Below are 72,089 nucleotides of genomic sequence, written 5' to 3' on the forward strand. Positions count from 1 at the left end.
TCAGTTGTTCTTGCCCTTTGAGAATCATACAGCTTCTCAGGTCCTGGAGAGGAAGATTACCTCTAGATAGGGAATAGGGGTGGGAGGGAAAGGGAGGGAGAAAGGGAATAGCAAGGATGGTGGAAGGAGATGGTCATCATTATACAAAATACATGTATGAAGATGTGAATTTGGCGTCAACAATTTTATTTTTGCATATGACCCCAAAAGCATAGAATGATGCCTGACAGCAAATCTCCCTCAATCAGTACTTACTTAGTTAAAATTATTGCTGTCACCACAGATGAAGGACACTGGCATTTCTTATGTAAGTGTTCCTTATTCCTGTGATAGAATGGAGATTTTTTTGGCAGAAAGTGAAGTTAACAAGTAGGATAACATCAATTTTAAAAAGCTTCTGCACAGTCAAACAAATAATGAAAAGAAATAAGAGACAACCCAGAGAACGGCACGAAGTAGTTGCAAATTATTTACCTGACAAGGTATTAACTTCCATAATATGTAAGGAGCTCAAACAACAGCAAAATAACAAATAATCGGATTTAAGAATATATGAATGACATGAATAGACATTTCTAAAAACAGGGTATATAAATTGCTAACAAACATGGAAAAAATTATCAGAAAAATTCAAATCAAATGGCATCTCACTCAAGTTAGAATGGCTTGTCTCAAAAACAAAGAACAAATGCCCTGAGAATGTGACAAAAGCAGGACTCTCACACACTGTTTGTGGGAATGTAAGTAAATGCAGCCATTATTAAAACAGAAGTTTCTTCAAAAATTTAGAAATAATGTTATGCCACAACGGTTGTGCGTCCAGGCTCGAGCTTGCAATAAAGACTAGTGTGATTGCATCACATTCGGCTCCTGAAGGTCTATTGGGGTCCCACGAATCTGGCATAAAATAGAACATCCACATTTTCCAGGTATCCCACAGAAGGGTATATGTTCAAAGGAATTGAAAGAGTATGCTGACAAGACATCTACGTGTGCATGTTTATTACAGCGCTATCCATAGTGGCTTAGTTGATTCTGGAATCAGCCTAGGTGTTCATTGATAGGTGAATGGATAAAGAAAATGTGGTGTACATACACAGTGTAATATTCCCAACTATAAATAAGGAATAAAATTATGGAATTTGCAGACACATTAATGGAATTGAAGGACATTATGTTAAGTGCAATAAATCAGGGACAGAGAGACAAATACTTTATGTTCTCAATTATATGTGAAAGCTATAAAGTTAATCTTAAGTAAATAGCACTGAGAATACTCATTACCAGAGACTGGGAACAGTGTGGGTGTGGGAGAGGAAGAAATGGAAAAACTATGCTTATTGGGTACAGGGGTGCAGTTGGAAGGGTTGAATACTTTCTTTGGGCTCAACAGTATGTTAAAATATTTATGGTTGACAACAAATAATTAAGTATTTCAAAATAGCTTATAGAGAAAATTTTGAATGTTCCTGTATAAGAACAAATGTATATGAAATGATAGATATGCCAGTTAATCTGATCTGGTTATTACATACTATATATATGAGGCTGGTGTGGTATATCTGATCTGTAGTCCTAGCCATTTGGAAGGCTGAGACTGGAAGTTTGCTTGAACCCAGGAGTTTGAAACCTGCTATTCCTATTGCAAGAACATAAAAAAGTAATTTTACATACCATTTAAATGTGCAATTACTATATCATTTAACATAAAAATACATTTAAAATAATTGAGATACATATTTAGACACCAAAAATTTAAATTTATTTTCTTAATTATCATGGTTTGTTAAACCTGTTAACTTTGTAATCCTAAAAATATTAGAAGGTAAAAACTTAATGTATCATATATGTCATTCCCTGCCTCTACTCTTTATTAGGCATATCTTATATTTAATAGAATTACAACTTGAAATATCATTTGCTCCAAGGCAATTATTTATCAGATGAAGATAGGTTAGTTCTGGAGCTAATTTAGATGTGTATCCAACTATTGCACAAGATATTTAGTTCTTTCTCCAGTGCATTTTAAATTAATAAAATCAATATGCATATTAATCATTCATGATGTACACACATTTCAGACAGAAGTATTGTTTTTTTCTTATAGAATTATCAGGAGAAAATATATTTTTGGACTGTGAAAAATCATCAAGGGAATATTTACACAATGTCTGTCTTTATTCTTAAAATGTTTATTTAAAAATAACAAAAATAAAAAATTCAATAAATGTTTGATTATACAGTTTTCCAACAAATGAATGTATCTTACCCTCCATATGAATCATCTCTCTGGGGGAATAAAAGAAAATAAGAAATTAGTTAATATTTTAATTAACTAATTTTAAAATTAGTTAACATTTAATTTTATAATTTGAATATAAAATGCACCATTTATTGCAATTATAATTGTAACAAATTGAAGGCAAAATCTTAGCAGATGAACACTGTTTGTTATTTTTATTTACAGCATTTTAAAAAGGGGTGGAATGAATGATTTTTCTGTAGCTAATTTACTATATTCAAATACCTATTCAATTCAACCCATACTTCTTAAATGTGTGAAATAGAGAAAAAATTCATTACCATAGATTGGAGATGAAAATTAAAAATAAAATTTTATATTTTATACTAATTTTTAAAAGTAGCTCAAAAACTACTTATATTCAAATATATGATAGGCTGATAGAGTCTATCATTATCTCTTTTTGTATCATCCTTAGATTTTTTTTCTAATCTGTTCTTTAGTAACATACTGTAATAAATGTTACTCTCAGAAGCAATGTGTTGTCTAAAATAACCATAGAATTAGTGGTTTATTTGAAGTATTATTAGTTTTTGTTGACAAGTTTCCCATAGTTTCACTAGACATAAAGAAAAAGAGAAGAAAAAGAAGAGGACAAAGAGTTCCATCCAGATGAATACTGTCTTTCTCAGCAACACAGACGAATGAATGAAAACAGAAGATGGGCAGTAGAATTTTAGTAGATTTACAACTTATTTAAGGATGAAAAACAGCAGCTTTATTTGAGCAAGCCTGGAATGAGTGTTTCTGAACTTGAGCAGATAGGCTGTGTGTGAAACAACTTGAGAATTCCTCTTTGGATATACTGCAAAACTGGGTTACTTTAATTGACTTTATTCTTTTTCAAATTCTTTTAATTTCTCATAACCTAGAGGTTTGTATCCTATTGAAAATTAATAAGAATATATTCTTCACAATTGCTTATGATTATGAATATGATAAGAGCCAGGAGAAGCCAAGATGAGGAACTTCATATTGGCCTGAGTCCTGCAAAAGCACAGTGAGAATGAGTCATACTAGCCTTCATTCCTGCATTCACACAAAAATATTTATCAATCATATATATATATATATATATATATATATATATATATATATATTTTCAAATATATGTAAATATATATATATTTGAATCACATATAACAACCTCATTCTACCAGGCTACAAGTGAAAGTTAAAATGTTTGAAGCTACAATAACACTAAAATGATGGAACCAGAGTTTGGAAGGTCAAAGTGTACATATTATTTCCTTCCTTTTCTGATTCAACAGTTTAGGAACAGGGATTGTATACGACAGGGAGAAACAGGAACAGTGGGTTATAGACCAAAGGAAAACCTTGGGCTACTTATAATTTTAATATCAGTCACAGTAGTAGGATATTTTAGATTGATGGACCAGAACATATCTGATATATTATAAGTAAGGGAAACAGATATCTGATCATCTATAAATGCCAGCATGGTCTTTGATAATGCCATGGTGTTCATTCTCACGGAAATATCATTAAAGGTTCACAGGTCTATCAAAAGTGTGGTATTACATAGATGCTTTAACAATGCTACTCAAGTATGGTATTTGGAGTGATGTTTGTGCCGAATGCTCCTCCATCACATCCTCCTTATCCTATATTTGCTGATGGTCAAAGCATGGTGTGTGTAGTCTCTTACCATAGTCCATCATATTTATTTTAAGTAATATTAAAACTAACAGTATTTATCTCCTTGAATTACCAAAAGGAAAACACAGCAGCTGACAATATTGAACAACATGTGACTGTGTAATGGATATCATAAAACCTCTTTGGCACTGGAGGCACAGTGATGAGCTGCATTCCAGATCTTCAAGGGGTAAACTACATAATAGATTAAATAGACAGGCTGAAGGCAATTATACTACAGAAATGCAGAAGTGAGTTAATTACATGAGTTGATACTGGGAAGCAGAACATGTATACTATAGCTGCAGCTTTGGGACTTACCAGCATATTGATTGCAATCAGCACTCTGAACATAGAAGACATTGTACATGATGTTTCATTCAGAAGGGAAGTAGGCTGAGGATACATCCTCCATATCGCTCCATTATAATATATAAGAGAAAAGAGATGTCCAGGAAAATCTCTGAGGAGGAAGAGAATAGCCAAAGGGAAGACAATATCATGCCAATGTTTTTATCATGGAAGCAAACAGAATGAAACATCAAGAAGGAAAGCCTAATTCCCATAAGCTAATTCTGCTGTGACCTTAAAGTTTGCTTATCATCATGAAACCTCACTTTTCTCATCTGGAAGGTGTTATCATAATAGTTGGATCCAAATTAAATGGGAATGCATATGTCATGTTACAAATGAGAAATGCTCAAATGTAAACTTTAGGTATTATCATTAGTTTAGTCATCATACTGTTCATTAGAAATTCCTGAATAAAAACATCTCTAAGAATAATGGAGGAAATAAATACAAGAAGAAGTGACAAAATATCTTTGGACAATACAGGGGTCATCTCAACTCTTAGGACTGGCAAGGCCTTCCCTTCTAGTACAGGCCAGATCTTAGGTCTACCAGTTGCAAATATTTTGTATTATAAGGAAGTGTTTTAGGTAGACTAATTATTTCTCAACTCTCAAAGACATTCACATTCTAACTCCTAAAATCTGTGAATATGTCAAGTTGTAAGGCAAAAAGGAATTAATGTTGCTAACCATCTGAAATTGAGATTAGGCAGGTGAGCATATTGTAATCACAAAAACTCTTCATAGTGGAAGAGGAAGGCAGAAGGATGAGAGTCATGTGATGTGAGAAAAATTCAAGTAGTCATCAATGGTTGGAAAATGAAGAAGTCAAGCACTGAGCTAAAATCTCAAGGAGCCTCCAGATGTTAGAAAAGAATGGAAAGTAGATTTTCCTCTATAACTTCTAGAAATGAATGCAGCCCTGAGGTACCAAATTTTATTCTGAAAGCATCCATTTTCAACATATGACCTACAGGTTTGACATAACAAATCTGTTTTGTTTCTAGTACTTTGTTACAACAGCAAAAGAAAGTAACACAGGCAACTTGCCTCAAATATGCAGTGTTACCATGAACACTGGAATCTAATAGATCTGAGCATAGGTGAATTTTTCTAAAAGTTTACTAATTATGAGATCTTGAGCTCCAGAAGCCCTTAGGGTATGCTCCCTACCACAGTTTTCTGAACTGTTCCTGAGACTTCCTTTCCTGTGGTGCTCATCCATATGGCTACTTTCCTGTGTTTGTATATATATATATATATATATGATTTTATACTTGTATTATAATTTATATAAATACATACATATGACATTGCTTCCAAAAGTAAGTGGAGCAACTTCTAAGAAAAAGTTCTTAGGTCACAGACTCTTACGTGCTCAGCATATGTGTTCACTATACAGCACTCTGTCTGAACTCTAGAGTGAGTAGGAAGAGCTGAGCTCTTTTTCTCTGTAGATTAATGAACAAACAATAAGATATGCCTGTAAAATTTTTTGAGGAAGATAATGAAAATGATATCATGATAAATTACATTTATATAGTTTTTGAAATGTACATAACACTTTCATAATGTTCACTAAATACTCAATATTTTGTGTTATTAATATTAGTTTCTCGTATATAAAGAGAAAATGAAATTAATTGCTTCTTAATAGTTCAGGATGACAGACTTAAAATGTAATCACTATTGCTCATATAACCAGCATTATTATCTGTTAGTAGAAAAAAACTGATATTTTCTCTCTTTAAGTCAGGATGAAGATGCTGAGGAGTCTCTTATACATGTTTTGCAAGAACAGCAAGTAGAAGGCAGACAAGGGTGTTTCATGTTTATTTAGTTCTAAGTGAAGTAGGGAGAATCAGTAAAACATTTTCTAACTTCTATATTTTTACATTTATGTATTTTGTCACTGAACTATTAAGTAGCAAATAAAGACAAATTTTTCAGATCATTAAGGTGCACCAAAGCCACTGTGTTCTTGAAATATCTTTTGTGTTGCACAATTTTTCATATCTCTGGTTGTATACAAAGTATATTCACACCAATTCATGTCTTCATACATTTACTTTGGATAATAATGATCATCACATTCCACTATCATTTCTAACCCCATGCCCCCTTCCTTCTCTTCCAACCTCTCTGCCCTATCTAGAGTTCATCTATTCCTCCCATTCTCCTTCTCCCTATCCCACTATGAATCAGCCTCCTTATAGCAAAGAAAACATTCAGCATTTGTTTTTTGGGGGGATTGGCTAAATTCACTTAGCATTACCTTCTCTAACTCCATCCATTTACCTGCAAATGCCATGATTTTATTCTCTTTTACTGCTGAGTAATATTCCATTGTGTATATATGCCACATTTTTTTATCCATTCGTCTATTGAAGGGCATGTAGGTTGGTTCACAATTTAGCTATTGTGAATTGTACTACTATAAAAACTGATGTGGCTGTGTCCCTGTAGTATGCTGTTTTTAGGTCCTTTAGGTATAGACCGAGGAGAGGACTAGCTGGGTCAAATGGTGGTTCTATTCCCAATATTCCAAGAAATCTCCATACTGCTTTCCATATTGGCTACACCAATTTGCAGTCCCACCAGCAGTGTATGAGTGTGCCTTTTTCCCACATCCTTGCCAACACTTTTTGTTGTTTATATGCATAATAGCTGCCATTCTGACTGGAGTGAGATGAAATCTTAAGTGGTTTTGATTTGCATTTCTCTAATTGCTAGTGATGATGAACATTTTTTCATATATTTGTCCTTTATCAGTGGTGACAACAATGACTTTAACTGAATAAGTACTGACTGACTGAGATTTGCTGTCAGGCACCGTTCTATGCTTTTGGGGTCATATGCAAAAATAAAATTGCTCAGATCAATGTTCTAACATGTTTTCCTATTGCTTTCTTCTAGTAATTTGGTTGGAATTTCTGAAGCAATATTTTAGATCTCAAAGCAATTTTAGAAACTCTGTCATGAACATTATTAAAGAGACCAGAAAGAGATCCCTGCTCCACTGAGGCCTCAAAAGAAGCAGTGAGAACTCCAAGACCCTTCATTCAGAAGACCCAGACTGGTGGGCCTGCATATATCTGAAAAGTTTGCTCTGTAACCTGGCAAGATATCCACAGTATGGTTTACCCCTTGGATAGTTTTCCAAAACATTAGAGAAGAAAATAAAAAGAAATATTTCTACCTCTGAAAGAATTTATTGAGGCTCAGAAGTCATATTGACCCTGAAGTAAGAGGCAAGAAGAGGTCAGGTCCCTCAAGGAAACCTGCCCATGTTCAGCAAAGGACATCAGGACAGCACCTGTGCTGGCCTCAGGAAGGTAGGAATTTCACATGGGAATGTAAAGGAGAGAGAGACTGGTATCCAGATTTGTTGTTCACATCTCTTGAAAGAACACAGTTTCTCAGAATTCAGTTCCTCTCTATATAAAGAAGCACCTGAATTAGTTGTGTTTTTTTTTTCTTTTTTTCCTCAAGTTTTCATTCTTCTCAATTTCTAAAGTTAGCAATGTGACATTTTCCCTTACCACTAATATACTTAAGTCATGATTTATTTAATAGTTTTCTTAAAATTTCTCTTAAAAAATCAGTTATCGTTAATAATGTGTTATATATAATCTCACTCAACTCACAGGTTTGATTATATATTTATTTTTAAATAAACACAAAAATATTCAAGTAAAATTCTATCTCAGTTCACCTTCTTTTATCTTTTTATATGTTTTGAATATACATTTGCAACATGAAAAGTACATTTCAAAAACACTTGTTGGGAGTGTAGCTCAGTGTTAGAGCACTAGCCTAGCATGCTCAGGGTTCTGGGCTTGATTCATAACTCCACCATAAAGAATAAAAGAACAGTAATAGTAACAATAACAATAATTTATTGAGGGTGTACGATTTACCAATCACAATTCTAAGCCCTTTGCCCATATAACTAACTTAATGTTTACATCAAACCTGTGACAAGTTAATATTATCAATTGATCCAAGATAAGGAATCAGAGGCCCAATGGAGGTTAAATAAATTGCTCACAGTAATTCTCAGAAAACAGAGAATCCAAAAATCAAACACAGATTTCTAGTTCTAGGGTCAAACCACTACTGATACCAAATCATACCCAAAACCAGGTTGGGGACAGAGGGGTGTTGAGAGGCAATTTTTTAACTTTAGATGTAGTGTGACAAACTTGATTTGCTTTTTCATGCCATTTTGGCCCTCCTAATGATGCAAAAGGGTCAGACAACAAATAATTTCAAGTGATTTAAAAAAACATAACTATTATAGATAAGAGCTAAAAATAGTTATATTTTATAAATGGCAATATTTCATTTACTGTCATTATTCATGTTTACTCTACATTTTCTTTAAAATTTACCATGTGTCTCATGATGTGTGTGACTAGAGAGATACAAAATTAATAGACTGAACTTAACCGTTTTTAATCCCTGTTCCAGAGGGAGACACAGAAAGGTTAATACAGTGTACTAAATGCTAAGATAGAAGTAGCAGAAGGACATGGTAGCACAAGGTCAGGTGATGAACCAGAGAACTAGTATAAGAAAAAAAAAAAGCACTGAATTGACCAAAAATTAGAAAAGAAACAGAGAAAACCAAACAATATACAATGGATTTTGAAAAATTTATTTTTAAAATTATTTCTTGAAACATAATTTCCAAATCATTTTGTTTATTATAATCTAGATTCCAACTAGATCAAAAAGTTTTAAAATACAAGAATAATAATATTTTGTATGACTAATAAACTCTTTGGAAAATAAGAATAATTAAAACATTCCTTCAAAATTGACTTAAAATGTAAATACCATTCAATAAATGCAAAGAAATGTTATTTTGTATGTAACATTGAAGAATATATTAACTTTCATTCATTATTTTGTTCAGATTTGTCTAACCAGAAAACGGTGTCTCTTTATAATTCATAGATCTCATTGAGTCTTTTAAGCATAAACACAAATAGGTATTAAAATCCTTCTCTGTGTCAGATACCCTCTCAGGCACCAGAAAATATTAACTAGTAATAGTTCTAAATAATAAATTCACTTAAAAAAACTATACCAGACTAGGATGAATGAGTGTACATGTGTTCTGTATAAAAATAAACATTATCTTCTGGAATACAAATTCAGTATTCCCCTTTTTTTTAGGTTTGCCTAGAAAATCTATCTGCTACAGTTTTCCTTTCTACCCTATCACTTCATGTTTTGAAGTATATTTGAGCAAATCTGTTGATAAAACAAAAACATTGAGCAGAATATCTTCCATATTTCTTATATTATTCTTCTTAGTTCAAGTTGAACATGTTGGGTCTGTGCTATGGTTTCATATGTTCTGAGTATATGACTTTTTAATATGTTTTCAGCACTCTGTATTATAGAACCACAGTACTGTACTTTTCCCCAAAAAGTAAAATGTTCAGTGTATTCTTTGGTGTGTAATAATAATTTCCATTGCTTATACTGACTTACAAGGCTTGTGATGCTAATACAATGAGAACTTCAACAAGGAACTTTTAACATTTTCACTACCATCAAAATAACTTTGTACACTTTTAGGGCACTTCAATTTAACTCCTCCAACAGCTGGTTTAGCAGTACTGTTCAGCTGTTATTTTACCATATCTCTGATTTATTCATGCTTAAATTTGCCACAGCACTAATCCAAAACCTTCTCCTAAGCCCTTCTCTCTCATTCCACATTATCACATTAAAGTAGGGAGTCAGGCATTAAGAACATAACCCTCTTAAGCCCCAGCCTCTCCACTAATGGTGTCACCACATAAGAAAGAGAAAAAGCAAACAATTAGATGTATGAATGAGTTATAAAGAAAAAAATATAGGGGGGTACAAATGTCCAAAGAAGATAGAGGGTTGGGGAAAGCTGTTGGAAAATTCATAAGGGAGGGAGGGACAAGAATGCAGGTTATTTGAGCTTTGAAATTTTTGTGAAGCATTTGGCTGTGATGGGAAGGTATTAGTGGGGTTTTATAGGTAAGTAACACTAAATGTAATGCCTCTGAACAGTGAAAAGATCAAGTTTGAAGATTTTATCTTTGACTCCATAAGATCTCCCAGGCCTTTAACTCTCCTAATCTATTCCAATTCTATCCAAACCCTCTTATCCTGGCTTCCTTTCTTAAAGAGCTTCAACACTGAAAGACCTTTGAGGAGGGGAGGACAGATGGTATATAGCTTGTAGAGGTAGAACAGGTAGAAGCTAAGAGAATTCTTCTTTGTCTTCATAGAACCTTCAGTCCCTTAACACTCTGATTGTACTACATTCTCTGTATTCTCTCTACAGGGCACACTTCCCTTGGACTTCATCCTTGACTAAATATTATCTTGATTGTTCTTATAACTCCCCTGCCCTTCTACTTTTAACCAACCTTACCTGGAAAACACTCGACCATGTGAGACTGAATTTAAGTCTACTACCACTCTAAGCAGCTGAATCTTAAAGTAAGTTTATGTTTATCCCTGGGTTACTAAGGATATCTGATCAAAACTACTTGGTGGTATTAGAGTTAGCTGTCTTAACTCTCTTTAAGCTTCAAATATTTATCTCACCAGACAACAACTTCCCTTTCCACTTTATCCATCTACCTTCTGGTGTGACATGTAAATAACTTGATCTAAATCTGAATATAACTTGAACTCTCTACTTCAAGTTTCAAAGGATATATGGTCTTTGAAGCTCATAGCTCTTTAGAAATATTTTAAAATTTCTTCTGTGTTCTATCCTTTTTAATGATGTTCATTTTGGCAAAACTAATGATAATGATTATACCACCTAAAACTGACCAAGTTCCATTGTTCGGGGTATCTTATATATATATATGTCTAAATTAACTTTACCACTATTAAAATTACTACTATATTACTAATGTATCTATTAATATTATACCTTGTAGAAGAGAAATTACAGAAACAAAATGCCCTTTCTCCAAGGGTATTATCCTATTTGGCCCTTTTAATTAAAACTGACTTCTTGGTAGTTCTTATAATTTTCTGATATTTTTATGGATTCCTAAATATTTTTCATAGATTCCTCTTTTTTCTCCTACAAAAACCAGGTAGGAAGCTGACCTCAGCCACCACTTATCTAACTTTAAACATGTTTCTTATAGGATTATATCCACTTTAATCATTTAAAATCAATTTTTAACTGTTCAGATTCACCTCTAAATTTCTACCCCCTCCAAAGATAGACAAAATACTTAATTGTCTCCTGAATGTAACATAAATTGAGGAATAAGTATAAGCATTTTGAGTACTGAATCTCCAGTACTCAAAACATTATCTAATATTTAGATAAATTCTCAGGTTGTACTATATATTTTATATATTTCATTATAGCAAATTAAATTGGAAGATAGCATCTACATAGCTCTTTTTTGCCATCAGTAAATAAGCATCAAGGATTTGTCAGACATCTAGATTCAAGATTATCTCATTGGTACAGATGAGGGGGCGCTAAAGATTTTTCCTATGATTGAAAGAGACTTAGAAAATATTAAAACATAAAACACATTACAAAAATTCAACCATGGGTTGCAGATTTATGGCAACATATTTAGTAATACATATTTGTGGAATATTTATCTTGTGAACTAAGCCCATTGACATTTTCCAGAGCATAGCAGTCATTTGTGGATGAAAAATGTCCTCTTTTCATTACTACAAAAAGGCAGGATATATATATATATCTGGTCCATCAGTCTTATAAAATCTGATGTTTACAGAGTATGAGATTACACCTAACAAAATAGGTTACTCATGTGCATATCATGTGTTCTTCAACTGTTAACATAATCCACAGTTTTTCATTACGTTATTGGATTTATTCATATCATTTTTAAGATTCCATTCTGAAAAAAAAAAGGATCAACTAAGTTTAAATGCAGCTTATCAACTTCTTCATTTGCAGAAGGGATTATCTGGGTGATCTGAATTTCAAATACCCTGTATTAATTTTGTCCCTAGATTCCTTTTATCCACAAGAGGACATTTCTCTTGTATCCAGGGCCTTTTGTAGTACCCTGCAGTCATTGTTTCATCAACTAAGGAGGGCAGAGAGTGAAGGAACAGAGAGAGGGAAGAAGGTGAGGCAGAGAGAGAGGGGAGAGAGAGAGAGAGAGAGAGAGAGAGAGAGAGAGAGAGAGAGAGAGAGAGAGAGGTAAAAGGAAGAAAAAAGAAGGAAAATTCTTGGCCATTATTTCTTTAAAATTTATTCTGTGTTCTCTTGTGCACACGTGTCCTGCACCCCATCTCTCTTAGGGTTACAATTACACATATATTAGACTATATTAGAACATATACTGTTTTTCAAGTTGTAATTTCTGTGATATCATCAGCTTCTGATTCTTTCCTGGGCTATGTTGAATATGATGAACCATTTTCTCTGTTAGTTAACTTTTTATTTCTAGCATTTCTATCTGGTTCTTTCGCTTTACATCTCTGTGATGAAATGATCTCTGTAATCTTTCTTGTGTACATTTAACACCAGAATCTTCCATATAATAATCACGGTTATTTTAATACCCTTTTTAAGAATTACAACATCTGTGTTAACAACCAACACTTCTGACTATTGCTTTTGTTTTGGGTGGTACTAGGAATTGACTCAGAGACATTCTACCACTGAACTACATTCCCAGCCCCATTTTAAAATATTTATATCTTGATACAGAGTCTTGCAAGTTTCCCAAGCTCAGCTCAAACTTGCAATATTTCTGCCTCAGCCTCCTAAGTGACTAGGATTAACAGGTATATATATGCCACCATGCCCAGCAAACTAGTGCTTTTTTTAATCTTCAAACATTCTCTTCTTTCTTTTATGTATTTTTATAATTTTTGTTGAATGACAGGTACAACTTATAGTTCAATAGATAATAAGGTAAATAAATGTGTTTACGCTTGAACATAATTACACTTTTTCTTCTGAGATGTCATTAGTGTGGAAAATTATGTTATTTTAGTCCACATGAGAGAAAAGGTGGACCACCCCTTGGAAAAATGGAGTACTCTCACCCCTGAAAAACACTACAGCCACTGTTACAATGCAAGAATATCAAGCTAAATCATTTCATATTACTCCAATGTATGACTTGGGCACTTCCAGCCAGTTCTTGTGTTATCATAATTTCTTATTTGTTACATATTATGAGGGATATTAGGTTGTCAATAATACATTCAAAGGATATGAGTTATTTCAATTTTTAATATTTATTCATAGTAGGTAATTCATGTTTATAGCAAAAATACAGGAAAGGAAGCCAAGCTATTGTCTAAAGAAGATATATTTATTATTCCATTATATTATATGCTTAATATAAGATGAAGTAAAGCATAAAATTTTTTTATCACCCTTTCCTACTGATGCCAAAATACATTCAAGTAATGAGTATTTGCAAAGTGTATTTAGGAATTAAGTTTAAGGTACTTACTCTTTCTATTATGCTATGGAACTAACTTCCCTTGTTTAATTGTTCTACCAAATGAAGTAGTAATTCACACCCAAATTAATGGGCTTTAATTATTGTTTCATATTTTATACTGATTATAAAATAGAAAAATAATCCTTTTGCTTTTAAAGGCCATTTTATAAATATACCTGGAAGAAAGAAAGTGAGGCATATTTTTCAAATAAAGACTTAGGACTTCGTTCCTTCCTACCCTGGAAACAAGGTATCCTCTTTTCATATAAAGATGCTCTTATGTTTTGTTTTTGTTTTAGATTCTCTGCTTGATCTCAGTAAGACTCTTATAAGGTACCTATAAATTCAAGATGTATTAATATTCTCTTCGGTTTGGAGATGTTGGAACACAGGGTGTTGTGAATATCTAATATGAAACTGCCATTTCAATACTGCATAGGAAGAGACTTACCAAAGGAATTTTTGCCTCTAGTTTAGGCTGGACTTAGGCATTGGCAAAAAAAAAAAAAAAAAAAAAAAAAAAAAAAAAAAAAAAAAAAAAAAAAAAACTAGAAAAATAGGCTCATCCTGTTTAGAAAATTATATCTTCTTCTGAAGAACTGTACAATAGGGTCAAGTAAACTCTTCTCTCTTTAGACTCTACTTGAAAGAAAAAAAAAATACTGAGGAAAAGGGAAGGCAAAACTTCTGCTATGTGAATGAGACATAAATGTTTTCTTCTTTCTAGAGGGTTCTAAAGTTAGATGTCACAAGTGACATATAGGTAGATGATAAATAAATTGAGAGGCTGTGCAACACTGTCAGAAGATTTTTAAATGTTAAAAAATCTGAGATTTTTTTCATTTCTGAAATTTTTAAGAACTCAAATTATAATTCTATAATTCTTCATTATTAGTATTCTTAATAAAACATCTCTTGTTGAGCATTTATATTTTTCACATTTTGACATTCTAAATAATGTCAACTATGTCCTGTGTACACTTTTTGTAAAAATAGAGATATTTTATGCATTTGAAGAAGGGAAAAGCTATACAGTTTAATATAGAGATTGGTTTTGTGTTTCCTAAAGAAAATTGAACCCAACCTAGATACACACCTAAATATATGCCTGCCACTTTTACTCTTCAGAGACAAACAAAAGGTTTGGCCATCAAAGACCTAAAGTTTAATGCCACAGGGCATGCTTGCAAAAAGTTTCAGACTAGAAATTTTTCCAAGTAGGTGATACCAATCTCACATTGAATCCATAACAATAAATTCCAATAAAGCTCCTACAGAATGGCAACTTTTAAACAATTTTAGTTCCAGCTAAACCCTCCAAGACAAATTAATTACAAAATATGCCCCCTTTGTAACTGAGTTAACTTCCACTTAAAGACAGTTAGTTAGAAGTCATTTAATTGTTAAAGGAAAGTTGCTGGAAAAAAAATTTTTTGGTGTTAGTTTCATTCCTGTTAGATCATACTCACAGTAGTTAAATAGTAGGACCCAATTTCTGTTAAGGGTCTTCCTCGTCAAACTAACAAAACCAAGTATTCTTTTGATTGTTTCTCTTTATCAGAGAAATAATTATAATATATATTCATATTTTCTGAAGCAACAAGTTTATAATCTTCCTGTTCATAGGGCCAATCAAAATGAAGCTGCTTCTTTGGGTTTGCATCGTGTGCATTGCTTTTGCAAGGAAGGTGAGTAAAATGGACTTTTACAATCATACCAATGGTATAACTATGAAATAATCATTGGAAAAGATTCATGCTAAAGATAAAATTATTGCCCTGTTTATTAAAAAAGCAGAGAAACATATTGATGAGCATGTGGTTTGTTGTATCATAGTCTTCAAAGGAAGTTTTAAAAACCAAAGTGCTTAGCAGAGTATCTAGGATATAGTAGGAAATGATACGCTACTATTATTTTGTCCAAATTTAAAATATTATTCTACTTCCTAAAATTACCTGAATCAAGCTTTAACTCTTCAAATGGTAAATGATGAATTTACTATTCTCTCTATCTCTGTCTCCTTCATACACACACACACACACACTAGCAAAATTAGATAAATAAGAGCTGAATGATCTTTCATATGATGAAGATTTATGTACACATAGGATATTACACACTAAAATTCGTCTGGCCAAAATAAAACTTCCTGATATATGATGATGATGATGGTGATGATAAATAATTCATACTGATGATTCCTATCTCAAAGAAACTATAATAATTATAAGGTTTTGCCAATTTCTTCATTAATAAATAAATCTGGGTACAGCATTTTCAAATAAATAACCTTACTAAACTTCTTTTTTCAGAAGTGTTTTCCCTTCAATAAGGTAAATCTTTTTCATTTAAACATAAATATGTCTAGTTTTACTTTAGACTTTGTTTTTTTGTTATGTTGTTGCTGTTTTAATTTTTTTAGTTGTTGATAGACATTTTTATTTATTTTATATGATGCTGAGGATCACACATGCTAGGCAAGCACTCTACCACTGACACACAACCCCAGCCCATAGACTTTGTTTTAAATTTAACAATTCTCTAATTCCTTAACAATGTAATTTAATGACTGTTAATGATATTGAAATAGTACTTGTATTTATCTTTTCTGATTTGATGGAAAATATTTATTAAATATAAATATACATGACCTGAATATATTTATCAGCAATTCTTTATTTCTTTTCAATGACCAAGAGCATTAAATAAATGCAATAATTTTGTGGTATAATAAAATGTTTGCTTTGTCCAGAGTTTCTTTCATGCCTCTGTAATATTTATCACGAGGTAGTTGAACAAACTACATGATGTATCCAGCCAGGCTTTTCTTGCATGAGCTGTAGTCATTCTGAATGTAAGTAGAAATCTGAAGAAAAAATGTCTTTCAGTGCTGTTTAATTTAAAATAATCATTGTTTTCTTTGTTTTAGAAATCTTTCTCATCCTCATCCAGTGAAGAGGTAAAATATATTAATATTTATTTATATCTAAGGATACTGAAATGTATCTTACATTATTCACTTTTTCTTTAAAATTGATTTTTTATCAAATAATGTTCAGTGATTTAGCATTATTATATTTTTCCTTGAAAAGCAAAGAATTTATTTAGGAACCTATTCATTTCTTTTCCTCTGATGGGCACATTTAAATACACAAACAGAAATATAAACATATTTACATTTATACATTATATAACTTCTTATTTATACTGATATCCTGTCTAATTTTACTGCCTGTTTATTAGGATAAATACTTAAAAGTCAAATGTAATTATATAATAAAGTTTTACATTTCTAAAAGTATAGACAAAGCAGTATTTTCCAATAAATACAAAAACTGAGTCTGTTTATAAATTGCATCTATTATTGACAAGTTAACTTTGAATACATGTAAAAAATAACTCCATAACACTAACATAAGTATACAAGAAATATTAATGTCGTTTGTCATACTTTAAATTGATATTTATCAAAATTCAAATTTTTTTGAATTTAATTGAGCTATACAGTAATCAAAGACTCTGGGGGTGGCCTTCCCATGAAAAACTGATAAATTTATGAAAAGAAATAAAACTTCATGAATATAGGCCAAGAAACATAAATTTAAAATGTAAATTCTTATATAATTTTGTGGCTTTGAAATTCCCTATCTTACACATGTGTAAGAGACAAACCTGGAACAACCAGAGAATAATATGGAGTTCTTACCAAAAGAAGTCATTTGAAATTTGATGATAAATTCATGAATAATGTTAATAAGGTAGTCATTTAAAATGCAAATTCCATAGGGAAAATTATATATGAAAAGCCAATTGTATATCATCCACATGCTAACTGCCTACTCTCTTGATAACAAATTGAGAAGCCTGGCTTGAAGTGAATGTGAATGGACACTTTGATGAAGAAAGGAGTTCAGAGATAGAAATCTGAATTTGGGAATAGAGGGACCCCTGTCCCTGGAACAACAATAAGGGAGTGAAGAAATGAGGGCTTTTGGAGACAACTTTAGAGATGTTGGGCTAATGAGGACAGTACATGGGGTAGCGTAGAGAAGGCCTGGAAGCACCAATCCTACCTCCTTATATCAACTCTGTAGCATACATAAACATCTCTTAGTTTTGCCCAGGTCTACACTGGCATAATCTGCAGTCTATAACACTCTTATTTGCCTAAACACAAAATACTTTTCCCTCAATTTGGGTTTGTTCAATTTTTTTAAGTAATTATTATAAGCTACATTCAAAACTTATGAAAAGACTAAATTTGAATTCTTCTTTAAAAAAAATCATTACTTATATAATACTACAGCCATAACGTAAGTAATAAAAAGATAGAACATAAAGTTACTTATCATTTACTTCTTTGCTTCTTCCTTAGGATGTCAGTAGCTATGGCTACCCACTTAATCCATCTCTGGATATTCCTTATGGCTCACCAAATGATGATTTCCCAACTCGTCGTTTGCCTACTCTTTCCTATCCTCAAATGAATAGTGGAATGAATAGTGGCCCCAAATACCCTGTAGCTGACTCTGAATCAGGGCAATCTCCATATCCTTGGGTTCAGTCTGCTTCTGGCTCTCCCTATGTGTACCAAGTCCCTAGTTATTCCCTACCTCAAATGAACGCTCCTGAAGCTCCCGCTGCTGCGGCTGGTCCTTGGGCTCCCTCTGCTGCTGCTCCTCTAGTTCCTCACCATTATCCTCCTCCACCTCCTCCTCCTCCACCTCCTCCTCCTCCTCCTTCTCCTCCTAGGGCATTTCCCTTTTCCCGTCCTTTAAGTATGTCTGCAGCATCTGCAGAACCAGCTAGTCTATCTTTTGAATCTGAGTCAGCTGCAGTTACATCTATGCCTGTAGCAGCTGAGCCTGCTGCAGAGTCACTTTCTTCAGAGTTGACTGCAGATCCTCTTTCTTCAGTTGAGTCCGGTGAAGTCACAGATGCCCTGACTGCTGCAGCCAAACATGCTGCCTCCCAGTCTGCTGCAGTTAAATATGTTGCATCCCGGCCTGCTGATGTCCCCTCGACTGCAACTGAACTTACTGGTGCAGATATGCCTGACACCCAGTCAGCCTCAGCCAAATCTGATGCAGCTGAACATGCTGTAGGCCATTCTGCTTCAGTCAAACCTGGTGGTAATAAGCCTATTCTAGACAAACCTGCTATCTCAGAATCTCAACCCTCTCCTCTTGACCAGGTGGGTTGCCAGTACCTCACCACTGGAATGCATGAGATTTGTAGGAGAAGAAACACAACCTCTCCATAAGCAAACATTTAGAGAAGCTTTATTGAAGTACAATTGACATATGCCAAACTGCAGGTATTAAAAGAGTACACTTTGATAGGTTTTGACACATGTATACACCCACAAAATCACTTTGCCCATTCCTTTGTAATCCCAGGTTCCCCTTTCTCCCATTCTTGATCTGTTTTTGTTTGTCTGTTTTTGTCTCTAGAAATTGGCTTGGATTTGGTTTGAATTTTATGTAGGTGGAATAATACTGTAAGAATTCCTTTATGTCTGGCTTCATTTATTTTAGATAATACCATGAAGATGTGTAAACCAATAGTAGGGTTTGTTTGGTGTGGTGTTTTTTTTTTGGTGGGGGGTTGTTTGTTTGTTTGCAGATTATGATTTTATTATATAGACAGAACATAATCTTTTACCCACTCTTCTATTGATGAACATTTTGGCTTCCAAATCGAAACTATTTATTTATGATTGTGCCAGCTTACTTCATTATAATGGTAAATGAAAGTGGCTAGATATTATCCCTTTTTCCTGATATTAAGGGAAAATATTAATTTTTCTCATACATGCACAGAGACATATATTCAACATGTAATATACAATACATATGTAAGTTCTGGAAATTCTCCTCAGCTAGTGTCTACCCTCCTCCTCCTAGGGTTTACCTCCTTTGCTTCCAGTCTCTTAGTAATCACCATCCCACTGAGATCCTGAAAGAGTCTTCCTCTTCCTATTTTTGTACATATTGTGCTTGTTTGTTTCAGGCAAGAGAGTTAATATAGTTTCTGTTACTCACCTTGGCCGCAAGCAAAGATTTTTAAACTTTTTTAAAGCAGTTGTCATTTAAAAATATTAAGAAGACCTGTGTCCCTATATCTTGTTAGATATTTATTAGGTTATTTTATAAAAGGCAAACGTGATTTCAAACTGCACAGAAGGTACTCAAAACCCAGGAACATACTGAAAAAAAATCAAAGCTTAAATACATCAGTGAGTAGTACACAGTACATTCACCGCTACATGAATATATCTAGTACTTATTTCCTAGAAGAAGATAGGAACTGTCCTTAAAGATAATCATCAAGGAATTAAATTAAATGTGTGGGTTTTTGCATCTAGTTCAGTTAAATATAAAGAGCTAGGCATATTCTCCATTGTTCCACACAGTAAACATGCTAATTTGATAAACCTCTTCCACATAAGTACTTTTCATCTCCCAGGATATAACTATAGTCCCTGCTTCATTTGAGAGTAGAAGGGACATGTTAGAAAGTGAGGATAAGTTGAAGCAGGACATGATCAGAAGGGACCTTGAACCAGTTAAATGCCCTGGACTTCATCCTGTAGCCAAAGGAACTTATTAAGGAACTTCATTGGGAGGAGTGATTTGACAGATTCTCTGCTTTAGAAAACTAACTCTGGTGGCAGTATGTTAAAAAATGAGTTATAAACTTATCAGTAGGACACAACTTCTTAGAATGATTATTTAGAAAATATAGGCCAGAACTATTCAATGAAGTATATTTTGCTGTGTATAAAAAAATCTTTCTCTTTTTTTTTCCTTTAGAGAAATGACAATTTCGACAGAAATGAGTAACATGCATTTGTTTCTGTAAGTCAAACATGATAATGAGATTTTTGAATATATTTTTACTACATGAAAATGAGAAAGTGGGCTATGGAGAAGTGCTAGCAGTCTACCACCCCAGAATTCTGAAATTATGAACTCAAGTCCTATGTAAAGAACTCAGGTTACTTTGGGAAAACTAGAAAGTTTCTTCCTAAATTGATCCAGACTTAAATACTTTGAAATAACGGTGGTCAAAATAGGAAGAAATTTCCATAAGCAGAGAGGGAATTAAACTGTGGTTAGGAAGAGGCATTGTTGGCTTAAAGTTCTCACAAGTCATTATGTACAATGTCTACTTAGCCACCAGTCTTCCCACATTGAGAACCACTGTTTAGGAATCAAACAATTTAGACCTGAAGTTTCCCATTATCCACCAAATCCACCACCCTCTACACACTCCACATTACTCCCCAACATATATTTTCCTGGGAAGAAAGGCACTGACCAAAAGCTCAGTTGGATTTATTCCATCTTAGTCATCTGATGAGGAAATAAGTAAGACATTTGGTTACCTTAATTTCAAGTTCTCATTCCTTTAGCCTTTCCCAAAACTGTTATAATTTTACTGTTCTAAATACTCAGTAGACAGGAAAATGACAAGACTTATTTGATTGTCATCCAAATCAAAAACTCTACTGAAACAACATCAATGGCTCAAGTGGAATTGAAAAACAAATGTGAGGGCAATTATTATTGCTAGTGGTGCTTCTTAGTTGTAGCCATTGCCAGGGCCATTAAAAAGTTTCAGTTTTTATTGGAAATTCTCTGACTACTGTTTATTATTTTGGTTTTATTTATTTTACTGGTATGACAGATGAAAGGTTGGTTAGTGAACTATGTCAAGATATTGATACATATAATAATTTCATATATTCAGTATTTGTAGTATTTTTTACCATACTAATTATGTAATTTACAATAGGTAAAGAGAAAAGATACTACTTTTCTGGAAATGTCTCCCTATTAAAACAGAAAAAGAATGGTCCTTGAAATCATTCCATATCAATAAACAGTGATAATATGAAAAAGTACCCACATTAAAAATCCTGTATAATATGGATATATTCAGGCAAATAAATTATAACATTGAATTAATATTGCATTTGAAAATGAATTGTTATTATAATAACATTGTTAGAGGAATGTATAACTGTGGTAAGAATGCATAGTATTTATAAAAACACAGAAGAAAATCTTTTCTTAAATATGTGTATTCATGGCATGGATTTTTACATGACTGTTATATAAAGTCTTTTAAAATAATCATAAACACAGAATAACAACTTTGCTATAAATGCAAGTGTTTTGACAATGTATGATATAAAACTAATATGTTGTTTTTCTCTTTCAGAGAGTGGTGCAGAAATCAATGAAATTTAAAAAAAAAAAACTTTTTCAATTTCATTCTGTTATATTAAAATTCAGTCTTGCCATATTCATTGATTTGTGATGGTTTTTCATTGGATTTAACTCATACTGAAATAATATTCATGGTGTACTTTTTTCCAATTTAAAATATAAAAAGCATATTTCATAAATATGAAATAATATAATGGTCATAAATTTAAACATATGCTAAGAGCCTTTCTTTTGAACACTGTCTAAAAATATGACACAAATCGACTTTTATTTTTGTTTCCATATTCTTTTTCCTGCAAATAGAAGGTAAAGAAAAGATCACCTTAATTCATGATTTTTCCATCTCCTCCTTCCCAAAATGTTTCGTCAGCTTTTTAAAAAATCTATTATCAACTTACATAGCACTTTATAGTGCTAGGAGCTATTCTAAGCTCCTTACAAATATTAACTCATTAAGTCCTTGTGATATGACCTTATTAAGTATAATATTATTCTTCTCGTTTTAAAGATTAGAAATCCAAGTATAACAGAAAAGACAAATAAATTGCCCAAGAGTTAGAGGCAGAATGAGAAAACATACCAAGAGAATGGGGACTCCAAACTGGATTGGAAGATGAAGATGAAGCCAACTAACAGGAAGTTAAACATTGCGTTATGGTGGTTGCAACAAATTACCACAAAGTTGATGACTTTGAAGAGCAGAAATTTATTCTCTCTATCCATTCTGGGAGTCAGAAGTCCAAAATCAATTTTACTGGGCTGAAACCAAAGTGTCGGCCTGGTTGTACTCCCTTGATATGCCTTGAAGGAGCCTCACCTCTTGGAGGTGTCTGCAGCTGCTGACTTCCCTTGTTTCTGCCCACCTTCCCTTACTTAATAGGCAGACACAAGATCCCAATGGAACACAGAAGGGAGCTGAGAAAAACTAGATTGGTGAATACATAGCCAGTCTCTCCACAACTCCCCTTGCTAGTTCACATACCTCCATTTCACTCTTCCTCCCCAATGTCACTTTCTTGTCAGCTATGACAAAATTCAGGATTCAGACTGTCTGCCAGGTCAGAATGTGACATTTCCTATTCCTGAAAATTGAGACAAAAGACAAGTGCCTGCTGCACTCACTTTGCAATGATAAAACTCAAAACAGGATAACCAAAATAAACAATTTAGAAACAGTCATGGCCATACAGAGCAATTCTACGAATCTCTTGAGATGGGAAAGGTTCATTTTTCTACAGATAGAAAAATATCCTACATCCATTGTTTTCCTCAGTCATTTATCTAAATTAGTTTTTCATCTTTAGTCTTTCAATGACTACCTTCTGCTGTGAGATGATGGAACCTCAGGAAGTAATTGCTTTACAGAAAACAAAAGGATAATTTCAAGGATCCAGGGGCTGGGAGAAATGGGGAGATGTTGCCAAAGGGTATGAACTTACTGTTTATTATAAGATGATTAAGTTCTGGAAGTCTAACTCGCAGCATGGTGACTATCATTAATTTTCATACACTTGAACTTTGCATAGACCTTAAATTTAGTCAGCACAAGGGGGAATAAAAGCAACTATGTTCACTGAAGGATATGTCAGTAACCTTGGTTGTGGCAATCATTTAACAATCTGTGCTTGTGTAAATATCACACAGTACACTTTGAAGATATACAGGTTTGGTTTGGTTTGGTTATTTCATCCGACTCAGACCATTTCATTTACTATCATCCTAATTGTAAAACTCTTCTCACATGTTGAACCACAGGTCCCGTTTGTTACCTAACAAACATGCTACATCTTCCCATGAAACTGTAGAAAATTGTCAGGTATTTTTAAGCCAACCATCGTGTTCCTTTACAAATATTCTTCTTTTTCAAGGTAAGTCTATGACTTCCTGCATCTTCTTTCCCATGCTGTAATTTCTAGTCTCTTCAAATTCCCATAACTTTTGTTTGGTTCTTTTAGTGATCAGTGAGTTTAACTTCTCACAGTCATTTCACGTCTTCATATTTCATTTCCCAAGGAACTATCTTCAAAAAATATGTTGGGAAACAAAGCAAGTATTCTTATTTCCTTGTTTATTCAGATGCAGTAAGAGGATCGAGAGTTTCAATTAACCAGAGTGCAAAGAAGATTGGTAACAGTTATGTAACTCTGTTCTATTCTTTCTTCTTTGTAGTGTGCACTTGCAGGTGTGTTTATTTGTGTGTAGGTGTGTGTGGGGGGGCAATTTGATACAAATAAAAATAAATAGGGTCTGTTCAGTCATCACTATGTAAGGAATTCTGCCTACTTGGTTATAGGAGTGGGAAAGTGATTATAGATTATCTGATGAGTACATTCACTTTAGGAATTTTCATGAAGTATCTAAAGGAATTTACCTATGGGTTCTATAAAGACATTATAGAATTTATAATGAATTTAGTAGTGCCTAGTCATCATCTCTTAGCTTTAAACAATCTGAGAAATAGATAAATCTTTATGAATAATGATTAAAATCCACTGAGAATTTTGTTGTTGTTGTTGTTAAGTAGTAGAGGCTAGATTGAGGAGAGTATTTTATCCCCTACCCTGATTTGGCCCTTTAGGTATCAGATGGCAGACAACATGTGTACTCAGATAAGCTAGGAGCTCTCAGGGAAGAAATTGTAGAATACAACCTTACTGTTTCTGTGTGATACTTGTTATCAGCTGCATATGATGAGGTATAACAGGAATAAATAAATTTAGGAAAGAACTCCTTGTTTTACTAGTATACATAAAAGTGAATAGAGTAATTGCAGAATATTGGAAATTCACAGGTTGACTTCTTACTCACCCCAAACAATAAAATTATTTAAAAGACTAAACAATGAAGGCCAAAGAAATGATTTTAGTTGGATAAAGTCACTCAGGGAAAAGATCTGATTATTGATGTTATTTTACCATATATTATTTTCTGAAACCCTCATTGAACCCACCAGTGAGGTAAGAGACAGCAGCAAATGAGGACAGAAAATTATTTTCAGAACAGGATTTGGGTACAGTTACTGATAATGTGAAACTGATTGGAACCACCTTCATCAAAATCCTACAGTATTTTTATTGAAGTAAGTTGTAGAAGAAATCTTGAGCCCAAACCAGGTTAGATCCTGTTATTGAAACTTAAATAACCTCAGAGGTGGTCTAATTCCTGTAGGAGTGTCCACTCCATATTTTCTGTTGTCAAAATTTTTTCTCTGTATTAAAATCGTTAGGTCATTTAAAAGGAAATAAGTAGCCAGGCACAGTGACACGTCTGTAATCCCAGCAGCTCAGGGGCTGAGGCAGGAGGATTGTGAGTTCAAAGCCAGCTTCAGCAAATTAGCAGGCCCTAAGCAACTCAAAGATCTTGTCTCTTAATAAAATATAAAAAAAGGGCTGGGGATGTGGCTCAGTGGTTAAGAACCCCTGGGTTCAATCCCTGGTACCAAACTAAATAAATAAATAGATAGATATAAGCCACCACTTATATTATAAAAGATTTGGTATAGTGCAATTGCTCAAAATCATTTCTCCATATTAAAATATTTTAAGTCATTTATAATGACATAAGTCACCATGTATAAATAAAATAAAAATGAAGGCTATTTTCACACAAGTAGTAAATATATATAATTAAATGCCTTCACCGAGTTTCAACTCTTTGACACAAATTATGTTTCTATGACACAATCTAAACTCTGAAATTATTTTTTTGGAAAAGGAATGAAGATTAAAATGAATTAATTGTTTAATTTTAAAAGTTAATTACATTAATTAAATATTAAATTGTAATATTATCATCTTTTTGACTTGGAGAAAAGTTTTTTTGGTTTTTTTTTTTTTTTTTGAGTATTCTCTTGAGAACTGGGACACTGGGACTATAGTTTAGAGGTTGATCACATGGTATGAGCAAGGCCCAGGTTCAATCCTCACCACTAAAAAAAGAAAAGGCAAAGTATTTCTCTTGAAATAGTCTATAAATATTTCATTGTCAATTAACATTGAATGTTGCATTTAAGATTTTATAAATGCATTGACTAGTTTTTCTTATTTTAATATTTTTATTTCAAAATACAAGTAGAATCTCTTTTCGTTGAACAAAAAAAATGGCTTTACGAAAAAAATTATAAAAAGTAATTTTGTCAAAATGTCTGTTAATTTAAACTACATAGTCTTAAAAACTTCTCAATTTTAAAAATATTGGCAAGCAGAAATTGTGAATGATCTATATGCATTTGCACTCTGTTACTCATAAGGGAGTTTCTTTAATAAAACCTTACAAAATTCACAATTTCTGTTATGTACATGAGAATTTATTTAACATATTATTAAAATTTATGATAAGAACCACTTTTTTGAGAGAATAAATTATGATCTCTATGGTCTTTATCTTTTCAATTAGCTCCACAGATTTGTAACACCTATAACTAAAAGCCAAGGAGAATTCAAATGCTCTAAAAAAAAACTAATCTGAAAAATGAATAATAAAAGTATATTTAAATATTACATGTATTTCCCCAAATTTTCTTTTTTTTGTTGTTATTGTTTTTTGTTTTGAATTGAACCCAGGGGTACTTAACTACTGAGCCACGTCTCCAGCCCTCTTTTTTGGGGGGTAGAGGGCGACTACAGCGTCTTGCTAAATTGTGTAGGGCCTTATTAAGTTGTTAAGGCTGGCCTCAAACTTGTGATCCTCCTGCCTCAACCTCCTGAACCACTGGGATTATAAGCATGGGCCATCACACGTGGCCCCAAATATTTTCACTCACAAAGCCCAGAATTAAATACAAAAAAATTAAGGCATTTTCTGGTGCTTTCCTTAATTTAGTATCTCCATATTTTTACAACATAACTTTGGCTTTATAGCCCAACAGCTCATACTATTTGGAAATAAATGTGAGATTTTCATGGTAAACTTTGCCACTTTGGGGATAGGGATCCTACAGGTAGTAGGTAGTATGTCTTTTTCTGTTACATCATTACCCAACACAGACAAAGCAGTAAAATCCTATAAACACACTCAGTATTTCACTTTTTTTTTATTAGTTGTTCAAAACATTACAAAGCTCTTGACATATCATATTTCATGCATTAGATTCAAGTTGGTTATGAACTCCCAATTTTACCCCAAATATAGATTGCAGAATCACATCGGTTACACATCCACATTTTTACATAATGCCCTATTAGTAACTGTTGTATTCTGCTACCTTTCCTATCCTCAACTACCCCCCCTCCCCTCCCCTCCCATCTTCTCTCTCTACCCCATCTACTGTAATTCATTTCTCTCCTTGTTTATTTTCCCATTCCCCTCACAACCTCTTATATGTAATTTTGTATAACAATGAGGATCTCCCTCCATTACCATGCATTTTCCCTTTTCTCTCCCTTTCCCTCCCACCTCATGTCTCTGTTTAATGTTAATCTTTTCTTCTTGCTCTTCCTCCCTGCTCTTTTCTTAGTTGCTCTCATTATATCAAAGAAGACATTTGGTATTTGTTTTTTAGGGATTGGCTAGCTTCACTAAGCATAATCTGCTCTAGTGCCATCCATTTCCCTGCAAATTCCATGATTTTGTCATTTTTTAGTGCTGCGTAATGCTCCATGGTGTATAAATGCCACATTTTTTTTTATCCATTCATCTATTGAAGGGCATCTGGGTTGGTTCCACAGTCTAGCAATTGTGAATTGTGCTGCTATGAACATCGATGTGGCAGTATCCCTGTAGTACGCTCTTTTAAGGTCTTCAGGGAATAATCCGAGAAGGGCAATAGCTGGGTCAAATGGTGGTTTCATTCCCAGCTTTCCCAGAAATCTCCATACTGCTTTCCAAATTGGCCGCACCAGTTTGCAATCCCACCAGCAATGTACAAGAGTACCCTTTTCGCCACATCCTCGCCAGCACTTGTTGTTTGACTTCATAATGGCTGCCAATCTTACTGGAGTGAGATGGTATCTTAAGGTGGTTTTGATTTGCATTTCTCTGACTGCTAGAGATGATGAGCATTTTTTAATGTACTTGTTGATTGATTGTATGTCCTCCTCTGAGAAGTGTCTGTTCAGGTCCTTGGACCATTTGTTGATTGGGTTATTTGTTATCTTATTGTCTTATTTTTTGAGTTCTTTGTATGCTCTGGATATTAGGGCTGTATCTGAAGTGTGAGGAGTAAAAATTTGTTCCCATAATGTAGGCTCCCTATTTACCTCTCTTATTGTTTCTCTTGCTGAGAAAAAACTTTTCAGTTTAAGTAAGTCCCATTTGTTGATTCTTGTTATTAACTCTTGTGCTATGGGTGTCCTATTAAGGAATTTGGAGACCGACCCCAAAGAATCAGAATATGAAATCACTATAATAGCATTAAAAATGTTCAAAAGGGTCAGATGTATTTTCCAAAGCTATTCCTTGGAAAATCTGCATTTCATTTCCAAGGACAATTCATAAATATCTTCAATCCCTTAGAGGAAAATTCTTCACACTAATGACATTTTTGTAAACATACCAGTTTAATACCCTATGATCCATTCAACGCAACAGAACATGCTAGAGGGGGTGGCGGTGTTAGATGTGTAAGATTTCTCAGTAGACAGATCCTTTCAAGTAAAGTTCTTCACCTACAGTCTTCCCGAACAGTTAATTCACTTCCAAGAAAGTTCAAGGTGGGAGTTTTTATCCTATCTGCCCATTACCCAGGACTTCTGAGGAAGAAATATTTTTTCTTTTTTTTTTTATTTGTTCTCTTTAGAAATACATGACAGTAGCATGTATTTTGACATATTATACATACATCAAGTATAACTTATTCTAATTAGGAGCCCATTTTGGTAGTCATACCTGATATAGGGTTTCACTGGTATTATATTCATATCTCAACCTAGGAAAGTATGTCTGATTCCTCACAGTGCGGTTACATTAGGCAGAAGATGATTGGCTTATGGATATTGTCTTGCTTATGTATGATTGACCGGCATGCCCCACTGGAACCCTATAACAGTTGTGTGCATTCCAAAAATAAACTGAGCTACTGGACAACGACTTAAGGTGGGTCTCCAGCCAGTTCTCTCACCAGCTCCCAGAGTCTGTGTGTTGATTCTGCATCTCTATCCCCCGCGACTGAGGTAGTCAAGCAACTAATTGACCACACTATGGAACCACATGTTTCGTGTATGTACAATATGTACAAATACATTCTACTCTCATGTGTATCTAAAAAGAAGAGGGGGGTTTGTTATTGACTTCCAAAAGCTTATTTTCAGAAGTTACAACAAAAAAAGATTGAAATTATAAAACCAGAAGAACTTGAGTTTTGTTTTTATGATCCTTTTTACATTCTATAAATGCAACTCTAATATTATTGGTGTCTTTCATTTTACAGATTAGAATTAGAAATCAAAAAAAAATCTATATAAAATTGTTCTCTCTTAAAATTCCATTTATAATTATACATTAAATCATATATATTTTTACTTCTCTTCTTTATTTGACTTAACTACTGAATTAATGACCATATATATGGATTTTTCAAGAAAAAAATATCTATTCTATAACTATGAAAGATTAGAATTTAAAATGTATGAGGACAATGAACTTTCTTGAAATAAATACTTCATTAAAAAGTGTAATTATTTTAATTAATCTTGTTCTTTCGTTTCTGATACCTTCTTCCTGAGAGAGTGCAGGAAATATCAGGAGAGGAAGGAGTCATCCAGGATGATCCTCCACACTCCCCTGTGCCCAAACCACATTTCACCTATAGTGGAAGGGCAGGGCCATCTTGGAGGTGGTCCAAAGTAAATTAGGAGCTTGACTTCATTTCCTGTCCACCTTCCTCCCACTCATGACTAGTATTTTCTATTCCTTAAGCTTTACATCTCCATTATCCATTTCTGCCACTGCATCCCACTAAGGTGCCTTTTCCCTGTCACTTGGATGTCATGCTTGCCATCCCTTGCAACATCCTAGTTGCTCTTAGTCTGATCTCAAAACACAAATTGACTGTGAAATACAGTATTCTTTTGGATTTCACACTCAATTTTGCTGTGAAATTTATAAGGACTTATATTTTATTGATAATATTTGATAAGGTCTGAGATCTTATTTAGAAGACTTGCATATTCTGACACTTTGTTGAATTTTCTTTATTGCTATTTTTATGATATTTTATTGAATTGTCGTATACACAAAAAGTATACTACTTATAATGCTGTAGTTCAATGAAACATTACAAAGAAGTCATTTTATCATTGGAATAAAATCTGAATAGCTCCCCTCTGGACTCCTGAAGACACTCATCTGTACTGTCTACTCACTCTTGTATCTCAGTAAATAAAATACTATTGGTCTAGTTGCTAAGAACAAAAACAATGAAGTCTTCCTTTGCTGTGACACACGACTAAATCAGTGCTGTGATCACTCCAGGTGAATTGGGCTGGTCCTAAATAATCACACAGAGACAGAGAAAATCCCTTTTTATTGGGGGTTCAGTGACGGCTCCTCTGCCTCAGCTCCCCAAGGGAGGCAAGAGAGGCAGGTGAAAGAGAGGGTGAGCACACCTGAAACCCCATTTATTGAGAAGAAGACACTTGAGAAAGTTCCACCCACATGAGGCAAGGGATTGGGTTAGCCCGGTCCCATTGGGTGACACCCACTCCCACAGTTGTAAGCTTTCGTGCTGCTAACTAGCAAAAGCCAGTTCCACACCTTCATTGCTCAAGGCTAGGGGTACTGCTCAGCTCCTAAGTGCTCAGTTCCTGTTCATGGTGGCCCCAACATTCCTTGAGTCTTTTCTTTGTCACATGCCACACAGGAGATCATTAGTAAATTGTAACAGCCCTACCTTCCAAATATTTCCAGAATTGTCCATATCATCATCTACATTGCAAGAGCCTTGCTCAAAACCACTCTCATTCTCATCTGAATTTTACACTGGCCCCCAAGCTGAACCTCTTGCTTCCATTATTCCTCATTTCGAGTCTATTCTCAATGTTATGTGATAAGAACAGATACTACACTTGATCTTAGCCAAAAGGCCAAGAAGCAACAACATTATGGCAAAACTGATATTTTCAGAGTTTTAGCTACATTTTGTCACTCTTCTGCTCAAAACATTCTATGGGCTCCCTGTATCAAAATAAAAGTTAAAGTCCCTTTATGTGTTGGCTCCTAAAATCTGGCTATGTCCCCTAGTATTATCCTTTATTCCTTCTACTTAAACTGTCCTCCTCTCTATTCTTTGGAAAAACTGGATATATCCTCAAATCAAAGCTTTCACACCTGCTGTTTTTCCTCTGCCTGAAATGCTCATGTTCTACAATGTTTGCATCCTTCTCCAGGTGTTCATTTATATGCAGAATTACCATATTTAGCAAAAATAAACAATGAACAAGATATCCAGCTCAATTTTAACTTCAAGTAAGTAATAAATAGTTTTAAGATGAGATTGCCCCATTTAATATTCGGAACTTACATGTACCAAAATTCATTAACGTTTTATCTGAAACTGGCTAAAATTCTTCAGGAAGAATGAATAAAAACTAACCTCTTCACTTTATCTGTTCTAGTTAAAATAATCCATTAATTACTTAAATAGAGTAGACACAATTTATGTGGTATCACTGTCCTCATGCCTGGATCCAGGTAAATCAGAATTACTTACAGAACAATTTTTGCACAAGGCTTATTTATATTTATATTTGATTTTTGTTAACACTCTTGACACTCTTGCTTTCAGTTTCTCCCTCCTGCCCCCTCTGGTACACAACTGTGCTCAACTACATTTACTTCAACCACTATCGTTGTTTGCACTATTATAGTTGTAGGTTATACAGTTTTCTTCAACAAAGGAGAGGATACAAAATTTTACTGAAATAAAAAAGAATTAATGTCTGAAATTATTGTGGAAGATTAATGTTTCCTATGAAAATCTGCTCATAATAAATTTTTAAATTGTAGTTCAATTAAGTGAACTCAGTTTTTCTACAAAGAAAGGAGTGGGTCCTGAGAGCAAACTACAGAGAAAGACTGTGATTAGCAGGTTTTAATGTGGCTAAAATTTTCAAGTAATTACGGAAAGGAGAAGTTGATCCATTCTGATGAATTCAATGGAAAAGAAGAACAATGCACAGGAAGAAAGATAAGCAAATATGATGTTTGAAAACCCGTCACTTTCCTTCAAATGTGTTACTACATTTTCATGGGCACAAAGCGATTATCACATGAAAATATATGAAAAACGTTTTATATTGTCTAATTTGAATCCCCGCAACTTCTTTGGTAGCCCTGGTTGTAATTCCTTTCTTTTAAAGAAAGAAAACAGTCCCAAGCAGTGACTCCAGAAAAATCTCAAAATCAGCTCTCCTACTCCCCCACTAGGAGGAGGCTGCTATGACAAGGAGTCCAAGTCACCACTTTGTGCAATGTAGTTCCAAATACTGATGGTACCCAGAAATACTACTTTAGTCAGGCCAAAATATCTTAATTCTTTAACCTATATACAGAAATCAATTTTCCAGACATGTAATTGTCTTAATTATATCCCTGAGATTTCCCATAAATCCTTCATACACTTCAAATCTAGACACAATAATCTAAATTCTTGACCTTTAGTTTCCTAATTTAGAATAAAACTTCCTTATCTCAGGAAAGTTGTTCTTTAACTCCAACAATTTAATAGGTCAGGAAGATAATAATACACAAAAGGCCATCTTCAATAATTTATCAGCTCCAGAAATAACTATGAAAGGTCAAAGAGTGTCGTTAGTGTTCCCAGGCTAATAAACCTGTTTCTTCTACCCCAAAACATGTTCACTCTCTTCCTATTTTAGTCCCGTCTAATCCTGGTCTTTCAAAGTTACCTTAACAATATGAGGGATATTTTGCAAGGCTCCTTTTTGTCCCCCCTGGTACAGCCTGTACTTCCATCCCTAACCTCCTAAGATTCTAAACCCCTAGCATTTCTTCATGTTAAGTAAATGCTTACATATTCCTTTTCAAGTAAAGAAAGCACTTGATCAGACTCAAAAATTGAATATAAAAAAATACAGAGATCAAAAGCTCTGATAAAAATGAGATCTCACTTTTCTAGGGGAAATTCTGGCCTCACTGAGAAGATGATAAGCAGAACAGATGGATGGAAAAAAAAAAAAAATCTGATGCTTGAAATTGCCAAGCCACCTGAACAATGAGCTAAAGGACTGTTCAGTTTTGCCTTTGGGTATGTACACAGGTGGCCGGCCTCTGACCTGTCTTTTTAAGCCCTAGTGTACCAATAATGACATTGTCTGTGAGATACTTTGAGGAAGCCATTGGGTTGATCTGGGGTAGTTCCAGTTCTCCTGGCTTTTCTTCCTGTCTTTATTTCCTTTGGCATTTCTCTGGTTGACAAACAAGGTGCCCCTGTTCCTGTGTATGAATGTCTTCATTGATTTCTGCTGTCACACTTATTTTCCTGGCACTAAACAAAACATTAATCCCTGGTATATGTCTTGGGTAAATTTGTCCTTTGTTGCTGTAAGTGATTTAGTAATCCTTTTCCTTTTTAGTGGAAATTCTGCTGAAGCTGAATACACCTCTTAATGTTTTCACATGACCGGAGGGTCACTCTGTAAGCTTCTGGGTTGGCACTGAATTTCTTCTAGCATTTAACATTCTAAACATAAAAAAAGAAAACGCACACAAGTATGCTTAGATTTTTAACTATTCACCCTGCAAGGGATATCACTCTATTGCTTTATCTTTCCAGTAGTCTTATATATTGACATTACTGAATTATAAACAGCAAAAAACAAATAGCAACTATTCCTCAAATGTTAAATTGTATAGATTTCCATAGAGACAGAACCCTTTGACAGAAGCAGTTTGAATATATTCTGATTTTTCACAGAAAAGCATTTTATATTCATCTACATTTATGAAAAACAGTCAGCATTATCTGGTTTATCCAACATTCTATCAACATTTGTTTCTTAGTCCTGAAATCTACAGACTTTCAGATTTCTTCAACATATTTAGCTGGCTAAGATTAAATTTAAATTATCTCAGTTTGGGAAGATTTATTTCATATGGCATGGATCTATGTATGTGAAATGTACATGAAAATTGCAGTTCATATATATTTTTTTTAATTAGAAAAAAGAATAATACTAAATGGGGGGGGGGGGGGGGAAACAACACCAAATTAAATTTCTAATGCAGAGAGCGCCCTCATGTGGTAGTGCACCAAAAAGACTTTGGAAACATTGACAAAGATATTTAAACTGCTCTATCTATGGATAATATAGTTCTATGGTATAATGGAACCCATAGTGTGCCCATTGCAGCCATTAAAATTGATTTGCCCTAAAAGTCCATTTCAGTATAACGTTGTAAGTAACTACATACAGTCAATGATGACAGGCACTTAGGATAAAAAATTAGTGCTTTCAGTTAGCTGCAAAACCATTCAGGAAAAACATCCAAAGTAATCAGATTCAGCAAGAACTAGTAAGACTAATTTGTTTAAGTCTCTTATTTCATTCACTTATTTTCTTTAAATTTTAATATTTCTATGTGAAAGTTTTGTCAAACAGAAAGAAAAAAAATCCTGCTACTGTAGCACATTACCAATAATATATTTTCTTTTTCATACACACATGTGTGCATATACACATATGTAGATCATTCTCATTAAGAACACCTAACAACATTTATTCTACCTTCACCCAAACAAGCAATATTTACAAATGGAATCAAATGGTTTCTGCATATTTCAGGAACCTGAAGATGTTGCATCCCAAACTAAAATCATTGACAAAATATGTCTACCCTGTATTCATTAGTGGAATCCCTCAAGTAGCTGATAGAGTTTCAAGGGTTAAGTTGTAAGCAAGCATCATAAGGGGCTTTAGCATTGAGCTCACTATTTCATCAATGAGGTGCAAATAAGTGTGGAGATGTTAATAACAGAGTAACAAGACTTGAAGTTCAAAGGAATACTGTTTGGTCACTGAATAGAGTATGTGTTACAAAAATTGAGTCCCTTGCTTTACGAACTACCAGGAATTGAGAAGTTAAGATGAATGAATTGGGAATATTGCAACATTAGTAATAATGAAGTTAGAACTTCCATTTAATCAGTACTCACTGTATGTCAGATAATATACAAAGTCCTTCCTATAATGTATTTTAAATTTCACAATACTCCCACAAAGTAAATACTATTAATTATTTTAACTATTAATTAATTATAACTACTAAATTTAATTTTTGTGGTGCTGGAGATTAAACCCAGGGCCTTATGCATGCAAGGCAAGCACTCTACCAACTGAGCTATATTCCCAGCCCCTTAAATATAATTTTAAAGATAACCAAAACAGTCCCTGAAGAGCTTAGGTATCTCAACAGAAGAATCATAGGAAAAATATCACAAAACTAGGATGTTCTGGTGCCAATGAAATTTACTGCCCCCACTGGAAAGTAAGATTGGAGGAAAAAAAATCTCAGGAAAGGGCTTTAGTACAATAAAGGGGAAAAGTAATTTGGTTGGAATATAAGGAAGGATTAAGGCCAGGGAAAATTAAAAGCAGAAACAGGAAAACTTACTGAGATCAATGATTTATTTTTTTTAACTTTATGTAAATCAGATACTATTATTCCCTGGGTCTAGTCTCCAGGTCTGTATAACTGACTTTTAGAATTGGAAAAATCCTTACCCTATGAAATAAGTGGTCTCAGAGCTTAATAGTAGGAAAAGGCAGTGTCAGAAACAGAACAGAGGTTGGGTCCATGCCTTGACACACATTTCAGTGGTGTGTTTCCTTCACAGTCACCTTGCTGAAGTCTGTCTAGAGACACTGCTATAAGAGTGCTCTTGCAAAAATAAAAATCTGACAATAATAATGCAGTAACAATTCCAAAATCCCAGTGCTTGAAACTATAAGGTTTATGTCTTCCTTACACTATACTTTCACTGTGAGTCAATTTAATATCTTGTTCCACATTGTTCTCATGGGGATTCAGTTGAGGAACTCAAGTTGATTGAAAAGTGATCATCTGAAACATTTCTAGGGCTCACAGCAAAAAAAAAAAAAAAAAGAGAGAGAGAGAGAGAGAGAGAGCGCATGGGGCATTATTTTAAAGTTTCTGATCAGAAGTGACAACTGCTATTTCTTGCTCATATTTAACTAAAGCAAGTCAATAAGTTCAAGGGCTAAAAATTAAAACTTAAATGTGCCCAAGAGGAGGAAAGGAAATATTTGGTAGTCATTACTAATAATGGCTGACACATTTATTTTCTTGTTTAATTGACAGAAGCCATCTGACAATAAGATAAAATTGAATTATCTCAATTTGTCTAAAGAAACCCTGTGATGTAGACCTCTACCTGCTGTACCTTATCTCCTATTGACTTATCATTGGTGTTCTATATGTTAATTATCTTGAATTAGTAATTATTCCCCAAATTGTCAAGTATGTACATTTGCACGTGATGTACATACTTGGAGTGTGCTTGTAGTTTTCTTACCACCTATGTCTTATTGATGCAAACCTACTTTTTCTTCAGGGTCCAGTTTGAGGACTTTCTGCACTATCAAGTTTTATCAGATAACTACTTCCTCCATCCATACAGCCCATTGCCTTATCCTTCTTCAATCCTCATCAGAGAGCATCACACTCACTTGCTTATGAGTAATTCTCACTTATTATGCTGTGAGTGCTCTGAGTGCAGAATTTCCAGATCATTGCTAGTAATAAATAATGTTTGGCTGAATAAATAAATAAATCTGCATTTTAATAGAGGATACCAAGGTTTTGAGGTTTAGTAAATAGATAATAATAAGCCAAGAAGATCTGAAAAAATCAAAATGGAACAGCAGGAAGATAGGCATATGGGCTGCAGGCTTATTATTTTGTTTTGTTTTGTTTTCTGTTACTTATAAAGCTAACATTTCTTTCTACATAATTTTTAAGATTTAACTCGGTGATTAAATTGGATGAGAAATTGGAGTGGAGGGGTATATATATATGAATCACTTTGGAGGCTCTTTCAAATTCCATGAGGATGTCTCCTTGGAAGATCAAAGTGGATAAAGTTTCCCCTAAAATAACTTAATGAGAATCATCACTGTGCTGAGCAATGTGTTTTCTCATTTGGTGGTTTTGCTCTTCATAGGTAACCTGACAGTATATAATTTGTCCCATTTTACGGGGGAAGGAATAGGTTCTGTGAAGTTAGAACTTGCCCAAAGTTACATGGCTAGTAAGTACCTGAAATAGGATCCAAATCCAAGACTTTTTGATGGTGCACCCTTACTATCAGTATGCTATCTAAACAATAAATCATAGGTGGATGCTGTGAAGCATCTATGTACAAATGTATCACATGTATGCATCTGTGGGAATTGATATTCTAATGAGTCACCCTAACCTAGGTTCCATCAGAAGTCTTCTAACAATTTTTTTTCTAAATTGCATTTATAAGTTGGAAACTTCAAACTTTTCCACTTATGCAGATGAAGGTTTAGAACTCACACTTTTTACTGAAGCCTTACTTCCTAAGAAGCTTCCATTTTTCCAGTGTTGAATCTATGCTCATCCTGGTGCTGTGTGGTTGTTACACATCCAAAGTCTCATGACCATCCCATCTTCCTAGAACTGAACTCATCATTTGGATGTATTTCTTTGAATTCTTTAGTACTTTCAATATTTAAAGAAAAAAATATACAATGTTTTCCAGAAACTTCTCCTACCATCAATTTCATAATATCACAAGGTAACTGCCAGAGGTTTCTCAAATACATCCTCTGAATATACACAATTAGTTCTGGGCCTGGTCTTCACAATTATTCTTTTCTGAACTCAAATTGTATCCATCTGTGCCAAAAGAATTTTTATCAGAAGGCTCATTTAACCTTTGAATCTAAAAAAATAGTTCCTTAAAGTATCTATCAAATATAAAATGAAAAAATTTGTTTGGACCATTTGATTCTACAATCCTTCACAGACAGGTTTTATAGGAAAATATTAAAAGCATTTCCAAAACTTGTACTTAGAATAGGGATCTTACTCCTTTATTCCAACTTGCAGTGATATCCTGGGCTTAGAATTTGTGTGAAGGCTGCAAGCAAGTGCAAGTTGCTATTTCAACATTATAAACACCCAAGGAGCATACATTACAGGAGCAAATAGTTAACATGACTACTTAGTGAATTTTGTGTTATACAGAAATCAGGATGAGTAATAACTGATGAAAGAGTGCCAAGTAGTCAGGCTATTCTTGTTGTCCTTGCAGACAAACAGACGAACATGTTGCCTCAAAATTATTTCCTTCACGTTATTTCATTCCTCTTGGTTTTTAGGAGAGTCATTTCAACCTAACCTAAGCCTTATTCAAAGTCTAGGCTTAGACAAATAACCCATCCTCAGACATTTCATAAATCATTACATAATTTTTTTTCATTTTATTTTCATTTCATTTCATTTCAACTAGTCTCCTTTACAGAGACTAGTTGCCAGTAGTGAATCTCAATGGTTAACACTTTTTGGTCTACTCGTACCTTCTAATTAGAACATATTTAATAACACTTGATAAAATTGATTTATCTCCAAAACACAACTTCTTTTCTTCTTCACCTAGTGAATAACTGCAGAAGAAAATTATCTTTTCCAGGATATCAATAAAGGTTAAACATTTTCAACTCATGTATGGATATTACAACAAATAAAGAAAAATACATTGTTAGTATTGTAGGTTTATATCCATTAGAGCCAAGCCAAAAAACCATTTGACTCACTGAGTAACTTTTTGAAACAATGCACATGTTTGAAAATACAAATATGAAGATTATGGAATAGGCCCTTTAAAAGTACATGTTTCAGGAGAGTATGATTTTCAAAAAGAAGACTTTGGAGTTAGACTTAATTCAGTTCAGACTCTGCCACTGGACCAAATTAACCACACAATCTTAGGAGGATATTTTAATCTTAGTGAGCCATATGTTCCTCACCTGTAAAATGGGAATATCAACATCATACCTAAATTTCAAAGTTGTGGTAAGGATTAATAAAATTGAACTGATTTTTATGTAAATGAAATATTTATAAAATACTTGGTACTATCTGCCTGTTAGGTAAACAATATATGATTTCTGTTCTACTTAACATCATCATTCAAATATGTTGTTGAGGGTGATGCTTCATAGGTCCATACAAGTAATTGCCTGCATCTAGAATACATGCAGACATGTTCCATACATGAAACAACAGAGAATGTGAGAGTAATAATATTCTCTGGAAGATAATAGCACATACATTGAAAAACTTTGATGATGTTTCCAATGTAGTCATAAATTTGATGGCAAAAAGAAAGTGGGACACTGCAAGTACCCTCATTGTTATACAAAATTACATATAAGAGAAAGTGAGGGGAAAGGGAAAAAAAAACAAGGGGGAGAAATGAATTACAGTAGATAGGGTAGAGAGAGAAGATGGGAGGGGAGGGGAGGGGAGGGGGGATAGTAGAGGATAGGAAAGGCAGCAGAATACAACAGACACTAGTATGGCAATATGTAAAACAGTGGATGTGTAACTGATGTGATTCTGCAATCTGTATATGGGGTAAAAATGGGAGTTCATAACCCATTTGAATCAAATGTATGAAATATGATATGTCAAGAACTATGTAATGTTTTGAACAACCAACAATAAAAATTAAAAAAAGAAAACAAATAATTGTAGTTATAGCTATATAGATAGACTTCCTATTGGTTCTATCTCTCTGAAGAACTGTACATAACAGCACTAATAACACATATTTTTTAAATAAAAAAAAATTCACAGGAAATTTTAATTGGATATAAACAAATTGACTGGTAATTTTTTAAAAAATTTGACTGCTGAATCTAAAATACCAATTGTAACAGATACTTTATTTTACATCATGAAAATAAAATATTGGTGTTTTCACGGTGTTTTCATATTTTTATTAGCAGTGCCAATGAGGAAAGTTGTCTGTGACACTAGTTTCTTAGTTCTTGGCTTCTGTTGTTTTAAGTGATTGTTTTTGCAGGTGGAAAAACCTCTTGGAAAAGGAATAGAGAAAATCAAAGTTCTTCCACTAAAATATGACCTGAACAATAAGCACTATTATGAGGTGACCTTCATGGTTGTTAATCTCAGTTTAGGGCACTTATGTTGTTGTCTGAAACAATCTGATTTTTTTCCCTCATATCAGACTGTGTTTCTTAAAGATCTTAAAGAAGCAGAGATAAATTATCTAGCTTAGTACCTCTGTCTTAGAAAAGTTCCCAAAGATCTAACATGAGACACAGAAAATCTAGAAATTGGGAGATACTGAATACATGTTAAAGATATATATAATTCAAGATATCTGGGAAATCTACAACAAAAGATGAGAAAGACATGTTAATCAAAAGAGTCAAGAAATTTATTTAATTATTCTCAGAAATGCACAGAAAAATTATCCAATATCTTGGTCCTGTGTAAATCCATAAAATACAGTGTTGAAATAAGTACTTGTTTTGGAAAGAGACTTATGTTCTATTCTGAGCTCTACCAGTAAAGAACTATACCACCTTGGGAAAATTACTTTAACCTCCTTGAGTCACAGTATAATGCTATTTTGCAGATGCTTATGAGAATTAATGGAAAAAAGTGCATTCAGAAAACTTAGCCAAGAACCTAATATATGACACTAAATAAGTGTTAGATTCACACAACTCCAAATACCTATATCCTCAGCATCAATTATGGTGGTGGGTATTATATAAGAAATATCTTGTAATATATTGTGACCAGGGCAACAGTGCTATATCATTTGGGTGATTTTAGCATTAACCATTATTATTTGCGTGATTCTAGCATTATCCATCGTGTAAAGGTAATGATATGCTCTGGAAGATAATAGCACATACATTGAAAAACTTTGATGCTGTTTCCAATGTAGTCATAAATTTGATGGCAAAAAGAAAATGGAACACTACAAGTAATGTCTTACTACAGCTTAAGATTCAATACGCCAGGTAAGGTGGCATGTGTCTTAAGTGCTCAGCTACTTGGGAAACTGAGGCAGGAGAATCAGTAAAACCCAGGAGTTAGAGGCCAACCTGGGAAATGTAGCAAGACTGTATGTTAAAGAAAAAAATATATTCAGGAATTTTTAAAGTTCATTGTTAAACAATAAATTTAAATCAGCCTTGGTGGAAGTATTTACACTATCAAGGTTGGGATGCTTAAAATCAGGGGCCTTTGTCAAATGAAATATATATATTTATGTATATGTAAATAAATAGAAGAAAAACCAGAAGTTTAAAGAAAGTAGAAGAGGGCGAGGGAAGAGGGAAGACAAAGGGAAGTACCTGGGAATGAAATGGAACAAATTAGGTTGTGTGCATATGTGAATATGTTACAATGAAACCCACGATTAGTGTAATTATAATGTACTAATAAAAACAAAAACTAATTTAAATTTTAAAAAGCACCATTTATTAAAAAATAAGTTCATGTAGAAAAAATTAACATGCAGTGTCCCCCAAAGACTCACATGTTCAAGATTTGCTCCCCAATGCAGCTGTGCTCCTTGAACATGTGTGTCTCTAGGGGGCACTTCATATCCAAACTGTAACAGTGAGTACCTTACGTTGAAATTCCCCCAGAAGCAGACTGAAGTGAAGATTAACATGCAGGACATTGATGAAGGGTCCTTGGAATTAACTCCCTTTGAAGAGAATGGAATGAAGCAAGAATAGGCAAAGGGAGAAGTCAAGCTTCTGTATATTCAGCAGAGTTCAGTCAGCCCCATAGAGAATTCTGGAGTTGGAAGAGTGACACACCAGAGCCTTAATAGATCAGTAAGCGGATACTCACTGGCTGAAGAAAGAATACACTTGGAGGAGGCAGTGGAGGCAATTCCTGAAAAGGCTGCCTGACAGCAACACTCCCCAAAGCTTGGGCATAGTCCTTGAATCTTCAATGGGCCTCTGGTGGGCACATCACAGTGTCTGCTGCAAAGATTGGTAGAGAATTGTGAAGAAGATGGAGAAATTAAAAATGGCAGATTCTAGCACTAATTCCAGAAGACAAAATGCTGTGAATATGGATAACCAACTGACCAATGCCAATGACAGAAATACCCTCACAGCAAAAGCAGCAGGATGACAGACTAGATCTAGCCACTTGTAGCTCTTTTACCCGTACTTGTCCCCACCTAATATGAGTTTCTTAAACTGAGTGCATTATTCATAGCATTATTTTTCATAATACTGCATTTAATTTCTACTACATTTGATGCTGCTGACAATATAACTACATTTTTACCCTTTCCTCAACATTCAGATTTTACATTCTCTTATTTTCCAAGCAACAAATATCTATGTTTCCCCTTTTATTGTTCAAATAGCAAGTGGGGGAAATGTAGATTTTTCTAAAAATGCTGAAGTGTGGATTAAGATCTTCCAAATGCAGAAAAATGTAATTACAAATTTCCACTCTTTCTTATAGAATTCCTCACATAAATACCAGAAATGAGGTCACAGATTCTATCACAGAGAAGCATTTAGATCAAGCTAGATGTATAATCTTTTTTGGAATATAAAGGATATATTAATAATGCATTAACAATTCTGATGCATTATATATAACATGTCTATATGAAAAAAAGGGTTTCTAGAAATAAGCTAATCATATTACGCAGTACAAAAAATTTCTTGTCAAACATTCAAATAACTCAAAATTGCCATTGCTGTTAGTAATATTAATCTCATTATGTAAAATGGTGTCTTTGAATTTACAAGTCAGAACAATTATCATTTAGTTATTCAACAAACATCTGAGTGCTTATAATGGGACAGGTACCAGGGATACAGCAATGAACAAAACAAATATTCTGTTCTAACAAAGTTATATTCTAGTGGTGGAAAGTAAAATATGAAAACAAATAAATATGAATAATACTAAAAGAATAAATAAACAAATAAGTAAGCAAATGGATCCGTTATAAATCAGTGACACACATGCTTTGCAGAGAATTAGGATAAGATAACATGACAGAGGTGTCGATCTAGGTTGGGCAGTCTGAGAACATGAACTGTGATCCCCATGACAAAGTCATGTCAGGCACAGGAACAGTAAGTGGAAAGTCCTTGAGGCAGCAAGAAATTCATCATGTTCCACACTCAGAAAGAAAGCCAGCATGGCTGGAGCCTAAGAAACAAGAAGAGGAGTGAGAAGTCAAGTGGGAGAATAAAAAGAGGACCAGATCACTGAGAGCTTTTAAACCTGGTAGAAAGATGAAGAGGGGGGAAAATGGAAAACAGGGGAAGAAAGAAGCTTAATGGGAGGAAGAAATAAAGGAGAGAGGTGGGGAAGAAGACAAAAGGAAGGCAAAATTGTTTTTTGTTTGGTTTTAGCCATAGAATCAAATATCATGGCTATCGGAAAATATAACATCTTGTTAAAGAGATAGGTTTCAAGTACCAAAATGGGGGCACACTGGAATTCTAGGGGAGAACTAAGGCAGACTGGCCTCCAGGACCCACTGGGTTCCACTGAAAATTCACAAGAAAGTCCCCTGACTAAATGGGTCTGAGAAGGAGAAGAATACCAGAAATTAGCCAAACATTGTGCATTCCCTCTCTCATGATACCAATCTAAAAAAGTTGACTTACTAGAACTGTAAGATTTTAGTTGAAATAAAGTTGTCTACGGTTTTGTTTTGTTTTTCTGGACATTGTAAGCATAGAAACAGGATTGAGGGCAAACTAATCACAGGCCCAAAAGCAAACATGCAAGGCAGGTCTGAAATTCACTAAATAAATAGATAAATAAATAAATACCACAAAAGTTTAGTAGGGAAAAGAGAGTATTTCAGGCCAGGGGATAAAAGAGGTGATTTTCAGAGAAGGTTGTAATTGACGTATGGTCAAGCCAGGACAGCTACTCCAAACAGACTGTGCCTTCCATTAAATGCTCTGCTTGCCACGCTTAAGGGATCCACAAGCAGTGCTAAGAGCCATAGCCAAGTAGGAATGACACATGGCATTTTTGGTTGAAAGGTGACTCCAGCAAGCCTTTGAGATGATAATGATTATGTTAAGATGTGCATTCAATTGGATATTAGACCCCTGCTGTCCGCCTAGGCCTGCTACTTTGGAGCTCTCCCAGGGACTCCCAGAGAGTTCCCATTGGTTGGGGAAGTGTGGTAGGAGGGATTTCCGGAGGAGGGATTTCCTGTTGGTGTGGTGTGTCCTGGGAGAAGGCCTCGTGCGTGGCATTCGCGGGAGTTTTGGAAATAAAGTTTGTTCCTGCTTGAGTGGCTCATGATTTTGTGCCCAGACAGACTGCGGCATTTGGTGGCCCATACGGGGAACGCCTGAATCTTGGGGGTAAGTGAAATTGCTCGCCCCTGAGGGAGAGCGAGAGAATGGGTGACCATTTCAAAAAACAATGTGTTATTGTTTTGATTTATTTTGTTTTTGTTTCAAGCTGCCTATCCCTAGAACTTTCTCAGGCAAACTGGGAAAAATGGTTGGCTCAAGGTTTGAAGTTGTTCAGCCCTGAGGAAGAGAAAATTGATACAACGATTTTTTTGTTCCGTTTTTGTTTCATTTTGCTTCGGTTTTGTTTTGAGTTATCTGTTTGAGTTGCGTTATCCTTTTAGCAGAAATATGGGGTTGTGACTCAATTTGGCTATTGCTGGCCTCTCTCAAGTCCTCAGAAACTCATGGGTCCTTCTGTAAAAGGAAAAAAAAAAGCATAATACTTTACTTTTCTTATTATCTGTATTGTTAAAAATGCTACTCCTAGAAAAACACCTGAGAGTCATAATTTACATGCAAATATCTACAAAATCCTAAGTAAAATAAAACTAGATTAATATAATCAAGCTAGAAACATTTATCTAGAGTGTATAATCTTAGTGAACTTGTGATAATTAATGTCCAGTACTCACAATCTCAAACTGATGAGGGTACTTTAGTAAAGTCTCACAGTAGTTAAGAATAAACACCCATGTAATAGAAGAGTTTAGGTTGAAAGCTTGCTTATCTAATCTCTGATTTACTGTATAAGTTATTAATGAAATAATTCTTGACCCCAAACCTATTGACCTCATTGGGTTGAGATTCACAGTTCATCTCTGGCAATATTTAAGAACATTTTTATCATTTATTTTTTTTAAGTTTTTAATTTTCTTTATCATGATACTATGTCACTTCCTTTCAAGTTATGTATCTTAATACCTTAGAAATACTACTTGATTAAGAATCAAGAGACCTGAATTCTAACCATAATTCTGGTACTTTTTTGACTATGGAAAAATAATAATTTCCATGGAGGTAGAAACTACATATATTATTATTAATACCAAGTTTTCAATGCCTAGCAGAGATATGAGCTGGCACAATAACCATTTGTTGCATGAATAAATAAATGAATGGAGTCATTTAACCTCCTGTACCTCAGTTTTCTCATGGAAACAGAGGTGATATATGTATCTTGCCTGTATAAGGTGATATATGTTATCAGAAGTTCCTGGGAATCCGTTTATATACAAGAAAATTGTTTTTATTATAAGCAGTGCTAAAATTTAAATTCAATTATCATGATTCACCTAATATTGGTCTATTTTACAATGTATTCTATAAGCCTTTTAATATTTTTTTAGGATAAAGGGGAAAAAAGCAAACGTAACATTTTGAAAGGATTAACATAAGCCATTACTGTTTACTCTTTGTCATTTTTGTTATTGGAACAGAGCAAAGATACAGATAATTTCACGGGTACATAATTCAACAGTCACATGTTCTTGGCATTATAATATGTCTTTGTACTTTTATTTGAATGAAAGTTTGTCTAGTTCTGCTAATCAAACTAAAACAAAATGATGCAGTATTGGTGAGTGTATCTGGCTCAGGATTTCCTCATCTTGGACCCTGCACCTTACTCCACACAGAATGACATTACTCTAGATATGTCCCACTTGTTTTTCCTCTCCTGAATCTAATCACTTATTTTTAACAAAAATCAGTGAAATACCTAGTGAGTCACAAACACAGGCAAAGAAAAATGAGTAAAGTCAACATAGTTGAATGAGAGAAACAGAGACATACCATATGCACATTATAATGTGATGAGAATTGACCCAGAGCTCCTTGCTATGTCCCCTACCACCCAGAGATAACCCTGCCTCTAATGATACAGGAACTTGGAAGCTTTCAGATGTGGCATTCGAGGGAGTTTTGGAAATAAAGCCTATTCTTTTCCACATTGTTATATAAATGGGGAGTTTCAATTGCTTTTCTTTAATGGAAAATAAAAGCAAAAAAGAACAGTGACAGAATCCTGCCAGTTACCTTCAGTTTGAAGAATGTAGCTAAATGAAACTATTCCTCATCAGGATATTTTTAAATTTACTGTGTTTTGGCTCCAGAACATAGTCCTGACCTGCTCAGTTCTTGGCCATGATGACTTTCTGGCTCAGTAATGGGGTCAGCTGCCTCAGACCCTACAGAATGCAAAAGGAAATCTCAAGAGACTGACAATACTCAAAATAGACCAGGTCACTTATTGCAAATATTAACATCATCAAGTAATATAAAATCTTCTGCCTAGTTCACCCACTCAATCAACCTGCTGTACTTTGCAGTCAATAATTTGTCATGTCACCAAGCTTTAGTTAAATTTGCCATCAACATCTAGGGTGTTCTAACTATTTAATTCAGAAAGACAACTTTCACAAATTTTGGAAAAGTTCCTTTCTAACAGATATAAAATCCTAGTGGTAACTTCTCTTTTTTAGTAAAGAAAAAAGGTCTTGTTATTTTAAATAATGTTTTGGTTGCTTGTGAGGTTTCTTTTGACTAGATAAATAACAAGTGGTATAATTATTTTAGTATGAGTGAGTCCACAAAATTTAAGTCTCTAAGAAAGTCACATTTATTGAAAGGCAATAACTTTTTACTACATTTTAAGACTACTATTAATTGTTCAAGATTAAATTAGCTAAATAACTCTTTCATAATGGAAACTGAGAATACATTATCACAACACTTGTGATCATGGACTGCCTGTTAGAGTAGAATCAATATTAACAGCAACCAAACAAATAATGAACTTTTAAGAAGAAAATTGAAATGATATTATACAGGTAGTAGTATTTAGTAATATTTTGAATGTTAGTTATATTTAACAAAGGGAATTTTAAAAAAATACAAAACATTGATTTGCAGTATTTTTTAGTACTTCATATTTAATTTATTCAAAGCAACACAATCTTGTGTGGACATACATTTCATAGACATACAGAAATTTCGCAAATGTTTATGGCTTTATTCCATAAGGGAAGAGAGATGTACTAGTATTTTCAAAATCAAATCTAAATGAAACTAGCTTATATTCACTCAGCCCAGTGTTGAAACTGTGAAGAATCTTGAGTGCCACAAACTACACTTTGGAATTTTTGTTTCTTATACCTGTGACCTCTGTTTTATAATTCTGTATTTTACTCCAAAAATAAAAATATTCACCCATTTATCATTGAATTTAATAAAGAACTTCAGGTTATTCAATTAGATATTCATTTTAAAGATGGTAAGAGGAGTAGAATAAAATCATTCTTAAAGAGTTAGTCATAACCAAGGAAAATCCAGGTGTGATCACAGGAAAACATTTCTCGGGGATAATTTAAGAGCATTACTAAAAGTGTGGGAAGCCATACCCCACCTGGATGATGAGGAAAGGGATGATTAGCTGAGCCATTGTCTGAAGACCACTGAATCACTGGTTCCTTTTAAAAATGATTGGCTCTTTTTTCCTAAAGATGGGTTTTAAATTTTAAGAGAAATTTCAACCAACAGAGCTGAGAGAGAAAAAGAACACAGATCTTGAATGGTTCTTAATTTCTTAAGCCAGGAGTAAGGTAAGATATGAAATCTTTGCTTTCATAACTTTCAGAACCAAACTCAGTGAATTATGCTCTGAGAGATTACCAAAGTCACCCTAAACTCTTGGTTAGGTCAGTGATTTGAGCTATGTCAGGAGCTTTTACATCAGAGGACAAGAGGTAATAAACTTCCACAGTAAACTATAAATCAATATTACATTTTAATTTCATACTCCATTTCCCTAAATTAGAAAAATATTGACTTAATTGCTACATTTAATATACTTCAATATTAATAGGCCTTTAAATGGAAATTATCTTGTTTTGGACTAGTATCATCAGATCTTTATTGTAGCACTTTTTCAATGTAAATATTAAGATTTTTTTAATAAGGGCCAGTTAGTTGACCCCAGTCATGGGCATCCCAAGTTCTGATAGACACAGTCCCCCAGTGTAGAGTGGCAAAAGGACGAGATCGTCTTGTTCACTAACCCATTCAACTACATCATATGCCACCAACTGAGTCTGTTGGTCAAGCAAACAATGTTGGTTTCTATAAGAAGTTGATTTGAGAGAGAAGAAAGAGTTCTGTTATAAATATTTATTTTTATATTTTAAATCCTAAGATGTAATACTGAAGAATGTGCACAACTGTTCCTCTGATTGAACAATTTTATATAATTATTTTGTCATGACTTTATTTTTGTCATGATTTTTAAGGAAAGAATTTTTAAAATTAAGTATTATAATTCATTTTCTAGGTATAATCATCTGAAAATGAAAATTATAATTTTTCTTGGACTCTTGGGAGTTACATTTTCAGCCCCGGTAAGTGTCTCATTTTACTCTTGATCTCAGAGTGTAAACCTATGGCTATCCCTTATTTTACCTTTTTTTTTTTTTCTATTCTTAGCTTATCCCACAACGCCTTTTGTCTGCGAGCAATAGCAATGAGGTTAGTTTCAGTAACAATATCTCCTGCATTTTTTTCATAAAACCTCAGTGGGAAGAGATAAAAGTCTTCTTTCGATTTAGCCTACATCCTATCCACTAGCAAGAGCATATCCAAATAAATTCCAAACTTAGTGTTTGCTGCATACAGAAACTTGCTTATAAAATAAGCTTTGCCCCCACCTTTGTTTAATTGTGAGTTCTTCAAAGGCAGAGACAATATCCTCTACATATTTTGTTCTAATAGCAGTTAATTCAGATGTATGTTGATATACAAAATGACTATTTAAACCACTGAACTGGGATAAAATTGTGTAATCTCATATACAGCAGAGATGATGTTACTAAATCCCAACTTGTTATTTTCAACTCTAACCTCTAATAGCTGTGATTCAACACATAAGTTTTGTGGAAATAACATCTCACTTCTAACAGGGAACTGGTTAGCCAACTCTGACTTGTACTGTATTTGTAGTAAACATTGTTATTAATCATTTTACCATGTATAGTAATCTTTTCATATTTTCTTTCCTTTTCTAGTTACTTCTGAATCTGAATAATGGTCAGTTTTTGCCACTACAGCTTCAGGTATCTCCACCTCAATTATCAGTTTAAGGAAAACATTTTCCTCTGCTCGACATTTTGTATGAGAACAAAATGACATATTCTGATTCCACAAAATTTCCATTTTAAAAGTTATAAATTTGCTCCACATATTATTTTCTGTTTGTTTGTTTTGTTTTGTATCAGGGATTGAACCCAGGGGCACTTAACCACTGAGCCACATCCCTCTGCCCCTTTTTTATGTGTTTTTTTTGTTTTGTTTTGTTTTGCTTTTTTGTTTCTAATTTTGAGACAGGATCTCCCTAAGTCACTCAGGGCCTCACTAAGTTTCTGAGGCTGGCTTTGAACTTGCTGTCCTCCTGCCTCAAGTTACTGAGGTTACAGGTGTGCACCACTGGGTCCAGCTAGTTCTGTATATTCTAATTTTATTTGAAGATTAAAGTAAAAAACTGTAATCTAACTAGCATTTATTTTTTTTTTGAGAACTTCTTATATGCCAGGCACTAATTATCCTACTATAGGATAGTTAAATTAACTATTTTACACAAAGTCATATCCACCTAACTAGTGAGAAAGGAGGAAAAATCAAGATGTGAAACCAGTCTAGCAAGTACAGAAGTGGCACTCTTTTATCTCCCTCTTTCTGCTCCATATTTCTCATGACCACTAAAAATGGAACACTGTTTCTGTGGCTCATGAATCAAGATGTTGTCCTTTTTGGTATAGCAGTATTGAAAATATAGAAATTGTTTAGATTTTATTTTTTTCTTGCTCGTGACTGATTTTAAATCCTTTTGATCTAAAAGAGACGTTCTTTCTTTCTTTGGAATGCTCCCAGGGCCCATTTAATTCATGGATCCCCCCCTTCTCTGGCTTTCTACAACAGCAGCCGCAGGCTGGAATTCCAGGACAGCCGCAGCTCTCACTGTCAACTCTAGACCAGTTTGCTGGACTATCCCCAAATCAGATATCTTTCCCCAGACAAGTCGGTTTTGCCCAAGGAGCTCAAGCAGGCCAGCTGGGCCCCTCACAGCCTCAGGCACTGCCACAGACCCAGCAGGGTCCTAATCACGTAAGTTGGGCCAATGTTCTTGTCCTAAGAAAAGAGAAGTGCACATGGAATGTGACCATGAAAATGAATCAGCCTTTGGAATAAGGCAGAAGAGACCTAGTCAAGAATTTTTTCATAAAATTCTGAAAGTTCTTCCTTATATTCTTTGATTTTTAACACACACACACATAATAATAATAATAATAATAATGTTAAAATCAACTATTCTGGATATAACCAGAAATCAAAAGCATCACAAGTTTTAGAGAAGATAATTAGGAAATTTTCATTTTAAAAAGACAAATTTTGTTAATGATAGTTAATACAATAGGTCATCCTTTTTTGGTAGATACTTGGTAATGCAAATGATAAAAGTTATATGGCTAGATCTATAGATAGCAACTTGAAATTTTTAAATAACAAAGTTTAGTTTTTTTAGACAGCTTTTTTTTTTTTTTTAGAGGATGATGCCCTATGTATTTCCCTTCAAAATGCCTCAAGAACAAGCACAGGTGAGTGAAGAGAATACCATTACTAATAAGTCAAGTGGCTACTTATACCCTCCACTATGTTTTCTTTTATTCCTTAGCTCTCTGATAGCCGGGTTATAGACACTCACACCATGGTATCATTCTGTCTAAATACAACCATTATTGAACTGGCATTAGTCTGTTGATGATGGGCTCACTTTGCAAGTTAAGAACAGGCAGCTAAAAAGAATCTCTAGGATCCCTGAATTCCCAGGAGATTGCTATATTGGAGATAAAGGAACTCACTAAGCCCCAGGGGATGCCCTCTCTGCATCTAAAGTTCTGGCATTTAAGAATAAATGAAAAAGAAATCCAGGGGCTGAATGCACAATTCTAAGTGTTGTTGCAGAAGGAGATGCATTCATATTTCTAGTTCTCCTAGAGCAGAGCTATAAAAATACACACCTATTAAACTGATAAGATATGGTATGATGTAGAGATAAGAAACACTTTCCTACATTATTGGCAATTAAATTCTGCTGAAAACATATTCAAGTCCTCACATGCAGTATTTCCAGTTTGACTCAATATTATAATCAATGAGTTCCACTAAATAAGAGAAATTTTTTAAATGAATGTAAACTAATAGAATAATTATATTAATATGGAAAACTCTATCAGTGTTAGGATAATTTATAATACTGGGGTTCAAAGAAACAGGACTATAGATAAATTATATCATTCACCAGTGGAGGACTAATCTTTTTACCAAAAGTTATACTACTTGGCTCTTCTGTAATTACAATTATGTGACTTTGTCTCACCCTATTCCCATTGCAAAATAGAACTTAATTCTAGACATTATCTCATTCTATGCCAGAAGCACTTAGAGTCAAATATGTGACAAGTACAACTATTTCATTTCAAGGATCAGGAAAGTTAATCTTAATGAGATTCAATTTCCAATCCCAATGAAGTAAATAGCTGAGTTGGAATGTAATTCTCCACCCTTTTTTAAACCACTAAACCTGTGGCTCATCACCCTAACTTTACATCAAAATCACTGGTGATAATTCTGAAAAGTACAAATGCCCAAACCCTATTGTAGACTTTAATAAATCAAAACCTGCAATTAGAAGACAAACATGTTTATCTTCCAAAATGCTCAATTAGGTGATTTTGATTCTTAACATGGATTAAAAACCACTTCACAAAATATACTTCTCTGGAACAACCATTGCTTGTTGTTCTGAAATTTCATGTCTAATATAATCACTTATTTAATGATGCAAAGAAACAAAATAGAAGCTTTATGCATGTACTATGATATGCATGAAGAAGAATAAGTGGAAGCCGATACATGATAAGGTGGGTGATGGGTATTTTGCTACTTGTCTATTATTGGATTTTTCTAATATTATGAAGGCATGTGAATTATTTTAATAAAGTGGCAATTGTTACATTTTCTAATAATTTAATAAAGAATATATGTCTTTTTTCACTCGTTATGATAGGATTTCTAATATCATGTCCTGTATAATGATGATTCTCAAAAATATTAGGAAAATGTAGCATAGGTTATCCTCCTCTTGGGTATTTGCAAAGTAATTTATATATGAAGTTTTTAAGATGTATTTTATTTTAAAAAGGCCTCTTTTAGCTTGTTGAATCTGCTATATCCTAAATTGTTTTATTAAGTAATCTTACAAACAAAGTCCAATATAATGTGTGATCTAAGTTTTAATCTCGAGGAAGACTGCTTTATCCACTCTTTTATTCATACCTAATAATAATATGAAACTGCTATACATAAAACCACTTTAAAATAATATTGACATTAGAAGATTAAAAGTATGACATATGATGATCTAATGGAATCTCTTATATGCTTCTGTGATTATAAATAGATGCTTCAATACTATCCAGTGTACATGCTCCTACCCTGGGAACAACCTCAACAAACAGTCACTCAGTCACCCCAACAAACAGGGCAGCAAAAATTTGAGGAACAGGTACTGAGAGTGTTTTACTTATTTTTATTTTTTTCAACTTTATTTATGTATGTATTTTTCAGTGCTGGGAATTGAACCCAGGGCTACTGCATGCAAGACAAGCACTCTACCACTAAGCTACATCCTCAGACTTATCTGACTAGTTCTACCTGAGAATATACAGATTAAGGCAAATTCTCAGAGAAAAAGTAACTGAATATATTTGATGCAAATAATCAACAGCTTGACCTGGTAGATAAAAGAGGATATAGTGTTTTCTTCTATAAATCACTTGTGTAAATTGACTTGATAATACTCCAAGTCTGGATTCTAAATGAATTAAGTCAGTGAATGAACTCTAATAAAACCAGAGGCCAAAAGCTGAATCACCTCTGAAAATGAAGTTTTCTTACTTTAAAATCTGCTAGCATCCATCTTTATCTATCTATCTATCTATATATATATATATATATATATATATATATATATATATATGCATGCATATAGTTATTACTTAAAATAATAAAATGCAAAAAATAATAGCAATCTTGAAGTATCTCTTAACCACTAGATCTTGAGTTAAAATAAGATACAAATATATTTAATTTTGTGAGCCTACAGTGAATATTCAGAATTACACTGTAAATTTAGGTGGCCCATGCATAACTAGCATTCTTTTAGTCAAAACAGAAATGTCTTTTTTAATAGTTTAATTACCACTTTAAAATTTGTCATCACAAATTGAAGAAAACTGAAAATTATACTTTAAATAACTGGCGATACTAATTCTAATTCAATCATGTTACTTTAAAGAGAGTTTTTATCCTAGAAATAATATAGTATTAAAAGGATTCTTATTAATTTAAAAATTGTTACCAACTGAAGCACGAATTTTTTAAAAAGCATTTAATTAGTATAAAAGATGTAATCTTAAGTAATAATTTATCACAAACTTGTAACAAAAATCATTAGTAAAACTAATGCATGTTTCAAAAATCCAACAGATACCATTCTATACTCAATTTGAATATATTCCACAACAAGAAGAACCTGTGAGTAGATGAATATCTTTCTTTTTAAAAAATTCTTTGAAACCATTTGCTTAATTATTTATTAAATATATAACTGCCTTTCAGCTAAATATCACCAGCAACACTTCTCTAGTTGAACAAAGTTGGATTTATCCACACATTACTAATGAGGCGAACACACAGGAGACCCATGGGGTATGTTCATAGGAAGTTGTGAGCATGAACTCACAGGACTTGGATTTACATTAGATGTCTGGGAGAGAGTTCAGAGTTTGTTCTGAAGTGGGTATAGTCAAGAAGTTCTTTGATAAGTACTTTCAGGATTCCTACCCAGAAGGCAGGATAATATAGCCAAGGCAAAGATTGTAATTGGTGAATGAGCAACAGTCATAGTATTTTCCAGGCTGTGAGGACACAAGTACTTTTGTGACTTGCACAGTAACCTTGCTTTAAGCAAGACCAGGAAGTTGTCTTGTTTTTTTAATTTCATCAAGTGCAGAGACAACCTTCTCTGGTGTTGGTGTCCTGAGACTGTTTATGCTCATCAAGAGAACACCAGGGCCTAGCAGGAATGTCAGAAAGCAGAGCTTCCAGAAGTGAGGCAGAACTGGATGTCCAGCCAGGGCTCTATATAACACTTACATCTCTCTTTCTCAAATCTAAACTCCTTGCTACACTTTTAAGAAAATAATTAAAGAAGTTGGGAGCATTTAAATGCTTTGGCAGAATATGTATAAGTACCACAGTTTAGACTTTTTAAATCTTTCTGGTTTTTCAGGGTGTACCAGGAGGACAACAGCAATTGGCTCTTGACACCCTCTTAGGCACAGCTCCTGAAACTGTTGTGATGGTAAGACTCCTGACAACACTTTGCTAACAACTGGAAATCAACAACTGATGATTTATAGGTTCCTTCACTAATGTTTGTTTCAATATAAACTTTATTATATTTCCATCAACAATTATTGGTTCTTCTTCTATAATCTTTTGCTAGTCAGGATTCAATTCAGTCCATTCCTCAAATATTATCTATTCCAGTCACTTTTGTTTAACCCTTATTTAAAAGCAGCATCAAGAGACCATATTTGTGGACTATATTCAATCTTGCTAAAAATAATTTATGATACGGAAAACCAATAAAGGCCTTATTTATTGCTTTTTATCTCAACCTGTGGCTTTATATTCTTCCCAATTTTGATGTCCTACTTGAACCTATAACCATTTTGTTTTCATTCTCTTTCTATAGCCAGGAGGAGGAGTGCTACCATATTTACAGAAAGAAGTGATAAAATTTAGACATGACAGTGCAGGAGCTTTCATGCCTTCCACCTCACCAACACCCAGCAACACCAAGGCTTTTGCTTCTGCTCTAAATCCAACTATTGCCTCAGTGCTTCCAGAAGAGAAGGTAGGGTATCCAAAGATTCATTTAACATGAGAAATTTCTGTGTAATAGAAAACATAAAGCTAGTACTTCATTTACAGGCTCAGTCATGAAAATAACAATAAAACAGGAAGTGATATTGGCCAAATTATATTGTTATATTTTGTTCACATGCAAATATGCATGTACAACTACAGTGCACAAATTAAAAATATGGCAAAAACAATATAATCAATACTATAGTAGAGTATATGGTCTGAAGCCTCAATAAGGTGTCAATCAATCACTTCTGACTAACAATTAATCAGACTGTAATTTAATTTTAATATAATATGAGTTTCTTATGGAATTCTATTTTCTCACTAGGCCAAGACTGATAACCTAAGAGAACCATAAGATGTTGTTTTAAGCATTCAGAAATTTTGGGTAGGTATTGGCCAAAAGTCATGCATCAAAAAAACTAATAAAAAATTCTTAACAAAATGATTATGAAAAAACAATCTAGTGATTATTTCTACCTACAAAAACATAATAATCATGAGACTTCTAACAATTTTTAAAAATCAATATTGACTCCTGACTATATTGAATCAGTTCTCCCACTTCATTTCACTTTGCCAGCTAAGCATTTTAATAATGCCAATATATCCATATTAGCTTGAAGTAAAACAAAATCTCAAAATAATAAAGAAATTTCATAACAACCAGGAAATTTCAATTTTGATGTCCTTAGCAAACCATAATTGATTAATTGCCTGTCTCAATGAGCTTGGTTGGCTGTTGTAGCTACAGTGGGAGTTTGATAGAAGGGCAGCACTGGAATGACACTAAAAAGTAAAAATATACATGAAAAATCCAACTATTTGACCCAAAATGAAAACCAAAAGACAAATATTTTGAAATCTCCTTCCTGCTGCCTGTGAGTCTCTTCTGATCCCTCCTTTCATGAAAAAGAATATTCAGAATTCTTCAGATAAAAAGTAGTTTATAGAAATACCATCAGGAGTGAGTACTATCCATATCTCTTTAAAAAGCCTTCTCATTAAGGTACTATTTTGCACAATACAAGTCAGTTTATTTAGTCAGAAATACTAAAGAGATTTCAGTACAGCTTGACTTTGCTTAATGTGAAATCAATACCAGTGTAAGTAAAGCTTTCTAGTTCTTTAATAAGCAATTTACAAACATCTAGAAAAATTTACACAAACCATTCTAATGATACCAAAAATGCTCTTCTACCTTATTTTACAGAGAAAATGATGCAGCAGTGCCCTGGATGTCAATTTAGACTATTAGCTTCCTCAATGCTAGTATCAGTGCTTTGAAATGTGCAAAATATCTTCACTTTTCTCCTGAATTTATCCTACTTACAAATGGTATTGTAGTATTTAAATATGTTATTCAATTATGCAGTAAGTTCTATATTCACAAAACTTGATTTCTTTTCAAATATTCTATCATTGCATAATCTGAAGTATAATAACACGAAGAACAAAGCTAATATCATTAAATCAATTGGAAAATTGTATTAATAAAGGATGACTCTGAAAAATTGTATTATCCATGAGAATAAAGATATACTGTCAATTGATTTGTGATGGGTGTGGTGATTGAGACTGATGAACTTAAATATGTCCCTAGCTTTCATATGTCATCACCTCTATATTTCTTCCTGAACACATTCAGTCAGCTTACTTCTGTTGCTTTCCTTATGAAAACCAAATTTATTTGGTGACAGATGTTGTGAAATATATGTTCCCAATATAACACATCTTCATAGAGAAATAGATGTCCTCGTCCAAAAGGATAAATTCCCAGGAAGTTATAGGCTTAGTCTGCCTAGGCAGCATTCTATAGAGAAGAGAGCACTGATTTGGGGTTTCATCAGATTTTTCCTTGAACCTTTAAGTTTCTTAAACAATCTTAGATCTCTCAGGTATAAATTAGATATAAAAATACTTAACTTTCCCTATTTCTGAAAGAACTACTTGAAATAGCTAAAGATTAACTGGATGACTAGTAAAACATTATTTCTGGATGGTTCTGTGAGGATGTTTGGAAGATAAGAGTATTCAAATCAGTAGGCAGTGTAAAGATTACCCTTACAACTGTGAGCAGGCATCATGTAATCTAAGGGCCTGACTAGAACAAAAAGGTAGAGGAAAGCAAATTTGCACTTTCTGCTTGAGCTAGGGCAAGCATCTTCTCATACTGTTAAACATTGGCATACCCAGTTCTCCGTCTTCAATCTGGGACCAGGATGTACTTTGGGTGTGGACTAGTACTTCCCAGCCAGCTTTCCTGGGCCTTGGATTTGCAGAGGGCAGATTGTTAATCTTAGCTTGCGTAATTCCATTCTATAAGCCAATAGTTTTCTATGTTTATATAATAGTTTTCTATATTTATATAATTCTGTCTCTCTGGAGAACATTTTTTAAAATATATGGAGAGTATATAAATGCAATGTCAATTATATAAGGGCATGAAACAAATAAGTATGACATAAATAAAATTAATAATAAACTCTCAGAAGCTTATCAAGAATAAATATTTTATTGAAAACAATTAGCATCAAACGAAATATGTTGAACTCATTTATTTATTCCAGGCAATATTAACAGGCCATTATCATCCTGGAAAATTCTAACTGATCCAGTTGAATCACTCAAAGATTGAAAATAAACTACTAATCTTTGTTCTATACCAATCTGTTACAGAAACATGTTGAGTTTTGTTCAAGTATTCATCTGCAAAAATTAGGTTTGAATACCTGAATATTAGAATCACTGTCAATGAAATGTTCTTTGTTTCCAAAATATTTTATGAAAGAGCTTTAAATTCTATCATTTTGGCTACTAAAAGTAGGAAGACAAGAGGTAAAGCTCATGGAAACAGCATGAGAATACCTGCAACGAACTATGGTTTTCATTTGTCTTAACCCTGTCAACACACTTCTCTCCCAGCCCAGATTAAAACAAAGCAGAAGCAGTTATATTTTGAACAGGTTATGACCAGAAAAATTCTATGTAGAATAATTTTTCTAAAAATCAACTTTGCTTTTACTTCAAAGGGGAATGAAGGGAAAGGAGGGAGGGTGGGAATGGGAAAGACAATAGAATGAATCAGACATAACTTTCCTATGTGCATACATAAATACATGACCAGTGTAATGCCACATCACGTACAACCATAAGAATAGGAAGTTATACTCCATGTATGTATGATACGTCAAAATACACTCTACTGTCATGTATATCTAAAAATCACAAAATAAATAATTAAATACGTAAATAAAATACATTGTCTTCACTTGTAATTCACAATAGAGCTTCAAAACTTTCCCTATCCACCTTTCTCCACTGGGTTCTTCCTATCTAAATGTATTTTAACAGCATTAGTTCTAGACTGTAATACAGAATCCATGCATGACCTCACCTCCAGTATTACATCTGTTATTGAATTAAAATGGAGAGGAGATGTGAAGAATCTCCAAGAAGACAAAGTCATTTAGGCCTCATGGTGACTTAACCTTGCTTGATTTGCAATCATAAGCCAAACAACTTGAGCTATTTTTTATTAATGCTTATATTAAAGCAAAACAGAAATTCAGAAATCAATCAGAAGCACCAACAAACACAGAGTGAGTATGCAACAGGATAGACCAAATAAGGCAACTGTGTGTTGGTAACTAATGTTTTTGCTTTAACTCTGAGACATTGAAAAGTAGATCCTCCCCCTTGTGATTCCTCGGTGAAGCTCCCCAATCACTTATGGTTTGGAGCTACCCAATTAATTCTTTAATTGCTATTCACTACAATAAACTCTTAAAAGTTGTATGGTGCTTCCATTTAACTTTTTAACACATCCATATCCAATCTTTCATCATAACCTAATAATACTTTAAGTGTATAAGTGAATTGTACAGTTTGACAAGTCTAAATAAATATATATACCTTATAATAACCATCCCATCAAAAGAGAACAATTCTAACACCCCATAAATTTCTTCCTGCTCTTTTCTGGTCAATCTAATCTCCTTACTCTTATTGTAAGCAATTTCTTCTTTTATTTCTATCACAATATGTTACCTTTGCCTATTTTATTTAAATCACACCCTATGCATTGCTTTGGTTCTGGTTTCTTCTACTCAATTTAATGCCTCTGTGATTCACTCACGCTTTTGCTCCAATGTCAATATTATATTGTAGGACTATATATCACATTTTTTAATCCATTCTCTTATTCTGGAACATTTGTGGTATTTCTGTTACTGAACAGCATGAATTAAACTGCTTTGAATATTCATGTACACCTCTGTTTGTAAACATGTGTTTTCATATCATAGGATAAGTATATGTAAGTATAATTTTAAATATGCATCAGTGTAGCTGTGCCATCTGCACCCTGGTAAACATGTATAAAAATTCTACTTCCTCCACCTTCTAGCCAACATTGATAATTGTTTGCCTTTTTTAAAAAATATTTTCCTGAATTCCTCTCCTGCTACACATCACTTAAATGATAATCTTTGCAGTTTGACCTCAGTTCTGTTTTTTTCTCTTTCAAAAACCACTGCATGAACATTTCTATCGTGACTTTAATAGCACTTATAAGGAATCATTGACTCTTAAATCTGAACCTCAGCATCCTTGTAGTCTAATATATTAAATACTGTAGTTAAGATTCTGTCTTTAATTTTAGCTATTTTAATGAATAGGAAGAGACGTCAATGACTTTTAATTTGCATTTGCTTAATGACTAATTATGTTACTTTATTGTCAATGATTACTGGCCTTTTGTACGTGTGTGTGTGTAGTGTGCTTGGGTTTGAACCCAGGGCCACTCATATGCTGAGCAAGAGCTCCACCACCCCTTAGTCCCCAAATATCTTTTTTGAAGCTTACTACTTCTTTGTCAATTAACTTTTAAAGAATGTAAGACAAAACAAAATATTCCCTTTTCGCTCACATTTTTTGATTCTCATCCTCCTTCCTATAGGTCTATTTTCATCTGAAATAATTTCCCTTTAATCTGAAAATTAAATCTCCAAGTTTTATTTAGTTTATGCTTAATGGCTGTGAATTCCCTTCATTTTTATTTTTTAAAAAAAGTCTTTTTTATCCCCACATTTTTGTAGATAAAATTTTCTGGTCATAAAATTCTTTTCTTTCCATACCTTAGAGATGTCATTACATTATCTTCTGGCTTCCATTCCTCTACTGGTTTGGATGAAGTTTCCCTGTACAACACAATGTGTCTTTTTTTTTTTTTCTTAGCTGTTTTAAGCCTTCATGTATCTTTGGTGTTCAGCAGTTTAACTACAATAGGCAAATTAGGTGTGGTTACCATTGTATGAATCCTATTTACACTGAACTTCCTGGATTTGTATGTTGGTTTTGATCAAATTTAGAAAAGTTTTCTTGTGATTCTTTTACTTGTTTTTGGTTCCATTTTTTCTCTTCTCCACTCTCAAACTCCAGTTGTGTTTATATTAGATTACTTGATATTATTCCTCAGATCATCGAGACTTTGTTAATTTATTTTTCTTGAGTGTGTCAGTTTGGAAAATTTCCATTGACCCTCAAATTCATTAATACTTTCTTTATTATTTTCATACTGCTATTTAATATCATCTACTAGGTTTCATATTCTGTATTTTTTAATTTTAATTCTATGATTTCCATTTGATTTTTTGAATAGTTTTCTAATCTCTCCAGAAATTTTCATACTCCTCATTCAATGTATTAATCTTATTTCTGTCAACATTTAAACACGTTTATCCTAGTTGTTTTAAGGTTTTTGTCAGCTGATTTCAGTGTCTAGATTTTGAGTCTGTTTCTAATGACTTTTACTTTTGAGCGTAGACACATTTCCTTATTTCTTTCACATATATATTTTGTTGTTGTTTCTTTTTTCAACTGTGTGTTAACATTGTAAATGACAAAACAGAAACTCTGAATTCTACCATTTTCCTCCAAAGAGTGTCCCTCTACATTGATTTTGTAGTGGATTTTTTTGTTTGTTTGTATTGTTGTTTGTTATTTACTTGTTTATATATTTATTTCACACTAGTCCTTAGTACTAGGGCAAAACTCAGTCCTATCAATGTGGGCTTTGACCTGTGGGTTCCTGTTCTGGTATTCCAGTGGAAAGACAGGGTGTCATTCAACCTAAGTTGGTAGAACTCTAACCTTGGTCTCTAGAGCAAAAGGAAACTGCTGGAATCTCTGTTTGGCCTTTTCAGATTTGTAACTGTTGTAAAACCCTGGGCTTCTTAATATCTCACCTTCCACGTGCATGGTTTGGAAGTCCAGCGAGGATTTGGGTGAAGAGTATACTCAGACTTTAAGGCTCCCACTTCAGAGTTTCCCTTCTTTATGGGACTTATCCCTTCAGCTATTCCCAAACTTTCTCCTCCAATGCCTCAGGTTAAATGACTGACTTTCTTCCTGTGTAGGATAGCTGTCTCCACACCCAGCATGTGGGGAATGCCTATGAAGGCAGTCAGACAGATGTGGCTCTCAACCTTATCACAAGAGTGTAATTTTCTTGGGGTTTTGCCTACTTTTGATCATTGTGTCTTCAAACTGTTGTTTTATCTTTCGTTCATTTATAGTTGCTACCAAGATAAAGTTCAGTGCAATATAAGCCTCTTTATCACTGTCAGAGGACGCGGATCTGTACTCTTAGTGTTTTGATAGACACCTTGGCTTTCCACCGGAATACCAGAAAAGGAACCCACAGGTCAAAGCCCACATTGATAGGACTGAGTTTTGCCCTAGTACTAAGGACTAATGTGAAATAAATATATAAACAAGTAAGTAACAAACAACAACACAAACAAACAAAATCCACTACAAAATCAATGTAGAAGAACACTCTTGAATGGCCTTCTCTTCATTTTCACTGTCACTGGTTTCCTGAAGGTCACCATCATCTTTCAGGAGGATTAGTAGACAACACCTACAAATGTGACAGACTAATAGAGTGATCGTTCAAAAAATGGAAGCCTGATTATGTCCCCACCTTGCTTCAAACTACCCAATATCTTCCCATTGACCTCTTTTTAAATGTCAAACTCCTTTACCTGGCTTAAAAAGTCCATTATCACTTGGTCCTAATGATACCTCTGTTGTACATGCCCTTATCATTGTACTCCAGCCAATGTTAACTCTTTTGTCTTTCATGGAATAAGTCATGTACTTCTGATTTTTGAAATTCCAGTCTCTTTTTCCTCTTTTTATAACATTTTTCCTAATCCTTTTAATATGTCTAAAACCTTATAAACTTTTAGATCTTAATTTCTGTGCATTTCTATGGTGAATACCATAAAATTTCCTCAGTCATTTCACACACAAAAAAATATTCTTAATTTTTTTTGTCTAATAAGCTATAGGCAAACTTTCCTGATTGCCATTATACAGTGCCTTGCACATAATTAAGGCAACATAAATACTTTAAAATTTACCAAAAGTAATCTGCTTTGGAAATTATCTAATTCTCCCATTTCATAACTTAAATGGCAAAGGCCAAAAACTGAGCAGCCCTATTTCTCTCAAAAAAAAGAAAAATAAGATATGAAAATGCTATGGATACACTTTGTATATAAATCAAATTCTATTAGCAAAATGCTTATTCTTTGTATCTTGAAAATAAAAAGTTAATATTTGCCTTCTAAGATGCCCCATTATGATAAAAATCATTTTATGGCTGGTTTCAGAAGTTTTCTTATCCCAGTCAAAATGCATCCTATTTTTAAATATAACTGCTTAGAGTATTTAAAATTAAAGGACTATATAATATATGTGTTTTGTTCAACCGAGTCTGAATGAAACCTTTTATACAGAAAAACAATTTTTAAATAATAGATTATAAAGTTATATAACCCCATTATGATTCACTAAGTGCATTTTTCCCTAATTCATTTCCTGTTCCTTATGCTGTGGTTAGGATCTGACTAATTTTGAATTTAGTCACATAGTTTATTAGATTTCTAATCCTATGTTCTTAACTCGCTAAGCCCACTTTATTCATCTGTAAAATGGAGATACTTTATAGTTTATCCCACAGGGCTATTGTGTGTACTTACGTGTGTGTGTACAGTATTATTATGTATTTAGAGAAATTCACATAAAGCATTTGTCAGTTTTTAGCACATAAACTTTTTGGAAATGTTACCTTAAGTAATACAAAGCTAACACATCATTTTCTAATTGCAAGGACCTTTATGATTTAGCTTAACTGGAATCTTTGTAAATCCAGAAATCTTACATTTTGATAATTCAAAGACAAAAATAAGAGTGTAAAAACTTGAGATTCTGGACCATGAATGTGGATATCAGATGTATACCTAAAGGAGACTATCAGTTCAAGCACAAAACTTTTAATATTGATGCACTGTCATGTAAAAACATCATTTTTGTTTAAATTGTTAAAGCTAGGTGGAAAAGGGGGAGGGGGAAATTTTGTAATTTAATGCTGAATAAGTGAGTGGTTATCAAAGGTCAAGAGACTTATCCAAGTTAAATCAGCTGGTAGGTAGAAGGACATGATTCATACAAGGAAGGATGAGTATGCAGGCCTTTTCCTAAACCTCTGCAAGAGGAGCTGAGAAATTTCTATTCAGAAGTCACAGGAGACTGTCTACAGAGCACCATGTAGTCAGACATGGTAGAAGTCCTGTAGACTGTGTTTATTTTAAAGTATTTATCTTCTTTTTAAACATTTCAGAAAATAATATAATATTTGTAACTGATGTGATTCTGCAATCTGTATATGGGGTAAAAATGGGAGTTCATAACCCACTTGAATCAAAGTGTGAAATATGATATATCAAGAAATATGTGATGTTTTGAACAACCAACAATAAAAAATTTAAAAAAAAAATAATATAATATTTGTGTGTATATATATGATAGTACATAAAAGGAGATGTTTAAAGAAATTATATGTTTTTGCAGAAGGAGATGGAAGTTCTATATTGAACTACATACATTATGTTTTAATCTATGTCAAATATAATAATTTTTGTCATTTAAGACGTTTAATTATACATCAAATTATTAATAAAATTTGTTATAAAATTATACTGGTAAAATCATGTTATGTGTGGGGAGAAGGTAATGAACAGGGCTTTTCAGCTGCTGGCCTTTGGGCTATCAAGTATAACTGATAAAGAACATCAGGGAGGTCCAAACAGATATTGAGCAGCTTAATTCATACACTGAATATGTATTTATTAAGCATATACTTGATGCCAATGTAAGCTGGACCCATTCCATCAAAAAGGGAGGTGAACATAGGCTTATCTGGTAGCAGCTCTAGCATTTTGTCATCGTAAACCTAAGCGCAAGAACTTTGCAACCATTTCCCTTTTTAATAATTGGTAGCCAAGTAGCCAAGGAATTGAAGAATTGACATTCACTGAGATTCTATGACATTCACACAAAAGGGTTCTAATTATTTTGCAGGAATTTACAGCCACTAAATTCACTTCTAGTTATATGTATAATGTCTGGAGAGACTTTGAAGAGCATGCAATCTCATCACAGATTTTTACAATAAAAATTTCCCCCTTAGCACTGACAAAGAAGCCAACCTAATCAAAGCTAGATCATGTCTCATGATTTTCAGAGAAGACAGTGATGGTTGTTTAAAAAATACCCATGTACTGAATTTCTACAAACTATCCAGGCCACTGATGTAGAATAAGATATTTATGCTCTCTCTTGAGGTGAGAATCAGTTAATCCACTGCTAAAGCTTAACACACTGTGGTTTACAATGTACATTTCCCCAAATACTAATTCTAATCCATTAATGATAGTAGGGCTTTTTGACTTGGTTTATTGCTAAAATGTTCCAGCAAGTATTCTCATTCCTATATCACCCACTCTAAAAGTATTATAGTTGAAAGGACAGAGAGAGGTAATCTGACCAATTCCATTTTCTACACAAAACTTCCTTGCGCAGTAGTCAGTCTGTGGTCACCCAGCCTCTTCTTGACTATCCACAGAGAGGGGTGCTTTTACTCTTTAAGTAGTTTTTCCTTATAGAGCATTTTAGCATCTTGTCATATTAATTTTTGCCTCTGCCATCTAAGTCCCATAAGATAAGCTTATAGCTTCTTTATATGACAATGTTTCCAACTTCTTTATATGAAGCCACTCAAACTCTTTTGTCCAGGGAAAATGTCTTAGCTGCATGCATTGTACTTGTCTTTCAAAAACAAGCATTTGCTGAAAAGTTGGAGAGTGAACTGAGCATGCATCATCCTTTCCCTGGATCCTTCCCTCATTCAGAATCTAATAGCAGAGAAATACTTCAGAAACTAGTTTTCCTAAAATTTTGAGTTTTTAAGCTTCAAATGCATAAGGACAATATACCAAATAACTAAATACATTCACCTAGATTGACCAGTAATTAATATCATGCCAACTTTTGATATTTATTTCTTTATATTATGAAGTAAATTTTGTGATTCCCCTACTAGAATTTAGAATAAATAAATTAGGATGAAAAAGAATAGAACACAATAGCACATACCTCAAAGTAGAATGGCATAGAGCATTTCAGCCTGTTCCTCTTGTAGCAAGATACGAACTGTTTTATAAAACTCTTGTATCAGGTGTGTGTATATACGTGTGTGTGTGTGTGTGCGTGTGTGTATTATGAAATATGGGTTTTTGGTTTTGTTTTTGTTGTTGCTGCTTTATAAGAGCTTTATAGTTATACATAGTTGTTGGGTTCATCCTGACAAACTCATAAATGTATGGAATTCAATTTTGGTTCATGGTTTTCTGTATTCCCTTCCCCTTTGTGGTGACCATTTTTAAAACTTTGAAAGCCACTTTAGAAGAATCATTACAATCTTACCAAGAAAGATAGATTGGTATTGTGAACTGTGCTGCCACAAATCTATCTTTCTCAGTAAGATTGTAATGATTCTTCTAATAGAACCAACCTAGAGGCCCTTCAGTAGATGAATAGATTTTTTTAAATGTGGTATATATACCTGATGGAATATTACTCAGAAATAAAATAGAGTGATATCATGACATTTGCAAGTAAATGGATGGAGTTGGAGAATATAATGCTAAGTGAAGTTAGCGGATCCCAAAAAACCAAATGCCTAATGTCTTCTCTGATATAAGGAAGCTGACCATAGTGAGGTTGGGAGGGGAAGCATGGGAGAATTAGATGAATTCTAGATAGGGCAAAGAAATGAGAGGGGAAAGGAGGGGGAATGGGGGTAAAAAAGATGGTGGAATGAGATGGATATCATACCCTAAGTAGACATATGAAGACACAAACTGTGTGAATATACTTTGTATACAACCAGAGATATGAAAAATTGTGCTCTATATGTGTAATATGAATTGTAATGCATTCTGCTATCACATATAACAAATTTGAATAAAAAAATTTTAAAAAAGGGGAAAGCACTTGAGTCAGGGAATCTGACTAAAGAGCTAGTATAAAGTCCAGGTGAGAACAAGGAACTAAACTAAGGAAAGAGCAATGAGGATGGAAGAGATTGACCAAGACTCTAGAGGAAGGGAAAATTTAAAGGTCCTTTGATGTGGAGGAAGCACAAGGGAAGAACATGGTGGTCTCAGATCTCTTGCTTGGATAACTGAGTGATGGATGATCACCAGGGAAGGGAATAAATTAAAATGAGGAGCAGATTTGAAGATAAAAATATTAAGTTTAGTTTTGAATTAGTTTAATTTGATGAGCCCATCCAGACAAATAAATGGATTTTGACATTAGATAAAGGACTCTGTGTGCCTGGAAAAGAGTTTTATCCATAGGCATAGTTCAGGGAGTCAGAACTAGATTATATTACTTGGTGCAAGTGAAGACTAAGAAGATAAAAGTTCAAGTAGAGTTAATTGAGGAAAAAGAATCATCAGATATAAGGGTGCTATTAGAAGAAAAAGAACAGGAAATAGTGGTTTTAAGATGAAAAGAAAGAAAAATAGGTTTCTAGGATGAAAATAATTGCCATGATTGAATGTCAAAAGAAACAAAACAAGGAGAGGACAGAAAAGCATTTGTGGCTTCACAATTGAGCAGTGATTGGCAACATTTTAGAGTAATTTAGGTAAGTAAAGAAACCAAAACACAAGTTTTAGGAAAGGAGGCAAATAGTATCACACACACACACACACACACACACACACACACACACCTGTCATCCCCAGCCCAGGAGAAATCAACTCTGATCCCAGAGTAGTTCCAATGAAAACCAATATATGATAATACTAGAGTCATTAAATTAGGTTACTGATGAAATTGGTTCTCTTTAAGTCACTGAGATATGGTTAGATGTTAACTTATAGGTAAGGAAATTCTAATGTTTTTTCAGGATTTGTGCGGATTTTCTAACCTTCTTCAGTGACAGGATGATGCACTGGGTAAGAGTGTGGAATTAGGAAGCAAATTGATGGTGTTCGATACAGTCTGCATCAGTACACTAGTTATACTTCCTTAAACCAACTACTAATATCTTCAACTTCTCAGTATCTTTATCTGTACAATGGAATTATTTGATAATTGTGCTTATAGAAAGCTAATTTAAGAAATTTAATTTTATTAAATTTCTCAGTGTATAAAATAGCTGCAATACTCCAGTACCAATAACCAATAACTTAGCATTCCTCATAACAGCACCAGAGAGAAGAAACTGAGTTTTGAGGATGAAATAACATTATATATATATCACTATATTCATGCAGTGATATGCTTTAAATATACAAGATATATAAAATATGTAAATAAAACCACAAAAGGATGTATTTCATAGTTACTCAGCTAGTTTCCATGAAACTGCAAATGTCAGTTATTCCCCAACTTCAACACATTGCAATAGTGGATGATTCAACTGAGCAATAACTGATCCCAGGGGAGTGGCCTTCAAGCCACAGACCTCTATTTTATTAAATTTCTCAGTGTATAAAATAGCTGCAAAACCCCAGTACCAATAACTTAGCATTCCTCATAATAGCACCAGAGAGAAGAAACTGAGTGACAAGTCTGAGGTAAGAAGTGTTTTCAGTATCATTGTAAACTAATATTATCTATATCTTCCATAGATATATATATACACATATATACAGATATATAGATATATTTCTAAAAGCTGTTAAATTATTGAAACTATCATGTAATGGTTGCTTAAATTTGTAAACTTAGTAATTAGACAATAATTTTTTGAGTATTTGCTTGCAAAACTTTTTTTTTTAAATCGCATTCTGCTACAGTAGATTCACATTTTAGAGTGACCATAAATGAATCTTTGCAGGGGTGGGTGCTAACGTTTGGCGGCAGGGCAGGGTGGAGACTGAGATTTACAGAGCCTCAGGGTCATCATTTAAAATTTTATGGACTTCAAGTCAGCAAAGAGAGAATACACACTCCTAGGGATTTTATATGAACAATTACTGATTTATTTGTAACTTTCTGTTTTATCTTTAAAATGTATACAGTATTTGTACTCCATTCTATTTTTATTTCAACATAAAAATTACTTGTACTTTTTCTTCCTAAGACTCGCATGCAATTGATGCCTCAGGACAATGGATCTGATTTATTCAGAGCATCATTCATTCTCTTGCACACAGCAATATACTGCTGTGGCTTGAGAAATAGAAAAACACAAGGAGCTAGCTGATAATTATGCTATCTCCTGACAAAAAGACACAATCTGAAAATGTCTGTGCTGTTGTTTATTTGCTTAACATGGTTTTGAATAGTTCTTGAATCCAATTAAAAATAATTATATTGTAAAGGACCCTCTTGAATTCTGTTTTCTCCAAAACTATTTCCTCCAATCTGTCTCTTCCCTCTTCTGTGTGCTCTCAATGTTTTGTAATTTCTATGTATAACATACATCACACTTTTCTGTACATTGTAAAAATATTTGTATCTGTCTTTTCTTCTAGTTTCCTGTGAAAGAAATCATGCTTTATCATATAGCCTTGAGAGTGCCTAGCACTTTGCACATAGAAAATAGGATATGTGTGTGGATGTATCTGTGAGAGTGTGTGTGTGTGATTTTTACTGTTAATTTTCAATCTGCCTATAGAAAGCTAAATTTGGCAAGAATTTTAAAGTCTTACTTTGTAAAAATACTTACATAATGATATTTTTAATTCTACTTAAGATTTTGATTTCTATAATCAAAAAAGAGTTCAAAACTTTGCTACTTTTTCTTTTATATTTTATCCTTCTTTCTCATATATATGTGTGTGTATATATATATATGTGCACACACACCTATATATGAAATATTGAGAAATAACGAAATCTTTCTAGAATCTCCATTAATCATCTCAAAGCCACTCCAAAATAATGATAATGACATGAGAAATGAACATATTCTCAATGTAAAATATTAGTTTCGATATTCTTTGGAAAATTTTATAATATGCTGACCAATAACTGTATTAAATAAGGTCTACAAAACAGAGAATTTTTCAAATACTCTATATACCCAAGTCTAGAATAATGTATCACAATCATTTATGAAGAAATGCTTTGTAAATAAATAAATGACCAACTTCAGGAGCATCTCTAGGCAACCCCCTTTCCACTTTGATTGCCTTCCCCAAACCTCCTATATATTCTCCTCCTATATGTTCTACTACATACACACCAAAGCAGACATCAGTCACTAATGATATCATCCCACAAAGAAAAGTGCCCATTAATATTCCAAAACAAGTAATATACAAATATTTATTATATTAGTGACAAAAATTTTAAAATAAAATGTTTCATCTTTTAATGTTTATTACATATGTAATTATTAAAATACAATTATTAAATTTTTATTTACCTCAGTTTTCTCAAATGCTTATTAATGCTATAACTGATGCATTATAATAATGTGTGCAATAGAATAAGAATTCTAAAATGAAAATTAAAATAGAGCAAAGTGCTTTGCCCTTTAGGCAAAGATGGTTCCTTTTATAAAAAAAAAATTTTGTAGTTATAGATGAACACACAATACCTTTATCTTACTTATTTACTTTTATGTGGTGGTGAGGATCGAACCCAGTGCCTCACATGTGCTAGGAAAGCACTCTACCACTGAGTTACCACCCCATCCCAAGGGAAAGATACTTCTGAACAGCATGAATTTAAGAGGATTGCCTAAAATTGATATAAATTATTATTATATTCTGTCACCTAAATTAATTTCATGGACATTATTTTATACAAAATGTTGTTTTCAACTTCCTAGGATAACTAAATAACTGCTTACCCCCACCATAAAGCTTTTTGAGTAAACAAATGTATTATTTCATTCCAGAAATTTTGTTAAACAATTACAGAGAAGTATTATTCTTAAATAATGTTTTTAATTTTTAAAAGAATTAATGTAATGTAGTTGTCAAACTGCAAAGAGTATTCAATTTTATTTAAAAAAAATTATTCGTCTGTACTAGAACTGTATCTTATGCATTTGTGTTAACATTTAATATTTTTTCTGATCTCCAAGATATTTCTGAATAAGATGAAAGCTCTCATTCTCATCACCACCATCGTGGCAATAGCTGTTGGTGTCCCGGTAAATATCACTTCTGCATTCTAGAATATTTATGTACTTCTTATTCTAATTCATGAATTAGTTTTTTTTTTCTCCATATAATGTACTGTACTTTATAAAGACATATAAAATGTACACATTTAGCATTGTATTACAGGAAATATTATCAATCATATACTATTCAGTGCATAACTCAATAAAATCTTCATAAAGTGGTAAATTTGAGCCATTTAAGAATATGTATTAACATTTTCCAGGAAAATAGTTTTCACAATATTTTCTGAACAATAAAATCCTAGGTTTTGGGGGTTTTTTTGTTTTGTTTTGTTTTGGTTTTTTGGTAAATGGACTTTATATAACAGTACTAGTACAAACTCAAATTATTTCCCTCTTAAGTAGGTGTAAATTCTTGTGTATGTGTTTTCATTAGCATGAGTTGAATTAATTTCACTGTTTGAATTTTAGGTTCCTCAAGACCAGGAACGAGAAAAACGAAGTGTAAGTCAATTTTCCTCTTCTTTACCTATAGGCTTTCTATGTGAAATAGTTATAACTTTAGCTAAAGGTATTCACATATTCAAACCTCCAAAACTTTACTGAGATTCTTGAATACTTTGGGGTATTAGCACTAGACAGAGGTTTAGACACTTCAGGGATTTTATCTCTGCTTGTGCAAGGAGAAATGTCTTCACATCCCATTCACCAGTGATATCCAAATTGAAACATCACTCACTCTGTGATGAGCTGGTTTGTATTTTACTCAAATTATCTACCCTAATAAAGACATATGACTGGGGCTGGGATTGTGGCTCAGTGGTAGAGTGCCCCCCTAACACGGGCGGGACCCAGGTTCGATCCTCAGCACCATATAAAAATAAAGGCATTGTGTTGTGTCCATCTACACCTAAAAAATATATTTTTTTAAAAAAAGACATATGACTATTCATGCTTCCCCTCTGCTTTAGTTCTACAATGCTCATTCCAGAAAAGGGTTTAAAAAATTAAAATGAGAATTAGTACATATGGATGTGTTGTCAGCTTTCTGTTACTATAACAAATACCTGAGATAAATTGACTTAAAAAGAGGAAATATTTATTTTGGCTCAAGGTTTTGGAGCTTTCAATCCATGACAGATAGGTCTCATTGCTTTGAGCCTATAGGTGGCACAATACACTGGGGTGAGACATGTGACAAAGAAAGCCT

At 33.5% G+C, this 72,089-nt stretch overlaps 2 protein-coding genes and 1 pseudogene across 2 annotated transcripts; 2 read left to right on the forward strand and 1 right to left on the reverse strand.

Moving 5' to 3' along the window:
* The first annotated feature begins 15,424 nt into the window (after window positions 1-15,424).
* On the forward strand, window positions 15,425-19,050 carry Prr27 (proline rich 27). Its single transcript, XM_046428731.1, has 4 exons — window positions 15,425-15,475; window positions 16,100-16,120; window positions 18,163-18,374; window positions 18,567-19,050. The coding sequence occupies exons 1-4, from the start codon at window positions 15,425-15,427 to the stop codon at window positions 19,048-19,050; spliced, it is 768 nt and encodes a 255-aa protein (XP_046284687.1).
* An 11,903-nt stretch (window positions 19,051-30,953) lies between these two features.
* Window positions 30,954-31,056, reverse strand: LOC124082314 (U2 spliceosomal RNA; annotated as a pseudogene).
* A 13,178-nt stretch (window positions 31,057-44,234) lies between these two features.
* On the forward strand, window positions 44,235-56,913 carry Odam (odontogenic, ameloblast associated). Its single transcript, XM_046428757.2, has 12 exons — window positions 44,235-44,391; window positions 48,650-48,716; window positions 48,802-48,843; window positions 49,380-49,427; window positions 50,242-50,475; window positions 50,916-50,966; window positions 52,832-52,936; window positions 53,920-53,967; window positions 54,725-54,796; window positions 55,193-55,354; window positions 55,697-55,756; window positions 56,582-56,913. Exons 2-11 carry the CDS (start codon window positions 48,666-48,668, stop codon window positions 55,724-55,726), a joined length of 843 nt encoding a protein of 280 aa, XP_046284713.1. The 5' UTR covers window positions 44,235-44,391; window positions 48,650-48,665; the 3' UTR covers window positions 55,727-55,756; window positions 56,582-56,913.
* The last annotated feature ends 15,176 nt before the right edge of the window (window positions 56,914-72,089 follow it).

Source organism: Marmota monax, unplaced genomic scaffold (assembly GCF_021218885.2).
Source record: "Marmota monax isolate L192 unplaced genomic scaffold, Marmota_monax_Labrador192_F-V1.1 WCK01_AAM20220418_F8-fsc00132, whole genome shotgun sequence".
In the NCBI taxonomy this organism is placed as follows: Eukaryota; Metazoa; Chordata; class Mammalia; order Rodentia; family Sciuridae; genus Marmota; species Marmota monax.

Coding starts and splice junctions, on each gene's coding strand:
- Prr27 (XM_046428731.1), top strand. CDS start 15,425: ATGAAGCTGCTTCTTTGGGTTTGCATCGTGTGCATTGCTTTTGCAAGG. Junction 15,476..16,099: donor GCATTGCTTTTGCAAGGAAG/GTGAGTAAAATG, acceptor TTCTTTTTTCAG/AAGTGTTTTCCCTTCAATAA. Junction 18,375..18,566: donor GCTTCTGGCTCTCCCTATGT/GTACCAAGTCCC, acceptor CCGTCCTTTAAG/TATGTCTGCAGCATCTGCAG.
- Odam (XM_046428757.2), top strand. CDS start 48,666: ATGAAAATTATAATTTTTCTTGGACTCTTGGGAGTTACATTTTCAGCC. Junction 48,844..49,379: donor CTGCGAGCAATAGCAATGAG/GTTAGTTTCAGT, acceptor TTCCTTTTCTAG/TTACTTCTGAATCTGAATAA. Junction 53,968..54,724: donor TTCCACAACAAGAAGAACCT/GTGAGTAGATGA, acceptor CTGGTTTTTCAG/GGTGTACCAGGAGGACAACA.